The 72,089-nt window shown below is 37.9% G+C and overlaps 3 protein-coding genes across 4 annotated transcripts; 2 read left to right on the top strand and 1 right to left on the bottom strand.

Annotated features, from left to right (window-relative positions):
• The first annotated feature begins 13,135 nt into the window (after nt 1-13,135).
• On the top strand, nt 13,136-16,755 carry rtn4rl2a (reticulon 4 receptor-like 2 a). The gene is given in 5 exon segments (XM_037974824.1): nt 13,136-13,307; nt 13,310-13,417; nt 14,003-14,229; nt 14,327-14,560; nt 14,720-16,755. Coding segments are annotated over 5 exon segments (1,578 nt in total). The 5' UTR covers nt 13,136-13,159; the 3' UTR covers nt 15,581-16,755.
• Nucleotides 16,756-36,560: 19,805 nt separating this feature from the next.
• On the top strand, nt 36,561-41,002 carry LOC108245490 (CD209 antigen-like). Its single transcript, XM_017432438.3, has 7 exons — nt 36,561-36,842; nt 37,100-37,231; nt 38,460-38,558; nt 38,653-39,447; nt 39,592-39,734; nt 40,570-40,679; nt 40,786-41,002. Exons 2-7 carry the CDS (start codon nt 37,129-37,131, stop codon nt 40,922-40,924), a joined length of 1,389 nt encoding a protein of 462 aa, XP_017287927.1. The 5' UTR covers nt 36,561-36,842; nt 37,100-37,128; the 3' UTR covers nt 40,925-41,002.
• Nucleotides 41,003-45,910: 4,908 nt separating this feature from the next.
• On the bottom strand, nt 45,911-69,635 carry cabp2a (calcium binding protein 2a). Of its 2 annotated transcripts, none has more exons than XM_017432421.3 (7): nt 69,127-69,635; nt 68,261-68,443; nt 48,741-48,771; nt 47,531-47,665; nt 47,276-47,385; nt 47,051-47,198; nt 45,911-46,516 (listed from the first exon to the last, which is right to left on the bottom strand). In XM_017432421.3, the coding sequence occupies exons 1-7, from the start codon at nt 69,385-69,387 to the stop codon at nt 46,491-46,493; spliced, it is 894 nt and encodes a 297-aa protein (XP_017287910.1). In that variant the 5' UTR covers nt 69,388-69,635; the 3' UTR covers nt 45,911-46,490. The 2 variants fall into 2 exon arrangements, with proteins under 2 accessions (XP_017287910.1, XP_017287912.1); XM_017432423.3 differs by lacking the exons at nt 68,261-68,443; nt 69,127-69,635 and adding exons at nt 52,179-52,406; nt 53,786-54,216.
• Nucleotides 69,636-72,089: the final 2,454 nt, after the last annotated feature.

Raw genomic sequence — 72,089 nt, 5'->3', positions numbered from 1 at the left:
CGGGAAGGTGAACCTTCGCCCCAGACTAAAGTCTTTTGCAGCTTTATAGCAGGTTTTCATCCAAGATTTTTCTTTTGTATTTAGCTTTCTGTTAACTCTGACCAGCTTCCCTGTCCCTGCTGAAGAAAAACATCCCCACAGCATGATGCTGCCACCACCATGTGTCACAGAGGGAATGACGTGTTTGGGGTGATGTGCAGTGTTTTTAGCATTTAGGCCAAAAAGTTGACTTTTGGTCTGATCTGTCAGAGCAGCTTCTTCCACATGTTTTTGTCTCCTACGTGGCTTGTAGCAAACTGCAATCTGGACCACTTCTTTTCTTTCAACAGCAGCTTTCTTTTTCCCGTTATTCCAAAAAGCCCAGATCTGTGGAGCACATGACTCACAGTTGTCCTGTGGACAGATTGTCCCACCTGAGCTGTGGGTCTCTGCAGCTCCTCCAGAGTTACAGCGGGTTTGTTCTCAGGTTAATACTCTCCTTCCTTTCCTTCCATTTTCAGATGACAGATTGAACAGAACTCTGACGTTCAAACCCTGCTTTAAACTCTTGACCTGTCTGGTGTGTTTCTTGGTCTCCATGATGCTGTTTGATCACTAATGTTCTGCAACAAACCTTTAAGACCTTCACAGAACAGCTGAAATTATACTGAAATCAAGTTACACACACTTTTTTTTTAAAATTAGGTGACTTCTCAAGGCAATCATTGTTCTAACCTTTAGTTTGGGGATCAGAGTAAAGGAGGCTGAATATAAATTAATCTAATATGATTTGTTTATTTGAACATCAAGATCATTTAGAATTTGTATTATTATGTAAAATAAGTGTTTTATACAGACTTTGCCTATCTGTTTGTAGGTTATTTGCTTTAAAATGTTCGTTTTTCTCCTCAAAGCAAGAAGCCTTTTTAAAATTGCAGAAAGGCAGCATATCTGAAACATGAAAAGAGCAACTGTATTCCCACGAGGCAACCCTTCCAAACCATTTGTCTTCAGGATTTGTTTGTTTTTTAGCCTGGTAATGTTTTTTAAACCCACTGACCGGCTCTCTGACTTCACACTGAGTGTGAAAGCATGAAGAAACTGCACAAAGTGTCAGTTTTATCACAAGTTCTCAAACTCTGTTTTGATCAGTTATAGGGCAATAACTGAGACCAACAATTATTACTGCATCCACTAAACAAAATAAGATTTACTCTGCACAAAACTCCTGCTAATACACACAAAAGTACCACAGTGTTGACGTCAAAGTACTTTCTTTAACGTATTTACTTTTAATAAAGGGCAACATCTTAATATCAACAAATAATGAACAAATTAAAAGGTTTGAATATTCTGTTGGTTCAGATATGATCATGTTTCATCTTTTCAGGTAGCAGCGTTTCCTTCAGCAGGTGTGAAAGTGTCGAGGTGCAGCTTCTTTTTTTATTCTGACAGAACTGTCACTATAAGTCACCACCAACGCAGCGTTTTACCAGAACTGCCAAATATAAACAAAGATACTCATACCCAGGCTGTGAGAAAGAATAAACCAGGTTTCTGGTGAAGAAAATAAACTCGACACACATAATGTGGTAAAAGCGGCAGAAAAGCTGCAAAAGGTCGACTGCTGTGTTGAATTTACCTGCATTAGGAAAGCATCATGTCACAAAATAATAAGATGGTTTGTGCATTACGGAAAAGAAGTGGGAGGATTTATCAGGGTTATTAGTAAAACCAACATGTCTGACTGAAAGGGAAAACAGTCGTTTATTTTTTTTGGAGGAAATTGACACCCAGTGACTAACAACGACAGAGTTTTATATCTGTCATAATCAGTCACGGTTTACTTGTTTTCCCTAATTATTCGGTTTTGAATTAACTGTTAATTGTGACTTTAATTATTGAAACTGAAAACTCCAACAGCAGTTATAATAAACTAAACAACTTTATTATTTGACCTGAATCTGAATCATCCAGACGACAAAGTCAGGTGTTACTTAAATTATAAAGTCCTTTTTTTTTATAAGTGAGTGCCGCCAGAAAATTTAACCTGCAAAAATATTTTCTTTCCCCAAGCTTTTTGAAAAGTGAAGTCAATCCAGAAACTCTTGGACCTTTGGGATTTAATTATTGCATTCCAAAGTTTTGTTTTGTTGTGTGTTGTAGTAAAGATTGACAAATTAGAACGTTTTGATAATTTGGCCTAAAATCTGTTTTCTTATGTAATTTTCTCACACTTTTAGATGTTTTATTCCAACAAACACCCCTGCTGTTAGAAACAATTATTTCAGTCTTGTTTGTTCTTTTTTTTTTAAAAAAAAATTTGTATATATTTTTGCCAAATAAAAGCTGCTGGGAGCCAGAACTGCAGCGGTTCCTGTTGACTATAATACGACCTGATTGCTTTGGTTTTTGATGAGCAATTAGACTGTAATTAATCTGGAAACAAGACTGAGAAATTGCAAAAATAAAAGTCTGATTTAACTGAAGGCAACTGAAAGAGACAATGGAGGAAACGATCCAAAGTGATCAGAGGGACGAAAACAAAAGAACGCTGAAGAAAATCAAACATGGCTGAACATCAGAAAAACAAACAAACAATCAAACTGATTTATGGTCCAAACAGAAAAGATGCTCAGCCTGGATTGGATATGTCCACTGAGGATCGTCCTGATCAAACACAGGATTGGTTTTAACCCTTTCTCACTGCAGCCAAAAATAAGTTTTTAAAGTGAGAACAGACGAGTGTGTGTGTGTTTTCTCCCTGCAGGAATTACTCCAAGATAAAAATCAAAAGGTACCGCCTGAATTTCTGCAGAGAAACCAGAATAATTTTTGTGCCTCGAGGGTAAAACACAAACTGAATTCTGGCAGAAACTCTCTGAATGAATATATATATATATATATATATATATATATATATATAATTTTTTTTTCCAGGTTTAACCGTTTCAGCTTCTATGGGTCTTGGTGCGCCCTCCACCTGTCTGTCTTGTTGCTGTTGGGGGAAGTTTTGCCTCAACTTCTTCTTGATCACGCTCCAAAGGTTTTCAGTGAGATTCTGGTCTGGAGACTGGACGGGTCATGACAGGGTCTGGATCTGATGGTCCTCTGCCAGTAAAACCAAAATGCAACCATTCTTTTCCACACTTTCTTTTCACCTTTTTTGTTTGCCACAGTCAGGAGTTTATTTTTATTCCAATTACTTCTGAGTTACTAGTAGCCCTGTTTTTGCCATCCAGCTGGTTCTGACGCAGGAAGTTAATGATGACCACAGCAGCGGTTTATAGACTTTTTTTTTTCTTGTTAAATAAGGTTTGGTTCAGGCGATCACCTAATCAGCACCTCGTTAAGTAATGAGGTTTGCTCGTGTTGAGATTCAACAGAGGGCTGTCAGACACGTAGAGATGCTGATTTCAGGAAAATTAGCGGCGGTCTCCTAATTTGTTTCAGAGCTTTAGCAGCTTTACAGTTTATTGGACTAAATCAGTGCTGTTTGCACCCACCCTGCTCGATTATCAGCCAATCAAGAGAGTCTTTATTCTAAACTTCTTTAATGCAACTAGCTTTATACACAATATTGAACATTTTAGTATCAACAGTTGTGACAGTAATGTGTAGAAACCTTTGCAGCCGTGTTCATAATAACCTGTGGACACATTATTGGGCCTTCAGAAACACAGGCTGTTGTTTGGACTCTAAATGTAATATTAAAGCTCAGATCTGCAGTAAAAACTGAACAAATTACATAACTTGAAGCATCAAAAACTGCATCTCCTCTGTGTTGCACAGTAGCTGTTCTGTTTGTCTTTTTATAAACTATTAAAAGATTTTGTACATCTGAAATTCCTGTCATTCTTTCTCAAACTTGTTGTTTCTCCTTGACTTTTCTCTGAGAACTAGTTGTGCTTTAAAATTTGATACTTTATTATTACCTGTGGGTCATTTTTCTCACAGGTACTTTTCATGCATCTGGCTGCTTTTGTCACCTTAAATGATTAAAACTAACTCTACATCATTTTTTTTTTTCCATCGAGAAACTAGTTGAAAAGCTCCCTTTGGCAGAACCCAAAAGCAAAGATGAAAGAGGAGAAACGGCCTTAACGTTGGCTGAATGTTAATGTTACTCTGAGTGAAACTTTAGTTTCAAAGTTCAACATCAACTTTAAACTGGAGGCAAAAAAAGAGAAATAATCTCTAATAAAACAAAGTTTAGGATTGCTTTTTCATGATGTGGTAGGGTTTTATATAGTTTTACTTTAGCGCTGCATTACCTTTATTTTGAAATTAAAATGAAAGCTAATCTTTACCTGTTTAATGCATTTTTCTTTTTTGTTTACAGGTTGAGAAATGAAGGAACACTTGAAGGCCGTTTGAAACGTTTTACATCTTAACGCCACACTGCTTCACTCGTCTGAAGATGACAACTTGTGCATCCTGTTTCCTGAGCTTTTCTGTGATTTTTCCAAACCAAAATACTGTAACTGCAGCTCCGAAACAATTTTTACTGACAAGAAAATTTACGCATTCGTCTAAGCTGGTTTTAAACAGCAATGCCACAAATCAAATCTCTTTAACTTTTAGCTTTTCCCTCTTTTTTGTTTGTTCACATGTAAACAAACGTGAGTGACATCTTGACGTATAATAATGACACTGTCAGAGAACAGACGTCAAGTGAAACCCTGAGCATCAATCTGAGACTCCAGCAAGCTTTAAAAAGTGACAGTAACATCCACCTGGGAGGGAAATGGGTCAGGTTTTTAACCAGAACTGTCACTTGTTTGCACTGTTTCTCCAACAACAAGTTTGTTTTCTGATCCCCGAGAAGACAAAACAAAATGTGTTCCCTAAAACTGTGTGACTCCATCCTTCCCTTTTCTGGTCACACTTCTCAGTTTTCAGTCAGATCAGATTTTTATTGCCCTGAACTTGTAATATTGCACCCAGGCTTTCAGCAGCTGATGAAACTGTCACAACAGTCTCCGGTTTTAAGAAAAAAGGAAAAACGGAGCAGAAGCGAAATCCTCCAGAGGACAGAAGGCAGCTTTAATAACAAAGATTAAACTAAATAAATCAAACAATCTGAGTAAAAGGATGGATCACAAAGCAGATTGCGTATTTGGTTGCAAAAGACAGCCAGACAGAACGGAGTACTCTGAGATTTATGTTTATATATGTAGATTTTTATTTGTATTCATCCTATGTCTGTATTCTATGGTGCAGGCCTAGAGTTGAGGGGAAATGGGAACAAAATGAGTGAAATGTCTTTCTTCTAACTGACCTCAAACACAGAAAATATGATATTTTATTATATTTTGCAAGCATCAAGCTAAAGTTTGGTGTGGTAATGGCTAAGACTCATCCCAAACATACTTCAAATGCTAATAGATTGGAAGATAGAAAGGCATATAAGTGACAGCAAGAACATCAGAAAGAGTTTTTAGGAGCAAGAGTTCCTGTGGCCGAGAAAGTAAAATCTGCAAAATCTGTGGAAAACCCAACATGAGGTCCAGACTTCTCTTAAAGGGAATTCAGAATTCACCATTTCAAACCTATGATAACAGCCAAGCAAAGTCGGGAAAAAAAAATGAAATTCTTATTATTGATTGAACATTTTAATGAACTGTTTGGTTTTCTGTAGAGATTGTTGTAATGCCACCAAACTAACCTTTTTAAATAATGGCTTTTGAGTTTGCACATAATTTAGTTGAAGCTCATGCTGAAAACACAAGAAAAGGACAAACAGCCTGAGCACAAATCGGGCTCTAAAGTCATCTCTAAAGCTGACGTATTTGATGATTAATAATGGATGAATTTTCTCTGTAAAAGAAACACCATTTCTTTTTGAAGAAGCTCACGAGGTCACCGGAGCTGAGAGCTAAGACAAAAAGTGGCTCAACAGAGCTGTGGCTCTGTCAGCGGGGCTACAAGGCTGAAATAAAACCTTTTATTCAAGCAGTTTTTGCTTTGTGGAGGCCTTTTTATACATTATTAGACAGAGTTTTATAATTCCACTAGAATTGGCCTTAATCTGAAAGGACTGCAGTGCAGTAACAAGGACTGTTTTCAGATTGCATTTTCTTAAGTTGATTAAAATTTTACTTTCATAAAACCCTGTTTAAGATCACAAGCCGAGTTTCTTCACCTTACAGAACCTCACTGATGCTGCTTTCATGTGAATAACAGCCTTCTTAAAAGTTATTTTTCAATTCTCAGATCTCAGAAAAATCTTTACAGAATGCCATAAAGATTAAATACAAATGTTTGTCAAAGACATTTGTAGCAATGTTAAAAATGTAATTTTTTTGGCAGCGGTTTGCACTGCAGGTTAATATCACTAAAAGAAAATCAATGATTACGTCCTCTCTGAACATCAGCAGTAAACAAACATGTTTGCAAGCTGCTTTTTCTTCTATGATGATGGAAAAACCACAATCTTGCATCTGTAAGGTTTTCAAATGAATGTAGTATTAATGAACTAAACATAAAGTGTACTTTTTTTGTTTAAAGGATGAAAGATGTTCAACATAAATGTCCTCCTGGCTGTTTGGGAACTTCCAAACAGTTGCCTTATAAGAAGAGGAAACAGATGACGGGGCACCATTGTGTTGCAGACAGCGTGCTCGTGTGTGGAAAGGCAGCAGCAGTGGCAGTATATGGTTAAACGGAAGCGCTGACGCCAAGGAACCAAACAAATGAACAACAATGGCACGAAAAGGGAGGGAGCGCTGCAAGACAAAGACAACCACGATGTAGGAGACGGGCGGTGAGCAAGAAGAGTCTTTGTCTGTAACAATTAGACACTGAAAGATGCTTGTGTTTCTGTAAAGGCACAGATCATCCTAGTGAGCAATTTGTTAGTTTGCTTTAAAACAAAGTGACATGTTGACTCGCCTACAGTTAGTTCATGTCCTGTTTCTTTTGTTGTTTCATCTGATGCATGTTTCCTGAGCAAGTCATATTCTTTGTCACGTTTTTCAATGTAAATTTAATTGAAGACATTCTTTGACGGCCTTGATTTACCCACACCATCTTAGCAATGTGACTAAAGGAGCAAAAACCAAAAAACACCAACAAAAACCCCATCAAGGGCACCTGTTGCACAAGCAAATGCAGAAATTTAATTAGGTTTCCCAGTAAAATAAACTAAGTAAAGGTTGTCCTTTCTCACTGAGTGTCCGTATTAAATCAACAATCCTCACTAAGGAGGCTTTTAAAGAAGTCAGAATCTGAATAAATTCAATAAACAGAAGACATGACACAATGTTTCCCAATCCTGGCTTCAGAGCCCACTGCCCTGCATGTTTTAGCTGCTCCTCTGCGTCAGCTCACTTGGTTTAAATTAAAGCCTCATTAACAGGCGTGTGCAGACAAGCTGTTTAGATAATTTATTCCTTTAAATCAGGAGTGTTGAAACAAAAATACATCTAAATTAAAAGCCTAGCATTCCTTAAAGGAACGCAAGCCAACTTTCATGCCAGAGCTCTAAACCGTAGATCATTTTATGGTGAGAAACGACAGCTATTTTGGTCGAACCTTGAAAATATTGTTACGCACAATCACATGCGGCATTGCAAAATCTCCCGTGATTCGTTAGTGCTTGTAGTAGGGGATGTGTCTCAGCACCACACCAGATTTTATCTAAATATCTGTAAAATTCACTAAGGTATAGACATTTTTGTACAAGCTAGAGTCAGTTAGCTGTAGGGGTCATTTTGACTAGGAACCAAGTTTCTCTGCTTTTATCACTGACCTGAAAACAGAGATGTGTGTATCCTTGACAGCAGAAAGCCTTTAGTCTGATGCCATGCCACCATCACTTATACACCTTTCTGTTCTGTTGTCAGTGTGCCGCTAATGATGCAACACCCAGCAGAGAGTCCAAGGGCTTCGTTTAGTTTGATCCAGTGATTGGCAGCTTTTTAAAGGATGTTTAACAACTCCGAGTGCAAGAAGACGACACGTGTTAGTAGGTGCAGTGACGCACTCAGCAGTTGGGAGGGAATAAAAAGATCTAGGACCAAAGAAGACAGACAGACAGACGTACAGATGGACAGATAGACGGCTTGGCAGATGTGCCGGAGTGGCTGGGGAAGCCGCGTTTTTGTTTTTGTGTGGGCATTACACAAACACTACGTAGTGATCATCACACAAACCGAGGAGTCTTCGCCTACACAGAGCTGCGAAGCTGCTGTGTGGGTGACTGAGTGACGGGCCGCGGTGGCATTTAGACAAAGTTTTCCTCAGCAGGCTGCCATGCAAACACACATGCACAGTAGGCACTGTGGGTGTTTGTGAAGGGAAAGCCAGTGAGGTGATGGTCCCGGATGGCCAGTGGGCACTAGAATTTGTGTGCCCACAGGTCCAGAGAGTGAAGGAGGTGTGAGGGAACAATAACACGTAGCATGTGATGGATCCCCTTCATTACTCATTTGTTTATCATTCCTGCAGCTCTGCTGGCACAGTGCAGAATGGGGACTGATTACCAACTGTGTGGATGTGTGTTTTGCATGCAGCCGTGCACACACCCATATGGTGTGACACCATCCTCCATCATCCGTTCATTCATCTGTTGAACCGCCTGTGTGCTGCTATGAAAGGCAGTAGAAATTGTTTAAATGTTGTGCCATTTAGTCCTGCGACAACAGGCGTTAAACTAAGGATGTAAATGGTAAACAGACAGTTTCTACACAGCTTCATCTGCCCAAAAGCTGCCAGTGAGGAGGAAAATCTAATCCCATCCGAATTAACCCGTGAGGCATATAGGGGACTACTGAACGAGTAAATTCTGCTCTTTTTACTTAATTTTTTAAATTCTCAATATACTGGTGAGTTTAAAGGCTAACTGGATGAAGGATTTGTTCTTATTTATTTGAAAAATTCCTTGATTATATATAGCATATGTGATTTATCTTTGAAACCAATTTGGTACCATTGACTCCCATTACAACCGCATACAGTACTTTAGATATATTGTAATCCTGACATATTATAATGCTTTTACTGTGAATACTTCATAAATCTAAGCCTCTACCTTAAAAACACAGGGAAAACGGGTTGCAGGTGGGATGACCCCAAACAATGGAGGCCTTGTTCTCTTCTCTCATGAAATGCATGGCAATAAAAAAAGTAGAACATCACAAAGACGGTCTTGGTGGGTTGGTATTGATGTAAAAGAGTGGTGTGACTGTGGTTGAGAATATATTTTGTATGTGTGAAAGTGTGAAATTTGAGTCATCAAAGGCCAAATTAGCTCTTTTTGTGTCTTTGTCGCTGTTTTTACAACAGAACAGCGTTTCTGTTACCAAGCAATGTATGCGTGTGAAGCACAGATAGACCTCGTAAATACGATGGTGCAGAGGCTGCTGATGACGACTGAAAACTATTTGACTGAACATCACTTCAAAGTTAACAGGACTATCCCTTTAAGGTAGTCAAATACTTTTATATATTTCTTAAAACATAAATATATCCAACTTGTTACATCACTTAAGTAGTGATTGATGTTGCACTCTTCTTCTGGTGATCTGGGGTTATTTTTTCTTGCTGTTGCTTCCGGTCTGCACATTTTAAAGCCACAAAACTCCATTTTCTGCACAAACCAACACCTGGAGGAAGTTGATCAAAGTAATCATAAGACATGGCTGTAGGTAATTGTTTATGAACTAATAATAAAAAAAAAATCAACAAATTGCTGATAAGGAGCTTACAGTGCTTCCAACCATGTTTACATGAGTTAGTCCCTCAAAATGGCGACCATCTAGCTGTGGGAACGATTTGTAGGCAGATCTCTGCTGTCGTCTACGTGCCAGACAAGCCAGAAATATTTTCCAAGGTTGGCTCTGACCTACTCTTACGACTATCTTACGACTGTAAAGCCCATCAATGATGTGAAGGTTTTATTATTTTTTTTTAACTATTTCAAACCATTAAAAAAAAGCTTTCATTATTTTACACAAACAAGTCTCTTCAAAAAACCATTCAAAGTTCAAGTTCATACTCCTTCCGCACAGCTATTCATGCAAACACATCAACTAGAATTGAGAGAAAAAACACGATCCTTTCATTCAAAGAATCCCATCATGCTGTGCAGAAGTTTAAATCAATATACTGAATATTTAAGGAGAAAAGCTCCTGAATTTATAAAGTTAATGAAAAAAAAATCTTTTAAACATCCAGGCCAATGCTACAAGTTTTAATATATTCTTTTTTAACAATTTTAGAATAAGAAAAATTATTAACCCCCCCCCCCCACCCCGAAACCTTTGCACTTTCAAGAGATGAGCACTCATTTTAAAATAGAGGGTTTCTGAAGCTCATTAGATCTGTGCCTGCTTCAAAAGGGTAGTTAGTAAAAGCATGACGATGCACTTTTTAAGCCCGGTGCCGCAGTTAGAGACGGTTCTCTCAGCAGCTCCTAATGTGTTGTGAGAGGATAGCAATTAGAATTCATCAGTTTTTCCCTTTGTTTTATTATGTAATTACAAAATAACAATAAGAGGTGCTGTAGGGTTGGTGGACCGAATGCCATAAATATTCTGGATGTTTCATCAGCCTCTGAAGGGGTGATTTAAAATGTTTAAATGCTGTAATACTTTGTAATTAAGACAATCCTGCAGATGCTTTTTCTTTTTGATTACAAAGCTGAGCAGAAATAAAAGTGCAACATATTAAAAAAAATGTCTCATCTTCATCTTTATGATTGTAAAGAAACCAGGAGATTAGTTTGACCTAAAAACCCCCAGCTAGTTTCTCCTAGGTTTCCCAAGAGAGATTAACCGTTATCTCTTCTCAATCTATTGAAACTTTAAATCCTTGCTTAAAACTTGTCCTTTTACTTTAGCTTTTGGTTTAAAGGTACTTCCTGCAAAACTATGAAATCACACATGAAAAAAGTCAGCCTGAACTAAATCAAATGATGTAGTTTTATCCACTGGTTTTTCTAGAAATATTAATATGCAGTTTTGAAATGCGGGTGTGCACTCAATATAAACAAAGTACTTCATATTTGCATACTTTACTTAACTAGTTCGAGAGTAAATACAGTACATTAATATTACTTCTCCAACACAAAGGGCTCTTCCACAGAAGTCACTAATCCTGACCTATTTTCTGTTCACAAATTTTACTTTATTTTTTAATTTAGTGACACATTCACCAATAATAAGAAAAAAACTGTGGATTTTGTTTTGTATTGTTGTTGTCTTTTTTTTACCGGACTTCATAACTTTGCATAGAGTACCTTTTTAAATAGAGTATAAGAATTTAATAGTTTTTATGTACTTGTATATTTTATTTTTAATTTTTAATTTTAATTTTTAAGTTTATGTTTAAGTTTTTTCTTTAAATAAAACTGACACTGACGAAAGTTTGGACAAAGTTTTGCATAAAAAAAAAGTTTTCTACTCTCTGTCACTATAATATCTCAGTATGGTTTTATTTGTTTATACATAAGATTTAATTTCACGCAGGTTCAACATAAACTTTGCAACTTAATTATAGATAGCATTCATTATCGTCACAATCACAACTCCTCGTTTCCTTGTGGTTCGAACATTTTAAAGAAGTGATTTAATTAGTTTTTCCGACTATAGCTGCATGTGATGCCATCTTACTGGTGTTCAGACACAAACAGTGACAGCTTGAGGCGCAGACACGCAGCCGAACAGACTTGAAGTGGCATCCATAAGGAGGCATCTGTTGTGTTTTGACGTCTTTTTGCTCTCTGTACTCATTACTTGTCAATTTCTTTCCATTTAACAATATCTGAAACAGTGTGAAAATCAGTCATAGCTTTTTAATTTTGGTTTAACTGAATCATTTAGAAAAACAAACTAATAAAACTGTCCTTGACTAAAATAGGATTGAGCGCATCACTTAATATTTTGTTGCACAACCTTTTGAGTCAGTCACTGCAATCAAACAGTTTCTGCAACTCGCTCTGAGACTTCGGCACCTGTCCACAGGTATTTTGTCCCTCTCCTCACAAACTGCTCCTTCTCCAGATGTTTCAGCTCCTGTTCAGGGTCCAAGGAAATCCCAAGACTATCAAGGCCTTTAGGAACCAGATGTGCTGCTCAGAGTCAGAAAGCTTGGTCTCATGCGTCCTCCAACAGGATAATGACCCAAAATACTCAGCTAAAACACCAAGAATGTCTCAGAACTAAAACATTGGACTGTTCTGGAGTGGCCTTCTGAGCCCTGATCTAAATCCTGTTGAACATCTGTGGAAGGAGCTGAAACATTTGGAGAACGAACCCTTCAAACCAGAGAGCTGGAGCAGTTTGTTCAGTAGGAGTGCACCTACTTGTGGACACAGGTGTCCACAAGTAGGTGCAGAAGTCTCAGAGGCAGAGGAATTACCTGACTGCCTCAAAAGGTTGAGCAACAAAGTATTAGGTTCAGGGAACCATCCTTTTTGTCAAGGCCAGTTTCATTATTTTCTTTTTTAAATAATTATTTTAAACCAAAATTAAAAAGCAACAATTGATTATAGTATTTTTTTTATTATTATATATTTTATTTCAGTGACCTTTCGTGAAGTTTTCTTTCTTTATCGAAAAGGTACAAACAAATTTATCTGCGTCCATAAACGGTTAAATTTTTTGAATAATAAAAAAAAAAAAAACACTTAAGTGTCCACTCTTTCCTTGTTCAGTTATTTGGCATTTCATATCTTCATCATCAGTAATTATGTCAGTGGCTATAATTAAAATACAAACATCATGACAAATTAACCTCCACAACAACTCAACCACAGTTGCTTTGAGTGACTCGCTCCTGGCGCAGATTGTTTTTCCTTTGTGGCTGAATCATATTTCGGGGGCATCCTTCTTTCCTAACAGAACCATCTAAGACTCTTTTCTGTATCTGTCTGTCTGCCGGCAGAGCGCCGGAAACGAACCATAACAGTCTCTAAGAAGTCCAGCCAGAAAACCTGCCTCTCCTACCCGTCCTCCGCTCCTCCACAAAGCCCAGTCATCACTACCGGGCACCGTGCCTCGGCTCGCTCCCGCCTCCCTCCCTCCCTCCAGATCCAATGTGCGTCGAGAAACAGTCTCCTCCTCTCAGAGTCTGAGCGCACGTCTCCAACCAGCTTTTACGCGCGTAGAAGCTCTCCAAGAGAATCCCCTGCGGTCGGCCCCTCCCCTTTCCGTTTCTTTGCCGCCCTCATTCATTCATGACCCCGGACGGTGACGTAGGAGATTCCGCGGTGCCCACTGCCGTAGGCAACGACGACATGCTGGAGTATATATGGGGCACAGGTAGCCATCAGCCGGCACACTCTCAGTCGCTCCGACTCGGGAACCAGGGCATCAGCGGAGATAGCAGGCTTTACTTCGCCCTCTTAGGCTAACTCGCTTTGGGCTTTGGTTCAGGATGGACAACCCTTCTCTTTCTCGGAGCCGACGAAGCTCCATCATGCGCAACTGCAAAAGTAAGTTTTTTTTCCGTCTTCTTTGGCTTTGGATACTACATGGCGGATTTTACAAAGAGTCTAACTGCTTCTGCTTTGTGATAGAAATGGTGCAACATTTGTTAGTTTTTTTTTTCTTTCTTTGAGATGACTGATAAAAAATACAAGCAGCATTTAAAATGGATGCATGATTGGATGGAAGATCTGGAAGGGAGCTTATTAGAAACATAAATATTTTATGGTTGAAAACTGTTAAATGGTCCGTGCATGTTAACTTGAATGAAACAAGAGATTCTGGTGAAGTTTGAGAAATTATTGCTGTGTTTTGATTCAGCTGTTTGTGATTATATTGTGCGTAAAGGCGCACGGCTGGGGTATAATGTTTAATCAGAAAAGATACAAAAAGCTTTTAATGTTTCACTACTTTTAAGATTTAAAATTACAGTTTTAGTTTGTGTATCAAAGATTCATTATATACAGAGTTCCATTAAATAAATTGTACAAACTGAGCGCACAGATGTCAGGGAGTTTGGCTCCATGTTGGACGCGTTCAGCACCACGGACAGCTCTCTCACCTCCTCCTCTTGTTTCTTTGCTCTCCTCCAGGCGGTCTCTCCCTCTGGTTGGTGGTCTGGCTGGTCCTCGGCAAGCCAAGTCCGGTATCGGCGTGTCCGCACCACTGCGTGTGCTACCCGACGCCCATGACTGTGAGCTGCCAGGCGCAGAACTTCACCGCCGTCCCGGTCGGAGTGCCGTATGAGTCGCAGCGTGTTTTCCTTCAGAACAACCGGATCACGGAGCTCAGAGTTGGCTCTTTTGGCTTCGGAACTCAGGTAAGAATTACTTAAAACAAACTAAAAAACATGTATTCATTATTTTCCCAAATTGAATAGTTCTGACTTAAAATTTTCTGGATTCGTTTTCCTTCAGGTTCTGTGGCTTTTCTCCAACAACATCACTTGGATTGAGGCAGGAGCTTTCAGTGAGCTGAGGGATTTGGAGGAGTTGGACCTGGGGGACAACCCCAACCTTCACAGGCTGGAAGGGGGAGCTTTCCGTGGGCTTGAGAAGCTCCAGAGCCTCCACATGCACCGCTGCCGGCTCACTGCCCTGCCTCATGACATCTTCCACAAGCTGTACAGCCTACAGTTTCTCTACCTGCAGGTAGGGGGCGCTGGATACTGATAACTCTGACACATGCAAACTGCGAGCCACCCACATTTGTTCCTTCACACACAGCATCACATGTCCAGTTACAGATATTACAAATCAAAAGCAGTACAGTTGATTTTCTGGTAATACACTTTTTTTCTTCTTCTTCAGGAAAACAACCTCCACTTTCTGCAAGATGACATCTTTTCTGACCTCATCAACCTGAGTCAGCTGTTCCTGCATGGCAACCGCATCAGAACCCTCTCAGAGAATGTGTTCCGTGGTTTGGTCAACCTCGACCGCCTTCTTCTCCATGACAACCGCATCAGGCAGGTGAACCGTCGCGCCTTTCGTGACCTTGGCCGTCTGACCATGCTCTTCCTCTTCAACAATTCCCTGGCTGAGCTGCCCAGCCAGACCCTGAGGGACACGCAAGGCATCGAGTTCCTCCGCCTCAACGCTAACCCCTGGTCCTGTGGCTGTGAGGCCCGCGCCCTGTGGGAGTGGTTCCGTGAGGCCCGTGTCTCCTCATCTGAGGTAATCTGCGCCTCCCCTTCAACCCGTCGTGGTCAGGACCTTCGCTTTCTTCGCGAGATGGACTTCGCCCTCTGCCCCCTGCCCGACCCAGGCTCCATTGCTGGCTCCACCACCACCACCTTCAGCACCAAAACTCGCTGGTGGTTCCACAAGAACAAGCCCCAGTCCTCTACAAAAGGCATCTTCGAGAAGGCCTCAGAGACTGTCAAGGCTGGTCTGCACGGGAAAGGCCCGTCAACAAGCACTTCAGTAGTCAAATACGAGCTGGGAGAAGAGGAGCTGGCGCTGCCCAAACTTGATCCAGAAGAATATTGGGCAAACTATGGTAATGAAGACTCAGGTGTCACCCTGCGGTGCTTTGAGCTCGAATGTCCCCCTGAGTTCGACCTGACTCCATCTTCCTCCTCTCCCAGATCCTCCTCGCCCTCCTTACTTTTGCTACTATTTCTTTCTGTTTTCACCTTCTGCCTCAACCTTTATTTAGTCTTTGGCTGAATCTGACTCTTAGGGCCACACCCCTTCCCTTCCAGCCTGTTTTAAAGGCTGAAGGATCCCTGTTAGACTCTCTACACCCCCTTTGCCCACTTTGCTGTAAGCCTCGAATCCTCATCGAACAGCAAGGGAGATAGGGGGATGCTTAGATTCTGAATCTACCACCTACATAGGGCTTAACATTTTTCAGGGCTGCTAAGAGTTCTTCAGCCACAATCATTATTCTCTACAATGCTCTACAGGTATGACTTTCTGTGTCTTACCTGTATTCTACGATTCCCTGCAATCAGGGCTACGAGGGCTGAGTCCACCGCCAATAAGAACGCAATTTGATAAGAGTTGTGAACGGTGTTGTCAATTCTGTCACCTCAACTTAGTCAGTACTGCCAATGCTATTAGTGCATCTAGTAAACTGGCTGCGACAAATGCTACAATTACTGTTAGAGTCAGTGTACAGTAATTACAATACTGTAACCACTTAAAGTGTCATGTAAATAGGTGTTTATTCTGTGAGTGTTCGAACTGATATCTGTGGTCCAGCACAATCACTTTCATTAGACTCCAGGAATACTGTGAAGGCTTGTGCCTCTACGTGACAGAGCACTATGCACAGTGATGGGAAGAAAAAAAAAAACGTACTGTGAAGGAAATGTCTCAGGAGAGGAGGAGCAACAAGTGAATTGACAAGAAAGATCTAGTTTGGGAAAACGGAAATGGGAGGGGTTAGAGAGTTCGTGCAGCAATAAGGAAAAGAAACAAGAGCAGCAAGTAAGGGAACAGTGCTGGCAGTAGAAGCAGCAACCTGCAGGAAATGAGTAATAAATCCACTCATAAGTAGTTGTTCCACTCCTTTACTCATAACATCCAACCTTTTCTGTAAATACGATGTTGTTTTGCAACAACCACATCGAAAGAATGCTTCCTGTCAGGAAGCCCGAGATTTTGCTTTTGAATGTCTTTCTGTGACATATTGATATAATGTGTAATGATTGTTGACTTGAATGCCAATGAAGATCTTGATAAAAAAAAGATACACTGAATATTTCCTGTAACATGCTTCTTTTTGGAACAATGTCTGATGAATTTGTTTTAACTGGAAAGATTTTCAGGGGTGCTGAAAGCAAATTATGACACCAAGAAGTGAAAACTGATTACAAAATTTCACCAAAAAAAAAAAATGTAGCAGATTGCTGCTTGATGACAAAACTGTGACTAAAAAAAGTCGGTGGACTTAAAGGACTGACCACACAGTGACACTGAGTGGCTCTGGCTCTAACGGGCATCTGTGTGTGTATACAAGACGATGAATGGATTCACAAGCTGGCAACGCTGCAAAAGGCAAATACGTCACCAGGTTTATCACTTCTCTGACTCACCAACGAGCAACGCCAAATGGACAGGCGAGGTGCAAATTGGATGCCTTGTGAATAAACTAAGAGAGCAGTGAGAGAAACTGGAGCCAAAGGGAGCAGGACTTAAATTAAGACTGACACACAGACTGATGGAGGCGAACAAAGTGGTGGTCTGAAAAGTCATTTTGGCAGGGAATTGGTATTGCTTTGAATGCAAAAGGTCTTATTCATGAGGAGAAGCAGTTTGAAAAAAAAAGCATAACTCCAAATATAGGCATCCACTGAAGCTCCTTCAGCAGTTTGTGTCAGTGTAAAACTACTCCATCTTCCCCTCTGTCCACCTAAAGGTATACCGTTTTTCTAAAACTCTCTTCATGTCTCATGGGGATAAAAAGGATTCTTTAATAGAGGTGATTAGTTGAAGGTCGAGATGTCGTGGGAGTAAAGGAGTGGGAGGGAATCTTGGTGATCTCCAGAAATACGCTTGCAGATACAGTCAGAGTCAGTTAGCCTGTGTTAGTCTCTATCTGCGATTCAGAGGAGAACAGACACCCCTTTGAGATTTCATGCTTAAGGATGATTGTAGGAAATATTTGGTGTCATCTTGTTGTCTAGTTTCTTAACGAGTCTCCTGGAAGAGGTCAAACTGAGCCTGGGTGCTCTTCAGTGACGGTGAGGTCACTTTCAGACGACCAAAGTGCCAGTTATACCACCCCCCCTCAGTTTACACGTCCAGTTTGTCAATCTGCATGTAACATATTTTGTATCAGAGAGAGAAATAGTAAATATTATATATCATAGATTGGCTTATTTGTTATTTATTTTTACTGTATATGAAAAAGAATATGTTCTTGAAAGAATAAATTCATACTTGTTTTAACAAAGTGGTTTTTGTGTGGGAGTTTTATTCTATATTTTGGAAGCTGTCCAGTCAAACACCCAAAGCAACACATATACACACACACACACATAAACAGGAACACATGAACACACAGACTCAGTTGGCCTTGTACACAGGCATGTTTTGTAGCTATAAAACCATTAGCTAAAGCAGACCACTGAAACACTGAGCACTGTTGTTTTTCACTGTATAGATATTTTATATTCTGCTCAAATAGGACACTAACTAATGCTTTTACAAGAAATATGCAAACATCATAATTGAAAAAAATCAAAATAACAGTTGGTAGTGATAGCTTGCAAAGCATCTGATTATGGCATGCACATTTATTTTATCTGGAGAAATTAGTGAATAGATGGAAAATTTTGTGCATTTTGCTCAACAATAAAGGCAAAAACAAAATTGAATCTAACTGCAGCTCAAACAAAAGTGTCAGCATTTATAAACTAATACATTTATTGGATAGCCTATACCTTTTATACATCTACATACCTTCTGTTTTTCTTGTTTTGGGAGTATCAGACATAAGAAATAAAGATAAATATCACATTAAACAACCAGTTAAAAAGTAGTTTTTCAAAGTAACTATCGTGTTAGCCACAGGACATTATTCCTCTGTCATGCCAAAGGTTTTTGAACACCTAAAAGAAAAGACATTTTATTGCTGCATGACAAAGTTTAGAACAATCTGAGGTTTTTAAAGGCATCAAATGATTCGAATACATAAAATGACATTCACACGGGTTAAAACTCTTCAACCTTCTGCATTAAAACTCCCTTCGTATTTCACAGAGGAATCCTGTTTTTATTAACCTGACAAGATTTTATACAAGATGATCTTTTCATTTGTCTGTTAAATTTGGTTTCAGTCCAAAACATAAGATTGTTTAATGTTTTCTTCCTGCCTTATAAGTGAAGTCTCTCTGGACTCCCGTACAAAGGAGGAATACTTCAGTGTCTGCAGTGAAGACCAGAACATCAGAAAACCCTTTTTTCTGCAGGTAATATTTTCCTGGACTTCCCACAGAGAGACAGAGGTAAGTGCCACAGTGACCGACTGCTTCATAAATATTACAGACAGTTTCAGGTTTTTGAGGATCCTTCTGTAAGTTTCCAACTCAAACCTTTAAAATAATTTGTTATTATCAGAAAAACAAACAACATTTGCAGAATAGAAGAAAGTGAGAGCAAAATGATTTATTGATTCAGCTTTTTAAGCAGTTAAATTGTTTTCTGAGTGAAAATAAACTAGAAATATTAGACTTTAGAAGACACTTGAGAGCCTCTCAGATGGCAGTTCTTCGCAGTATGAAATGTTTTTGTATCTTTGTAAGAAACTGTAATTGCAGCCTATTATAAGTGGTGCACATAAAGCCACAGTTAAAACAGATTTTTCTGTTCTAATAAAGCAGACTCCTGTCCACATTTCAGTGAAGCTCTAAGATCTTTGCTGGCAGGCTGTATATAAATGTCCATTTGCAGTAAAAACATCAAACTTTTCGTCCTAATTGGTCTGGAAACCTTGTTGCTGCTGCGCAGTCCTGCTTCATCTTGTTTGTATGTGTTTGTGTCAGTTTCCTTTTTTTCCCACTTGGACGTCATCAGCTGTGAAACGGCTTTTTTCTTTTTTTTCCCCACTGAGTGAGAAAATGAATGTGTGCATGCATGAGAAAAGCAAGAGTTGTGAGTCTCACACTGAGATGCAAAAGTTGTGAGCCCTGATGAGTAACTAAACAAAATCCATCTTGACCAGAACAAGTTGCAAACATTTGCAAAGTTTCTGTTAACACAACACAATGTTTCGATTCTGTTGACATAAAAGGTAGTTCATTTTTTGAGATAATACTAGATCTGCATACAAATAGACACTCAGAATCTGAGGAAGAACAGTGATTGCAGTAAGTTTTTAACTTAAAAAGTTAAAACTTTGACCGTGTAGCATGAAGGGACCCACTCCCTTTATGAACTCTGAAATAAATTGCATGCTGCAAAGAAACAAAACAAACAAACAAAAATACCAAAAGGGATGAATAGTTTTGCGACCCACACACATCCAAACTGTAATTTTTACTTTTACATTTCGTGTTTAAACTTCTTCAACTAATTACTCGGTTAATTTTCATTCCTAGCAACATTATGGTGGTGTCAGTCTGCACTCCATGCAAACAGAAAGGTTTTGCATTTTGCAAACGCTCCGTAGAACCAGAGCTTGTCATGTCTATATAAGGATGAAAGCAGAGCATCACTCATGTTCCTATTGGTCTCCAAGCTTTGGTTTGGCAGGAAAAATTCCATGACGCACCTTCTTCGTAGACGTTGCATGAACCGTGTGGGTTTGATTGGACATCGCTCGTGTCACTCATCTGTCAGAGTCTCGAGCAGCGTGAGTGAGGTGGGGAGGCAGGGATGTGAGTGTGTGTCTGTCGGAGCTTCGGTTTGTTGAATAGATGAATAATAATGGCTCCCAATTTATCCTGGAGAAGAGAGGGAGCGGCACAGAAACGGGGAGGAAGCTCTACGCTCGTTCAAGTGCGTCACTATTTTATCACACTTCTCTCCACCTGCTGGGGCCCTATTTCCTCCTGCCTACCACACACACATTCACACACTCTCACCTTCCTCATGTGCAAGTTCAATTTGCATGTGATTTAGCTTATTTTGTGTTCAGGATTTGAATTTATGGAACTCTTCAGACTTTTTTACACTTTCCCTTCGTACCACATGCTCTTTGTGCTTTTGTTTTCACACACTTTTATTAAAGCATCGTTGACGTCATTCTCTGTTTTCTCGTTTCATTTTTTTCACTTATAGTTGATTCTTTTTCTCACTTACTTCATGAGCTGAAAGGCTGCTCTGATTCATGCATTTTCTTTCACTCCATCACAAAGGTAATTAGAAATGTTGTTCTTTAAGCCGTCATTTTCTACAAGTCTGTTTGGAAGCTCGGACTTATTTTTTTAGTAAGCATTCAAATCACTCTGGTGCGGATTCCTCAATAATTGCCCTTTATTTGCTCTTGTCTTTCATTTGTTCCTTTGTCACGCATCACGGGCTGCAGAAATCAAAGTACAATTCATATCAAAGAGATGAGAACAGAAGTCGACTGCTGAGAGAAACCAACGTGACAGAAAAACCCTTTTGATCAGTTCTGCAGCCATGAAGCTTCTGTTCTTGTTGTTGTTTTGATGTACAACTCCAGCCCTGCAAAGTTGTGACGTCGTGTAAAATATAAATGAAAACAGAATTCCAGTATTTGCAGATCTTATAAACTCATATTTTACTCAATGAAATTTACTAAAGTAAACAAATCAAATGTTGAAGCAAATAAATCATGGGAATATAAAAATGATAGTTTTATACACACCACATACCTTACGGCTGTTTTATATTTAAAAAAAATGGCTGCAATCTTTGCTTTCAACATTTCATATTAATTTTACAGTGTGTTTACATTTTACTGGGGTTATATTTAAAGTGGTGCATGCAAAGATGCAAATGCACAGACACAGATGTACAGTAGTGCCTTAATGAGGTTTTCTTTTCATCTTTATTGTGGTTGTCTCATGTTATAATACCACATCGTGCACACATCCAGTCATTTTAAACACCATAGAGCACTTCTCGCGTGCAAACAGAGCATGAATGTGTGCAATAAAAGTACTGGAAAAAGGTGAAAAGTCACTGACGCCAGTACTGGGTGGATAACGGAGCTTGCTGCTGAGCGAATGAGATGAAAATAAGAATTTGTGCGAAAGAGACTGAGACAGAAAGATAGCAACAGAGGAGGTGTGACGTTTGAGTCATGTTCTTGGATCCCTCTTCAGCTGAGAACATTTGGAAGGCTTAAGTGTGCAAGCACACACACGTGCGAATATACACCCTCGTTGGCAGCGCTCTGCATTGCTGGTGCGCCTTAAGAGGGGCCGACTGGGAGACAGACGTTTCTCAATGCATCACATGGACGGGATTCACGCACATACACTACATTCCCACGCACACATACATACTCACTTTTTTTTTGACCAGGTGGTCCCAAATATCAAATAGATGCAACGTTTTAAGAACATAAGCATTTGCATTTCATTTGTGTACGTCATTATCTTTGATTCTGTTCCTTCTGCTGATAAATACATATTTTTATATAATCTTGATGTGCACAAGTTGAATCGTCTGCACTTTGGGTCGGCTCCATCATCACCTCAAACATAAAGCAAGCAGATGGACTAAGACAGACATCTTAGATAAATTCTGACATCATCTGTCAGGGTTTAGATTAAAGAGGAGGTAAATACAGACTAATGGGAGCATGGGGGAGAAAACGACGAGGAGAGGCAAAACAGAATGCAACAGAATGAAGAAATGTTATCCAATCGAAGCTGCAAAGTGACAAAACATGCAAAGCCCAGTTGGCTCTGTGTGATATATGACTCATTTACACTGTGCATACACAAATGACAAATAATCAGTAATTACAAAATGAAAAAAATCCAAAAGAGTGGTTAGAGAAAACTGCTGTTTTCATTGGCTAAATTTAGCAGGTGATAGTAGCTCCTGTAGTTATCAAAGAATCTGACATTAAATCATTTTTTTAAATTTGTCACTACATATTTCTGACTCAAGCTCTCTGCTTGTTTTTATCGCCTGAAGCCAAAGGCGAAGGCAGGCTGTACTGTTTTCACCTGTTTGTGCGTTCGTTCATTTGTCTGTAATCCACTAAACAAGCTTTTATGAAACTTTTAGAAAACCAATAATTGGATGTTTATCTACAACTGATTAACCTTTGAACTCAACCCAATCAACACTCTTTGCTCGAAACTGTGACATTAACTGTTGGAGTCAATCTTGTTTCTCAGCAAATTATCTCATGAACCACTGGATGGATTTTAATGAAAAATAATTCCTGGCTTCACATCTACTCTTGGAGTCAAGCAAACCCAAAATGGCCGCCACAGCCAATCAACCTTAGCTTACGCAAAAATGCCTACACCTCTGTCAGTTTTAAAGACGTTGTGCTAAAATTTGATGTGGTAGTAGCTGAGAGTCATTCACAATAAATACTTTGAACACTAACAGATCACATGAGATTGTGCATCATGCTAAGATTTGACCAAAATGGCTTCAACTTTATTTTTTTTCTCAACATAAGATGATTTTAGTCGAAAAGTCTGGCATGAAAGGCGGCGGGTGAAATGCATTCCTTCAAGGAATGCTAGGCCTTTAATATTATTATGGTCAAACGCTTGTTTGATTGATTGTTTTTCTTGAAATAATGACCAAATGACAAGATGTCAAAAGTCAACTCTGGGTTTTCCAAGTCTGACATTTTTCAGAAATTTTTAACAAACTCAGAATGTATGTCAGCATTTATGTGAAGTATTTGAACTGTTTCTTGAATGGTTGCAGCTGGAAACTCAGATTAGTAAAAACAAGTTCAGAGGTCAAAACCAGCAGCCTGTGAGTATTGATTCTCCATCATCCAGGTCAGGGAACAGTTCTTTAACAGATGGCAACTCTACTTCTTTACTTAATTCTTTTTTGTTGCACATTTTCCTTGAAAGCACAACAACTACAGTGGGTTTTAAAAGAAAAAAGGCAGAATGTCAAACCTTTAACAGTGAACTCTTTTACTTCAGCTCAAACTGCAAAGGAACAGAGCACTGTTAATGCTTTAAAAATTTAATTTTATCTTTTCTCATGCTATTTGATCATTTTTTCCCGAGTGCTGTACTGAATAGAAAGGTGCACTGCATTTAAATAAAATAAAAAAGATTTCAGATTGTGTCTTGACATAATGATTTTAAATAAAAACCTGCAGATAGTTTTCCTCACAGCTGCATATAAGAACAGATTGTAAATATATATATATATTATATTTTAAAACCCATATTTGTGTAATTTTGTTTGATCCAATGAGAATTTAGACAGGACTGCACCATTTCTGATAAACTAAGTTGTCTGGGCGTCATTTCCTCCAAATGATGACATCGTTTTTCACTCCTAAAGTCACTTAAAACTGACAATTTTCATTTCTCAGAAAATGCAGTGATTACTGTAAAACTGATGCGCAGGCTGCTGCTTTTAGATGAAACACAACCCCAGAGCGATAAAATCCTTTTTGCTGTGGTGAGCATTTCAGGGTTTCCTGTGGGTTTTCACCGATCTGGGAGGAAAACTGTCCTCTTGTAACTATTTTTGGTGCTAAGAAAGCAGCGGTTTGTCCCACAGAAAATTCTTTCAGCTCTTAATAACTGCCAGAAGCCAAAAAGCTGAGCGTATTTGTGGAAACCGGGGGAGTGGGCAAGTCGGATTTCTCCATCTTATAAGCTGAATTGGACCACCACAGTTTGGGCTCCTGCATCTTATTTTTTCTCAGCTTGACTAACTCTGGATGTTTCTTTTTCTAAACCGAGCCACGTTTTCTGGACTTACATTGAGCACACATCTCGTTGTTTTTTGTTTTTCTGTAATCCCTCCTCTTCTGTATCCTGCAGCACTGAACGAAGCTTTGTGTGCATCTCCACATCTTCCCACTTCTTTGTCTCTTTTTCTCACCAACTCCTCCTTCGCACCTTGCTCTCCCTCCTCCTCCCCTGTCCATGTCATCCTCCTGTACGTTCTGTTCTCCTCTGCTGCTGATGACTGACTGTGTCACCAAAGTGTTGTCTCAGACAGAAGCCATTAGTGGTCAGCAGCCGACGAGCAATTTGGTGTTTTCAAGTTATTTCATCATATTTATATTTTACTGAATCAACAGAGAAGTCAGAGATATGCTATAAAAAGATGAATGATTTAACCAATTTGGCTGCAAAAAACAGAGGTTGTGTGAAGTTCCTACAAGTAGTCACTATCTAACCTGCAGTAAACAGCAATCAGTCATTTCAGTTTCAAGAATTAGGAAGAAAATCCAGTAGGAACAGGGCCTCTCTGTCATCTAAAACAAGTCAAACTAAAACTTTTTACAATATTTCAACCAAAGTTTATTATTCCCTGAAGCCAAAAGGTGAAGGCAGATAATCTTATTGTCTGTCTGTGAGCAAAATGTCTCATTATTTACAGCATGAATTTTAATGAAACACACAGAAAATAATCACTGAATGTGTTTCAACAAATTGTAAACTTTTGGTGTCAAGATGGCTGCCACAGCCACCTGACTAGAAATAACACAGAAATGGCTATAACTCAGTTAATTGAGCTTCAGTTTGGTGTGGTAGTAGCTGACAGTTACTCACAATACATATTCTAAGCGTGACACCTCAGAATATTGCATGAGATTGCACCCGTGGGTTTGCTTTGTCACTATTTATGAAATCACACAACTGTTGCTTTGTTTATATGTTTATAGTTTCACCACTATGGGGCATTAAAAACGAATGTTTACAAAAGGAAGGATGACAAGTTTTTACCAGAAATGCAATTCCTGATGGACTCAGCTGATCACTGACAGAATATGATTTTACTACACAAGAGTAGCAGCTAAGAAGTTGTTTGATTCAGAAAGATGTGACAACATAAACAACCAACTCCTGTAAAAAACTGAGATTTAAAAACATTTGAAGCATGTGGTCACTGGAGGGAAAGTCTGAGTAGTTTTAGAAAAGCACACATTCTGTTTTATGTAGGACTTCATGAGAACTTCCTCCTGATTCTCCAAAGTGAAGCTGCAGGTAAGATACTGCCTGCTCATAAAGACGCTACACAACAGCACTTTAAAAGTAAAACTACTTTTTAAAAGAACGGCTATGTAAAACAGTGACAACTACCTGAATGTCTCCTCATCTCACTGCCTCAGTGTGAGAAAAGCTTCCTAAAAACTCTCCTTAGAGCCCAATATAATCTGTCACATCCCTTGGAGCCCACTTTTTTATAAAATTATTTGGTATTTTAAGCTTTGACTGTTATTTTTTGCTGTGGTTTACCCTTATCACTGTCAGTGATAAGGGTAAAAATTGCAGAGCACAGAGTCATCCTGTCACACTGCGGAGTGAAACTGCAAAAAATGCAAGAAAGTCAAATTCCACTCCCCTAGTTTTGAGTTGAAAAGATGTCTAAAGGCATCTGAAATACTCCAGGATGTCAAGCTGGACTAAATTTGGCCCCAAAGTAAAAGTTAGAAAGACTAAAACCAGATTTATACACTGAAGAGACATCTGCATTTAGCTGATATTGGCAAAAACAAAACAAACAAACAGTTGATATGAGATATGTTTTTATGTTTTTCCTGCCAAACATTCATTTTGGTGCTACCCCATTATAAGATCTTTTACAATTTAATGTAGATACAGCTCAAAATGCAATTTCTAAATTATCCAGATAATAATATTTTTTTAAAAACAAATCCATGATCAGCTTCATCTTTACAACACATCAGATATTATGTTGACTCACAGCCTTTAAAGTTAGATGTTTCTGAGATGTCAGACAATATTGTTTCATCTTTCTGTCTACCAATAAAACAAAAATGCTCTATCTTCATATTAACCACTAAGCTGTTCTCTTAATTTACAACTTAATGAATGTATTGATTGTTTTGTTGACTGAGACTTTGATGGTACAGCTACATTGTCTGTGAATAAAAGTTTGATGGGAAAAGTTTGTAGATTTTCTGACAGTGCTTCAATCTTTTTGAGTTGTAATCTCAGTTTGCACTTTTTTCTGCATGAGTTATAGTCTTGAGTAGTCTTGTGTGTTTCCAGTCATTGTGTGATATAAGAATTAAATTATATATTAAAAGAAAACCCTCCCTGTTTAGGGCTCAATGAGGTCTACAGCTAGAATAAATGTTTGCTCAATGGGTCATTCCACACGGCTGAAGTGTTGGATCTCCAAACACATGGTGTGCAATGACACACAACAAAAGCCTAACGCATAATAATAACATGTGACACAAACTGACGTGTTACCCAAATTATATGGATTTATTTGACTAACCTCTCGAACCTCACTGTTTTGTTTAATTACTAACTCAAAATGTTAGAGTTAAAAGAGTAAAAAACATGTTTTATGTTTCACTCTTGGTTCATGGTGACTAATAAAGAAGCAGGAGAATTTGTGGTAAACATGAGCTGACCAGAGGCATTAAAGGAGGGGGGGCGGGAGGGTAGCAGACAAGGACAGAGGCCCTTACAGTGAAGTTCACAAATTAAACAGCCTGGGATTCGACTCAAGGCAGCACTTCATTACTCAAAGCCATAAAGGAACTTTTTTTTTTCCTTTACAGTATAAGAAAAATAGAAACCGCTGCTAATGAAGACACAATGTTCTTGGCTCTGGTCCAGTTCTCTCTTTTGTTCCATCCAGAGATCAACTGAAGGCTAAAACGGCAGCAGAGTTCAGGACCCTGTGAAACGCCTGGGGAAAACACTTCTGTGTGTTTAAAAATATAAATAACACAAGTGTTTTTGTGCATTACTTGAGTTGAATAATTTATAAGCAGAATTTTCCCTTTTTAACAACCCTAATTGAGACGTTGTGTAAAAATAAAATCAGAATGCAAATATTTGTAAATCCCATAAACCCAAATTTTATTCCCAGTGGGACATAGTGAACATATTAAATGTTGAAACTAAATGTTCCAATTTTAGGAAACAAAAAGGTAATGTTAAGTTTTTTTGGCAGCAACAGATCTCAAAAAAGTTTTAGATTCATGTTTCCCTCCATGAAGCATCTCCTCTTCTTCTACCATCAGTCTGTAAACATCTGGACCTGAGGAGAGCAGCTGCTGGAGGTTTTAGAGGGAATGTTGTCCCATTCTGTCTGTTCAACAGTCCTGGATGGGAGCAGATGTTCAAAAACCTGGAGATCCTTTCCAGAGGCACTAATGCACCCCCATACCATCAGAGAGGCAGACTGGATAGTTTGGACCCGTCTGACCTCAGCACATTTCTCCTCTTTGGTCCAGAGGAGACACATCTGTTCACATCCGGCTTCTTCTTTGCCTGATAGAGCTTTAAGCAGCATTTGTGGACGGCACGGTGAACTGTGTTTACAGACGATGATCTGTGGAAGTGTTCCTGAGCAGAACCAGAACCAGAACCTGATCACCAACATTCAGCCTTGATCTTTGACCTCAGAGATTTCTCCAGATTTTTGAAATCTTTGATGATATTATGAACTGTACATTGAAAGTCTTCCTAATTCTCAGTTGAGGAACATTTTTCTGAAATTGTTTTCACATCAGAACAGCTCGGGCCGTCATGAACGAAGTACTTTTGAAAAACTATCCTTTAACTAATGTTCTCGCTCTCAGGTGTGGGCTGCTGAGTCCTATTTAGTCTCTCGAAATTATACACCATTTACATTCTCTGTGGGAGTCCGCATAAAGAAAATGTGCCTCCTATAATGTCTTCAGCTGTGGGTGCCTTTTGAGTTTTCTGAGTCACCGACTAAATTAGGTTAAAAACTATCAGTTATGCCTTTACTGAAAAGCCATGAACAAAAAAGAGGATCTAAATGTGTCTGAGAAATAAGCAGGAATGGATGATCAAAGTGTGACAAATCAGAGCCTTAAATGATATCACAGGCTGACAGGAAACTATCTTGGCTATGACAGTCAATCAGTCTGACCTTGAAATCAACAAAAACACATGATGAAAAGCAGCAAAAACCAGAGGATGTTGCAATAACTGACTGACAGGAAACTCTGTCTGAATTTCAGATGCATTAGCACTCATATCAATTATAGTTTAGCCTGAAATATACTGAGCACACCCATTCAGTAAACAACATCAATGGTCTCATTTCCCAGCTGTGTTTCATTGAAATACTGGCTTTAAAAGCTTTAGATTAATTGGTAACATGTGAGGAATTATTAAATTTGCACATTTTAAAGTTAAATTTCTTATAAACTGAAATAATTAATAGCCTGGCATTCGTCAGATGAATGCATGTCACCCGCTGCCTTTCATACCAGATGTTTAAACTAAGATCATGATGAGAAAGGATGAAGTTATGGCTGTCTTGTTCTAGTCTGCACAATCTCATTTGATATTGTGGGATCACACAAGATGTATTGGTGCTCAGAGAATGTGTTGAGGAAGACTATCAGCTACTACCACACCAAATTGATCTCAATATTTATAAAACTGACTGAATTACAGCCACTTTTGTACAGGCTAATGTTAATTAGCTGCAGATGTACATATGATGATTACTTTCTGAGAGTTTCATTAAAATCTCTCCAGTGGTTCATGAGATTTTATCCTAACAGTCAAAAACAACACTCACAGACATGGTCAAAAACATTATAATAAATAAATAACAACTGATTTAACAAGCACTCAAAGTTATCTAATCAAATGTTAAAGCTAAAATATTTTAGTTTTATAATCCGCCGGCTCATTTTGAATTCAGTGCCATCACCTTTGAGACGTAAGCGCGTTGCCGCTGAGTTACATCACCTCTTCTTTTATCAGCTCTCTTTAAGTGTTTAGGAACTTTAAAAAAAACTGAACAGTTCAATGTGAAATATTTTCCTTGTGCCTCCTTGACAGAAGTTCTGCAGCTCACCGGGATAACGGGTCCAAACAGCAGGAGAGCCGTGCCCACTCAGAACACAGGAAACTGGCCTTTGAACTGCATGGTGATGACCAAAAATACAGCTAAACAGTAATTTACGAAAACAATGTTATATTTGACTGGAAGGTTTTGACTTGAATTCAGTTGGACTCCCAGGACGTCCCTGTAACATTTTAACATGGTCCTGGTCAACAGTTCTTCAGTGTTTTTGGTTTTGTTTGCTTTTTCCCTCATTTTTAGTCCAGGACCTGATATTTTAATTTCAGAGGAACTTTTATTATAATCACCTACCACTTAAAGGTGAAGGGCAGGTTTGCCTCAGTGAGTGTGATTAGTTTTTGTAACCTTTTCAGAACGTTTTCTGGAATAATCACCTACTATGTCAGGACTGGTTGTCCTTATGGGGATGAAAACTCAGTTCTAATATGGTGGCACACGAGTTAGGGGTAAGGTGTGAAATCGGTAAAGGTTAGGGCAGGGGTAGGCAACCCTGGTCCTCGAGGGCCACTATCCTGCATGTTTTACTTGTTTCTCTGCTCCAACACACCAGATTCAGTGGTTAAATTACCTCTTCATGTTCTGCAGAAGCCTGTTAATCACCCATTGATTCAAATCAGGTGTGTTGGAGCAGAGAAACAAGTAAAACATGCAGGATAGTTTGGGTTAAGGTCTGGGTAAGGCTACAGAAATGACTGGAAGTTAATGTTAGTTAAAGTTTTATATGTTTGCATCTGTGTTCGTCTGCCTTTTACTGAAATATCTCATTAATCACTGAACAGATTTTAATGAGAGTTTTAGAAAATAATCATTTGGTGCACATCAACAACTGAGCCAATTCAAGGTGGCTGCTAATGTAGTAGCAAACATGGCTATAAGTTATTCAAAGGTACAGATCTTTTACTAAAATGTGATGTGCTAGTAGCTGAGACTCATCCCCAACATACTCTGAGTGCTAACAGATTGCATGAGATATATTCATTTTGCATTCAAGGTTTGGCAAAAATAGCTACAAGTCCATCATTTCTCCACATAAAATTATCTTAGTTAAAAACCTTTGGCACAAATGGTGGTGGACACTTATTGTTAAAGGAATGCTGGGCCTTTTAACATGTTTTTGTTTTAGTAAATTGTGATTTTATTGTAACTGTGTAATGTCTGTAACACAGTGTTGACTGAGGCCCGAAGACTGCAGTGTTTCAGAAAAATAAAACTCTCATTCCTGTCCCTTCTGTGCAAAAAATATTCCCAGAATGTTCTCGTCCTCCTGAAGGATCCATGCATCATGTATGACCAAGCCCGGCCTTTCTGGGATGGGGTGAGGGGTACGGGGGAGGTGTGGGTGGTCGTGGCTCACATGGTGGTCATCTTCTAATAACAGATCTTGGTTTGTTCCAACCCTTACACATGTCACTGCCTCCTGAATGAGCCAAATAACCCCCCACAGTACCCCAATATGTTCCTCAGCTGTAGGAAAAAAAAGCCTTCAATGCATTACTGAACACATCGTCATAATAAGTCATAATAATACATGAGATTTCTTTAAAAACTTTCTGCTCTTTGAGAGCTTTTACCTACTGTTTTTGCCGATGTTAGCATTTGTTTTGCCAATTGTAAGTACAGTTTTGTTCCTTTTAACTTTTGGTTATCGTTCAGATCATTTTAGATTCTGTTTTAGCTTCTTCAGCAACTTTTAACAAAGACATTCAGCACTCGGAGAGAAAACTGAATTCCTCTATTCTCAGGTATATTTTGTTCTTGCAACATCTGCAGATGACAAAAAAATCCCAAAAGCTTTGCACCTGATTTACGCCAACATGAGGAGTCCTGCTGTGATGATTCTTTTTATGTTTTGTATGTTCGTCTCAGTTGTAGCCGACCTGTTGTCTGTCTTCTTGTGGATGTGGGAGTTTTTGCTGCACTTCTTACATCAATTAAATGTCATTTTGGGTTCTGTTTATTTTACAGATGTGTGTTTTTTTTCTCAGGTTGCCATGATGATACTGATTCAAACATCTAAATTTGTGCAACAGTTTTTGTCACCTCTGCACCTTAATCGTTCTACACGGCGCTGAAAGTACACCATCTGCAGAAGCTTTGTGCACATAATAACAAACAACGTAGACACAGATTTTTTTTTTTTACCCATGTACCAATTTCTCAAAGTTAATTTGAATAATGAGAACAACTATAATCTATGATGTTCACAGCTGTTTGTGTGCATTTTCTCAGGCAAGTGTAAACCCACAGATTGTGAAATGCAAATATTATAAAAACAAAAAGGCTTTACTTCAGACAGTTTTACAGAAGTTGTCCTAAACCTTGGTGTGATTGTAGCTGAGACTGATCCACAACACATTCTGAACTGTAATAAACTGCACCAAATCTTTTCTTAAAATATACAGAGTAAATGCTGTCTGTTAGCAAAATATCTCATGAACCACAGATTTTATTGACGCTTTCAGAAAATAATCAGCAGATATATATCTGAAATGGATTCATTTTTGGAACCAATCCATTTAAAAATGTCTGCTACAGTTAACTGACTGTAGAAAACACAAAAAATGAATATATTTTTGCCAAGTTTACAGGTACTGAGTTAAAATTCATTGTGGTAGTATCTGAGAGTCATCCACAACACACTCTTGATAATGCATTACTTTGCTCATAACATTGTTGACCAAAATTGTTTCATAATTTAACAACAAAAGATGATTTTAGTCTAAAACTCTGGCTGAAATGTGCAATCCTTCAGGAAATGCTAGGTCTTCCATTTAAGCCTGCATCTACTTTATTTTTATGCATTTTTGTAAATTCTGCAGTGTTGTTTTTAACACAAATACTAAACCAAAAGGTAAAGTGTGTGTCTGTGTGTGGTAGGCAGCATGTTTAAAGTACACATATTCTCCCCTAACAACACAAAATAAGAAATGGAGATAAAGTAAGTGGGTGTATTTTTGATTTCTATTATTTATTGCTTTTTTGCCTCGTTGCCTCACTGAGCTGTGGTTTACCATTTCTGTTAACTTAGCCGTTAATTTATCAGCTATGCATTTAAAATTCAGTTTTTAGTAAAGTCGGAAAGAGATGAGCTAATGAGGGTTTCATTCATCAATTTCTACTTTTATTGATTCAAATCCAAACAGGACAGAACTTCTCCTGCTCCGTTCCTTTCATCTCTCCGAAAACGTTGCCGTCAATAGTTTTACTTTTTAATTCGTCTCATACTTTCAGCCGCCCAGTCCTGCTCTCCTCCCATGCAGACAGTCGCATCATCTGATGCCTCACATCAGAAACACGTCATCACGGTTAAATATAGAACCAAACTGATCCCACAATCATGTCACTTTTGGCACGCTTGATCTTGTCTTATGCGCCGTGGTTCTGTTTAATCTCAACAGACCTGTTGAGAAATCTCCGAGCTGAAGTGAGTCATTCACTGCCAGTTGTCCTGCCTCCTCCCAGCATCTCGCCTTCTGCTCACCGAGAGTCTATTTTAATTCATTAGAAAATAGAATAAAGTCACTGAATTACAATAGCTGCATTCTTCCACAGTGTCTTTATTGGCTTGGGGTAAACGTTACGCATCAGGTGGCGTTTTTGCTTTTATTGCTGTTATTCAACAAAAAGCAACAATTTGTATTTCAGGTTTTTTTTCTATTAGATTTTAGAATAGGCAGGAGCAGTGCAGTGACAGTTGAAAAAGGTAATCTGAGGCTTTTATATAGCCTTTCTTTCCTTTTTTTAAAATTTATTTGGTGCATTAGACATAACTTTACTGTGCACATATTTGTAACAATGACTGAAAGTGGATGAGCCACCAAATTTAACACACAAATTAAAACTGAAACTTTTTTTGCAAACAAATCTTGCTGGACCAACTGGATCAGCTTTAGACACAGCGGTTATTAAAAAAAACATCAAAAAACAAACCATACATTTTACATCTATAATATCCAGTCACTTCACAGACAATGTAAGGGTCCAAAATCAAATGCAGTCTTTAAAATTTTCAGCTATTTGACTAACAATTAATAGCTAAGCACCTTTAAAGGAGGCCTCCTAAAAGCTCCCAGTTTCTGAACAACTTAACACATTTCCCCATGTTCAGCTTTAACCTGACAGATTTTTACGGCACGCAGAAAAGAGTGAGAAATATATTTTTATTCTACATGTTAAACTTTAGCTCATCTTTGACCAATAACCTTCACTTGAGACCCATCTTTAATTATTTTAGTTGGAAATGTTGAAGCAGTTTAAAATTTTAATGACAAGAAAGTTGATAAAGGTGGAAAACATGGTCCACCAATGGTCAAAACAGTTGATAAGTGTGTTCCTTTTCATATTTGCTGGTTAAATAAGTAGGACTGGGTGATATTTTCTGTTTCTGAAGGGTCACCATCCTCTCCTGCTCTGAAGGTGGTGCTGTTGAAGTTGTTGCTTTTCCTTCTTGGAGGCGCTATAAGCGGGGTCCGTCGGAGGGTTTTTAAATGACAGCTTGTTTCACGACACTGATGTGATTTTCTTTAGTCTTCTTTATATTTTTCCCTTAACTGAGAAGAGGCTCTACGGTGGCCTCAGACAAGCGTGTTTTTGGTAACAAGTCATAGTCAAGTCAAATTCAAAAGAAAGAAACAGAAATATTCCTGCTGTACCATATGAACTAAAGCAGGCCTGTAATGTATGAAAAGATTCTTGCTAAAAGCAGAAACCCCAGCAAGCTTTTCAGCTTTTCTTAAAGTAGATATGAGGAAGAACTGATTGTAGTGTGAAGCGCTTTGGGGTCCTTGGACTAGAAAAAGCCCTATACAAGTGCAAGCCATTTACCATTTAAAAAACATTTTTACACTGTAACGTCATAACAATACAGTTATTTGAAAGTTAAATATTTATATTCTATCTCAGATTGAGAAATTTATTTTATCTGGTTCCAGAGAAGTCTAAACTTTGGGGCTTATGTGTAAGATTGTAGACATTTGACAAGTAGAAGGTGCTCTGTAATAGAAAGAGGGAAACATTTAAGTCTTTTGAAATTTGTTTAAATTATTCAAAAGAACTACATGTGGCTGATTAGCACTTAATGTCCAGAAGTATAGGTACATAGATGCTGAAAATAAGAATAAAATCAGTATTTACATTGTTCATATAAATAAGAAATAAACAGTTTTTCTTTGTAATACAGCAGTTCTGCTCCTCTTATTGCATTAAAAAAAACTATGAAAAAAAAACATGACTCCTATAATGGGATAAAAAAAAATACCTGTAAAAATAAAAAAGCAACCACAAATATGTAACAAGGATAAAAAGATTATTTGTTTTCCCACATGTAATTTACAACAGAAGTAAAAAAGTCCTATTAAATAATAAAATAAAAACAAAATAAAAAAAACTGAAGCAAGTTTCGACACAGGAGGTTGTGCAACAAGTTTTTGACACACGAAACCATTTAGTTTTTCTGATCAGCAGAAATTTTTCTGAATCAGCAGCTTTGGTTGGAGTGAGTAATATTTATGAGAACAAAGAGAAGTTCCTTTAAAAGCTGAACAAACTCATGCAATATTATGAGATCCTGCAAGATGTTTCAATCCTCAGAGAACGTGTTCAAGATGACTTTCAGTTACTGTCTGTCATGATGGGTGGAGAAGGAGGTGAACCCAGACTCATCTTTCAAAAACAAACTAATTTATTAAAATAAAAGAGAATCAAAAACAAAGGCTGACGTGGCAGCAAAACCAAACATAACAAAATCCAAAACATAAGATGAGGAGGACAACCAGACAGCGCATGAAGTGACAAAGAACCAGCAGTGAGGAGATGACCGGGTTTTAAAGCAGAGGGTAATTAGGGGAAGTGGGCACAGGTGAGTGATAACAACTAGGATCAGGTGAAGGTGTGCGTGGCAAGAAAACAAGAGACTGACTGAGGAGATGTGAATGATGACCGGAAATAAAGACACAAGGACCAAGAACTGAACTAAGACAAGGCTAAACAAAGATAACTGAATAAAATAAACTGAAACTGAACCATGAAGACAATAAAAGCAATAAACTGAATACAAAAACACAAATAAAACCCAAATCCTGACACTGCCACACCAAAATAAGTTTAAAATCATCTGAGTTATAGCCATTTTTGGGTTTGCTAAGGTCAATTGGTTGTGGCAGCCATCTTGAATTGGGTTGGCTCCAAATGTGAATGAGCTGTAGATGTTCAGACACTGATTACTTTCTGAGAGTTTCACTCAGTTTTGTCCAATGGTTAAGGAGATATTTTGCTAGACAGACACTAAGAACCTTAAAGAAAGATGCTGCACGGTGAGTAGTGCTCAGAATATATGTTGTGGATGACTATCAGCTACCACGACACCAAAGTTTAGCTCAATAACTGTGAAACTGGCTGAGTTATAGCAATTTCTGTGACAGCTATCTTAAACTGGTTTGACTCCAAAAGTTTTCCACTTGTAGATTCATTCCTTGTTTTTGGCAGCAGGCAAGGAAGATTAAAAGACCCAGATTTAACATCAAAGAAATGCTGAGTAAATAATGTCAGCGGTAAAACAATGCCAAGCAGCGGAATACGTATGTCTGCTTTAAGACTGTAGAAGAATGTTTTTTTTTATGACAGAGAGAGTTTATCAAATGTATTCGTCACACAAGGACGTCAGCTCTGTTCAGAGCTGAAGGTCTCAGTGGAGAGGGCAGTTTGATCTGACCTAAAATGTAAAAATGAAATTATAACTCAGTTTGAGCTTGCAGATTTTTGCAGAAAATTAATTTCTCATGAAAACAAATAAAAAAGAAGACCTTTCACCAAACCTAAAATGCTAACAGTGCAGATTTCATATGAGGAAATGGCAACAAGGTCTGAGTCTGGTTAATTCCTCAATTTCTATTTTAATATGCTTAATAATGTACAAGATTAAAGCCACAGTACTGGTAAAAATATTATTTTCCAATACAGGAAGTCTGTTTTTAACAAGCAACTCACTTCTTTCAGTTTTTTTTCTCAGTATTTTCACTGAAATATTCACTGTATATCAGAAGTAAATCTGTAGGTTGCACGAAAAAAGAAAAGGAGTGTGTGTTTCAGTTTGAGGAGGTGTCAGTTTGTTTAATATTTGAATTATGTATTCTGGGGACAGCACTCTTTGCACTCCTAGTCTAGACAGCCTTGATTGGTTTCCTGGACAGATTCTGGAGAAAACCTTTGTTGCCAATCAGCTAAATTTCTGTGGACCTCAACTTCTCCAAAGCGCAAAACATCGAAAACCTTTCTGATGAAAACTGAAATGAAAAGAAGTGAAAAAACCAGAAGAAGACTTTTGTCCCTCCCACCAACCGTCCTGCATATTTTACTCCTCTGCTCACAAGTGAAAGATAACATATCCTCTTTGATATGATTGAGGACACATGAACTCTGCAGAATGTCAGTTTGACTTTATGCATCTCGACTCAACAGAAGCTTCTTTATAACATCAGTTTTCTGCTCTTTACCAGAAGAGGTAAGGTTTATTCCATTTATCGTCTACATTTATAGTGTTTTTTAATCAACTGTTCAAGTGCTTCAACTGTGTGAATCAGTCAGCAACAAAGGACATTTCAACAGTCTAATGAGAATTATGAAATTATTCTTCATGCCAGTATAAGAACTTTACTGAAATGATATAAAGCTGTTGCTTCATTTGTTAAGTCACCTTATTGTGATTGCACTGCTCAATCTCCATGTCAGAAACTATTTGTGTTTTTGTTTTGCTGGTAGGAAATTCAGCTCGTGAGGCAGATGTAAAAATGGCCGTCCAGTACCACGCCTCCACCAAGACAAACACGGACAACGATGACTGTAAAATTGCATATAATATGTTTTTTTCAGACGAAAAACTTCTCTCTGCAGGTAATAAAACAATTCTTTCATAAGAATGATTTAACATTATTGCTTTTCAAATCCCACAGTAAAAAGGTAATTGTCCCCATTATCATTTTCCAAACAGTTATTGGTAAACAAAACAAACTAATCTTTAAAAATACATTCTTGGGCTGCGGTGGCTCTGTGGTTAGTGCTGCGGTCTTGTAATCCTGAGGCTGCATGTTTGAGCTCAGGCTGTGGCGGAAAGGGCTTCCGGTGTAAAACAATTGCCGAATCTTTCGTGCAAATTTGCTCGCTGTGGCAACCCCTGAAGAAGGGAGCAGACGAAAAGACATTCTTAGGAGCTGCTGTGTGAGGAATAAACACAGCAATGGCATTTTAACAAAAACGGCTCCAGTTGAGGGTGTTTTACACATTCATATATAAACAAATCTGCCAAATCTCCATCTGTAAAGACATTTTGATTAACACAGATGATTCTTTTAGTGGTATTGATGTAAACAACATGCAACAAACAAGAATGGAAATTAATTAAATAAGTCATGCGCACAATCGTCATGTTGCAACTTCTTCTATTGCAAAAGTTTGCAAAGCGTCTGCTCCCAGGTGATGCATTTAATGCAACCAACCAGTCCCTTTAAACTCTTCCAGTTTTGGATGGAAATTTATTGAATCCTATAAGCAACAAACTGACGTTTCTTTTTGTACAAAACCAACCAGCTATAAATTAGATCTGACAGATAATATAAGCTTATTATCCTCATATGCTGGTTGGGAATTTTTCACATCACCAAAATACAGTTTTAAACCTTTAATTTCAACAATGTTCCACTTTTAAATGTTAAGATTTTAAAATGTAGGGGGGAATAAATAATTAGACAATCTCCAGTTGTTTCCGTAAAAGGACCAAACAATAAACATTTGTCCTCAGTTGTTAGAGTATAGTTTTGTTTTTTATCCCTGTATTGATTTTGGTTGGATCAATGTTCTGCTAGTTTTAGTTTTTAGCTACTGTTTTGATTTTTTCCTTTTTATTATTGTTTTAATTTAATTCAGTTTCAGCTTTTTCAACAAATTTAATCAAAATCCTTCAGCGCTCCTGTAGTTTATGTTTTTATTGTTGTTATAAGTTAATAGTCCTGAAGCATCCGTGCCTGAAATTTGCTGTGTTTTGCAACATTACTAAAACCACAACTTCCTCAGATCACTTCAACATTTCTAAGTTTCTTCTTCTGCTTTGTTTGCTGTCATTCAGTCTATGCATTGAGAAACAGGCCTTTCAAGATAACTACGATTTGCCTCGGAGTGCTGTGTGTTCTCCTGGTGGCTGGGATCATCGGTCAGAGTGTCTACTGTGAGTCTACCGTTTTTGTTTTCTCTGCCAAAAAGCCACACTGTCTGATATCAGGATCAAATCACTGAGTCATGCTTTCTTGTCCTCTTGGCAGATCAAAATGTAGGACAAGAACATAAGAAAAATATAAAGGCCCTGAATACAGAAAGAGAGAACCTGCAACAAAGTCTGACAACCGTCCGAGCAGAGAAAAAAAATCTTGAAGCTGTCCGTAATCAGTTGCAGCAAACTAACAGTGACATATCAACAAGAATTGATCGAATGATGAACACTTTTTACTCCATAAGAAGCGAAAGAGATGAGCTTAAAGACCGTGAAGGTCAGCTACAGGCCAGCCAGACTGCTGCAAAAAAACAGTTAGAACAACTAAATACCACTAACGCTCAACTACAGAAAGACAAAGATTCCTTATCAACAGCCCAGCAAAAATTACAAACACTATACGACTCAGTTGTGAAGTCCAAAACAGAGCTACAGTCCAGATACGATTCTGTGACCAACGACAGGAACAATCTGCAGAACAAATTCAACAACGCAACCAGATCCAGAGAGCAGCTGCAGCTGAGTTACAACAACCTGATTCTGGAGGTTGAACATTTACAGGTCAGGTTCAACTTCTCAGCCCAAGAGAAGGACAAGATAGCGAGCAGCCACCAAAACCTGACGGCGGCACTGAAAACCTTGCAGAAGACATATGACATAATTAAAAACGCAGAAAATGAGCTGCAGGTGTCATACAAGACAGCTCTTAATCAAAAACAGGCGGCTGAACTCGCCCTTCAGAATGTGACAGCAGAGAGAGATCAGCTAAAAATGAAAGCTGAGAACCTGACCGCTGAGAAAGAACAGCTGCTGGATACGATCAACAAACTCAACGCAACCATTCAAGGTGAGCAGACGGAAATTAAAGGCCAAGCATTTTTTTACCCGCCGTCTTTCCCGCCAGTTTTACTCTAAATTCATCTTATGTTGAGAAATGACAGAGTTGTAGCTGTTTTGTCGTTTATGTCAGCATGTGTCCTTTTACTTACAGAGAAAAGATGCCCTGCAGGCTGGGTGAAGTTTCACCTCGGCTGCTACTTCAAATCTACAGCTAAGAAAAACTGGAATCAAAGCAGAAAGTATTGTCAGGACAAAGGAGCAGACCTGACTATCATAAACAGTGAAGAAGAAATGGTTTGTATTTCTTATTTATATCATCAGCTATCATGATTTAAAGGGAAATACCATCAATTTTAATAAAGAAACATCCCAACTTCCTCTCTTTGTTCAACCTTGAAGCCAAAATGTCATTTTTTGAGGATCTTCCATGTTGTATTTTTTGAGCCAGGGTCCGTGCGCTCGACATGTGGGGCTGTTTCTTTAATATAAAAGTCCCGCTTACACACCCTCCCACCTAGCTAATAGGCTGTTACCCTGTCAATCACACAGTTATTAAAGCCTCAAAAAACTAATTGACACTAAATGTGCTTTTAAAAATTCACATTTAAGCATACAGCAGCAGGTAAGAAGTAATAAAAAAATACTTAAAGTGTTTTTTATATTTTAGTCAGGAAAATGTCCCACTTGACTTATTTTAATTTTGTGATGGAACTTAAAAACCGTCCTGCAGCCAGCCACTAGGGGGCGCACGTCCTTTGTGCCTTCAACTTCAGGGTCCCGGTTCTGTCTCTAGGTCTAATACATCTTGATGGGGAAAAACTGTAAGCTTATATGTCTAGAAATATTTAAATTACTTCATAGCTGGATTGTCCAACTTACTTTTAAAAGTCTGACATTCCTTTAAATGTTCTGTTCAGTTTAATTTATTTAAATATAAAATCTACTCTTTGAAATCTGCCTCTGCACACTTGCTCTACTTTTGCCTTCCCATGCTACTATTACTTTTTAGCTATAGTTCTAGTTTTAGCTACTTAGCAACTCAGTTTCAGCATTTGTCATTCACTCTACATGCTCCCAGAAAAATCTAAATCGTCTCGTTTCACTTGCTTTTCCGCTTTTTTCTTCCTAGGCTTTCATCAACGGTTTGTACAGCAGCGACAAAGAGGTTTGGATCGGTCTGACTGATGGAGGAGTTGAAGGGCAGTGGAAATGGGTCGACGGAACACCTATGACCCTGGCGTAAGAAACTAAACTCATTATCTTGTCAATTTAGTTCATTTGCCAAATATATAATGGAGATTTTTTATTTTTATACTACTTCATGATGAGCTTTTATGTTTTTCAGGTTCTGGGCTAAAAACCAACCCAACAGCCATCAGGGGAAGGAGCAGGACTGTGTTGAGTTCTGGCACCGAGCAACAGGAAATGGTGACTGGAATGATGAGAACTGTAGTATAGAAACATACTGGATTTGTGAGATGTAGGGTTCATGAAAAGAGGCATGATATATATTTTTTTTACATCTCTGTCTGATTATAATAAATATTCAAAAACTCAAAAAATAAAACCCCTCACAACCCTGGCAAAAATAAATGAAATAAAACCCCCAAACATGCAGGATGTTCAGTTAGTTTTTTTTGTTTTGTAGAACAGCAAAAAAAACAAACAATAATAAATAAAAAAAATAAAAAAGCAGAATAGAAATGCTTTCTAATACACAGCTAAAACAGCTGGTACAAACTTTAATCAAAAACAGAATCTCTGAATTCAGTTTGTGTCAGTTCAGTTTATATTGATGCAAATTTTCCATTTTGAGAGTAATTATTTTTATTGTTTGTGTAGATTGTTTATCTTTCTTTGGTCTACCTTTAGAAGATTTTACAACAGTGTACTTTTAGTGTTTGCAGCTTAAATAGAATAACTAACATCTTCTGTTTCAGTCACTCTGCAATCACTTTGCTTTACTTTTTGTAGTAATATTTTATGAACAACCAACTGATGACAGGAAAAAAACATAATGCTTTGCAAAATCATATTTAGTGCATTTTGACAAATGTCTTGATTTACTTAATACATAATTATCTCAGATTCATTTACTTTATAATTATTTTGTTTGCAATTTATGGCAGATTATGTGAAATCAAATCAGTATCATCATTATTTGATTTAATGAATAAATTTTTGTATTTCTTTACGCTCACTGTCTTTTTTTTCTTGCAACATCATGAAGTTTAGTTTGTGCACAAAAGCAAACTATCAATAGGAATGATTGCTTGTGTGATTTCGATCAGTTTATCAGCAGCAGGTGAGGATTTTCCTTCATGTGACAGCTAATGAGGTTTAAGGACAAACAAAATGGCTGCATCAAGAACATATTGGCAATTATGAGCATTAACATGAGGAGTTCTGCAGCTTATGAGTAACATCAGGGCCACATTAGAGACTCACAACCATTCATGCTCACACCTATAAGGCTAATTTAGGATCATCAGTTAACCCAACATGGAAGGTTTTAGACTGTGGGAGAAGACAGAAGCACGCATGCAGGGGAAAAACGTGCAAATTCCACACAAAAAGGCCCTGGCTCGGAGTCAAACCCAGAACCTTCCTGCTGCAAGACAACAGGAATTAAAACACATGAAAAACATACAATCACATGTTAATTGAAATTATTTAAAACAAATGCTAATAGCTAATAAACACCCCAGATGGTGTCCAAAAGTCAAGATGGTGGTTGATGAGAATGATGGGTTCAACGGCTCTTTAAAGAGCCATTTAGGAACAAGAGCTGGCTTTTTTTGGCTCCCAAACAGGTCTTCACTAGTAGGTAATGAAGAGTCATTTGGTAGCCAAAACAGATGTCTCTTTTCTGTGAGCTGAGCCAAATGAGCTGGATCCCAGAGAAGAGACACTTAGTCCCACCGCTAGCTGACGAGGACTCAAGAATGCAGGCAGCAAACAGGCAGGTACTTTTCCAAGAATTATTATTTTTTCTCATGAAGTCGACGTGTTTGAAACACTGTGTAGAAGAGGGGAAGCTTCATAGTGGGAAACATGGCCCTGTCCCAACTTTTCTGAGATGCATTGTTGACATCAACCTTTTTTTCCCTAAATATGGTACAACATTAGTTTAAACATTTGATACGTTTACTATGCCCCACTGGGAACAGGCTGCCGTAGCTCCGTGATCATTGCTGCGATCTTGTAGTCCTGAGGCTGAGGGTATGACCCAGATTGTGTCAGAAAGGGCATCTGGTGTAAAAAATGATCAAATCTGTCGTCTGAGTTCACTTTCTGTGGCGACCTCTGCAGACGGGAGCAGCCGAAAAGAAAAACAAACACTGTTTCATTGGGAATAAATTATGGGTTATGAGATTTGTAATTCATCACATCAACGTCCCATCTTTTTCAGAATTGAGGTTGTACTTAAATATCTTAATATATGCTTTCAAATAGAAATATTGTCAATATCTTAAAAAGGTGTACTGTTAATAAACTATAAATTTACTGCCACAGTTGTGTTGAAATTTACTTTTTTGATTTGTTACATTTGAGTTGAGATTTCTTTCCTTTAGGTTAAAAACTGCATGAGACATAATCATGGAAACAAAAGGACAGAGTTGAACCTCTTTTTTCAACCTAAAAGTGACATAAATGCTGTCCTACATTTAATCCTTATATAATTTACCCTTTTAACTTAAAGTTTGTCTCAGTATTATTTATCTTACACACACTGTTTGATGCATTTTAACTTCAGCCACTCATCGATCTACACAAAATCATTTTCTTTGCATATATCTTTTCATGGATTTGTCTGTTTGTTTAGAGCCTCTATGCTCTGCCCACTCATGCAGGTAGGTGGGAAATACTTGGTTTCAACATATTGTTGTGTGGGAGCAGCTCCATGTGCGCTCACACCGACCCTCAAGAAGGTAGACTCAAAACTCGTTCACTCACATTCTCTCAAGATACTTAAATACTAATGAAACAGAATATATATGACATAACATGAAGAAACTCATTTTACACCAGATGTAATTATTATAAGTCCCATTAGAGAACCTTTTTAACATTGGAGAGTATTTTTTTTAGTAATTTTACATTAAAATGATAAATATATGTCATTTCTGTTGTTTCTGCTGTGGATGCTGTATTTTTTGATACCTTGGCGATTTGCAGTTTAATCCATAGAGCCTTAGTGAGTAATTGTTTTATTATATATGTTTTCAGATCAAACAAACCAAACTGACTATCTTCTCTACGAGACAAAATCAGATTTGTCTTCAAAGGACGTCCTTCGTCATTTTTCTAACAAGTCAATCATTCTTATATAAATGTGAATGTTTTTTTTTACAGTGCTCTGAGATGATTTTGTTGTGAACTGGGGCTACATAAATAAACCAAAGCGAATTGAATTTAATTGAATCTGAGTATTACTTATTTTCCCATTTATCTGTAAAACTTGAACATTTTATGCCAATATTCTGGCCTGAGAAGTGAATTTGTAGCAAAGTATCACAAGACAGACAGTCATAATGTTGACTTTTGTTGTTATTTATTTAGAATTTTTATAGGTAAGCTTATCTTTTAACCTCTAAAGCTACCTGCAGATGCATGAATGGTGTTTTAGTTTTGTCTGTACTGGTAAAACAAGCTTAGATACACTCCAAACACTGAGAAGCTGTGTTCCTGCAAACGTCAGTGCTTAAAGTGAACATGTCTTATGTGCATGTTGTGGCTCTGAAGCTGTCACTGCTCAAGAAATGATGTAATAGATTAAAACATGGTATTAATTTCAGATCACACAATGCAAACTGTGACAGTCCTGTAAGAGACAGAATCAGATTTGTCTTCTGTTCAGTCTCAGACAGGACTATCCAGAGACAGCAGGGTCCATTTCCTCGTCTGACACCTCGGATTATTCATCACGTAAGTCGAAGGATTCCCAAAGCAGCGAAGACGCAGTTTTGCACAACAACATGCGAGGCTTCGTTTATAAATTCAGTGCAATAAAAAACTGTTGGCGTTGCATCATTAGGTGTTGTAGTTCAATAATGCCAGCTCATTCTGATACAACCAAGGCCAAGAAATCATTCTGTTTATTTCTACTGTTTACTGTCACAGCTTTAAGTTTAGTGCAGCTTTATAAACACTTCATTAACAGGATTACTTCATAGAAGTGGTTTTGATTTTTAAATTATTCCTATTTGTTTTATTTTGGCATCTTTTGTACATATGCATACACCAAGGCGTGTCACTTTTGGTTTAATCAGTTGTTACCTTCACATTGTAGAGACACTGCTACTACCATGCCAAACTGCAGCAAAATATCTGTAAACGTGACTAAATTATAGCCAGTTTTATGTATTTTATGGCATGTTGGTTGTGGTGGCCATTTTGGATTGACTTCAAAGGTTAATCAGCTGTAGGTGAACACTCAGTGATCACTTTATGAAAGTTTCAATAAAACTTGTCCAGCTGTTCATGAGATATTATGCTAACACTGCAAACACACAGCCTTCAGTGGTGTGTGCTAATATAGTGGATGCCTGTTCTCTAAAATTAATTGAGCAATATTAAGTTGCTGTTAATGAAACGAGGCATGAATAAGAGTTGATTTATTGATAATTTTGGTTCTTTGAAGAAGCATCTGTAATAAAAAAAAAACCAAAAAGACAAATTTTGTTTTATATCCAGATTTATTGTTCAGGAAATGAGTGTAAAAGTTGAAACGCATGACTTGTAGCTGTGTCTGTGTTGACCAGCGTTGCCCCCTTCTGGTAAAATCAAGCGACTGTGAGGCCGAACTCGGTGGTCCAAAGCTGGGGGTCCATGATAAAACTTTATAAACTTTAAAGATTCAGAGTTTTTTAGTTTTAGTGAATGAGTCAAAGAGTGTATTTCTATAAGTCAAATATTTTACAACTGAGACTTTTTACACTCTTTTAAAGACTTTATATTTTGCACAAACAAGAGGAAGGTGGTACAGAGGAATAGTGGTTAAGCTGTTGCCTCACAGTAGGAAGGTCGCAGGTTCACTTCCTGGCTGGGCGGAGTGTGCATGTTCTCCTTGTGCAGACGTGAGTTCACTCCAGGTACTCCAGTTTCCTCCCACAGACCAAAAATATGCATGTTAGGTTCGTTGGTAACTCTAAATTGTCCCTATGTGTGAGTGAGAGGGCGAATGGTTGTTTGTCTTGTTTGTCTCTATGTGTCCCTGTGATGGACTTGTGACCTGTCCAGGTGTCCCCCGCCTCTCGCACAGTGACTGCTGGAGACAGGCGCCAGCAGCCCTGCAGGAACAGGGGGGTAAAGAAAACAAACACAAACAAAGCATGTATCAAGAACCAAGAATAAATTATTAATATTTCCATTAGCAGCTGCAGCAGTGAACAATTCATTGTTATAAAACAATAATAAAAATGGATGTGCTCACATTAATGATATTATAAAAAGTAAAAATCCACAAATGAAGAAAAAAAAGTTATTTATTGCATGAGTGCATGTGAGTTTGTACAGTTGAGTATACACATAATATCAATAATAATAATAGCTTATTAACAAAGTATTTGCTGTCTGTTCATATTTAATTATCACACATTAACAACCAACAACTGCATTCAAGTTTAACATGTAAAAATTAATAAAATAACAATAATACAATTTAAAACCAGACTAAAGTTGGAAAATATAATTAGCTGGAAATTTACACAATTTGTTGCAAATTTAAAAACTAACAGGAAAATAAATGTAAATACAGATTTACAGTATAATTCAGTGCAGATTTTAACTTTTAAATGTTTCATTTTGCGTATTTTCATTTGTTCACATTTGAGTTCATCTCACGATACCACGCCACTGAAGTCTTTAATAAATAATCTCTTATCACGCACATTTTTTTTTTACAATTCTGAGAAAATAAAGGGACTCTAATACCTGAGAGGTGATGGAGGTACAGTAAATGAAAAAATACAGACACCGGGGAGCTTTTTTACATTAGAAAAGATCTTTAACAGTTCTCAGTCTGCTGCAGTGAGGTTTGCTGACGAGTCAGCGAGACATCATTCGCACAAACTCTGTGGAAAAAGGAAAATCATTTCACGTTATCAAGATGTCCCAGAAAATACCCCGACAAGCTTCCAGCTGATAAAGAATGAACAAAGTTCTCCGTTTATCTCGTGCATGTGAATGCTTAAGACGAAGGATTGAATCAAAGACTAGATTTTTTCAGCAAACTAGAGCAAAAACAAAGACAAACAAAACTAAAACACTGTTATGTTTAAATATTAAGCATGCGGTTGCCAGTTTACATGAGGAATAAGTGCCTGTTGATAATGTTAGGAGTTAATATTATAATGTCACAGTTTTATCTTGTTTTTGGAACCAGAATGTCTGCCGTCATAAAAACATGCGTATCTGTGAAACGGCGTCTATTAATACGTGCAGCGTGTGAACATTGTTGTGGTAATTATATCAGGCTGACGTCAGAAAGAAAATCACGAGTTTCAGGTCTGATCCATACTGTGAGACTGTCCAGTCACGGACAACAGTTCATTAAATCTGCCTGAAGGAAAATCATTCCAGAGAAAGTATTTTTGATGATTGCTAACCTTCAAAGTCCACCTGTCCGTCTCCGTTGAGGTCGATGTCTCGCAGGATCTCATCGATCTCACGGTGGTTCAGCTGCTCCCCCATTAGCTTCTTCATGGCTTCTTTTAGCTCCCCAAGGCTGATCTGACCATCGCCATCGGAGTCAAACTTAGAGGAAAAATAGTTCTGGTATAAAATAAAATAAATAAAAAGGTGTGAATTTAAGTACTATAAGTAATGCAAACCTCTCTGAAGGCGTCCCTTAACTCTTTGACTCCGATCATATCTGCAGTCTCGGCGAGCATTTTGGGACCCATCAGCTCCACAAAGTCCTCAAAGTCCACTCTGCCACCACCTAAAATAAGCCAGCAAAGAGACGGTGATATTTGGAGTATATTCTTTAAAGAATCTTATATTGAGGGTGATAAATGGAACCACTTTGGGCCATCTGACAATCATCAGGCAGGTGTTTTCTCTGTGTTTGTGTTTAATGGACTCACAGATCTGCTGGCTGAGCTCGATGAGTTCCATCTCAGTCGGCATGTATCCCATAGTCCTCATGCACTCGCCCAGGTCCTTGTAGCTGATGAAGCCATCTTTGTCTTTGTCAAACTCCCTGAAGGCCTCACGCAGTTCTGCAGAGAGGAAAAACACGATGAAAAATGGAAATTGGCCGGAGAAACCTGCTGTTGGCAGGAAGCGTAAGAACATAAAATCTGTTTATTACAAGTTTTCTGTTGGAAATGAGGATATTTACTGTGATAACTGCTACAGTCAGAGTGTTTTTAAGCTGCTCATGCTAGTGGCCCTGAATTGGATCCCATGTGGATGAGCACACAAGATAGTTTTAAATTCAGATTTACTGGCTTCACCTAAATGACTTAATATTTACTTGTTGCAACAATCTGTAAAACAAAAATCATGTCAACCAGCTTGAAGGATATATGAGTCTCTAAACTACATAGTCTGCAAATTGTCATAAAAAAACCTATTTCAACTTTTTTATAATTGTACAATTTTGGATAAATTTATGAAACACACAGTTTGCTTTTGCACAAACCTTCAGATGTTGCAGCAGTGATGTTTCAAAACAACAAAAATAAAACTTAAAAACTTAAAATATAAAAAATTGGTTTGTTTCACAGTTTCTCCAGTCAGCATCCATGAAATTAATAAAAGATAAACAAATGAAATAAATAAATTAATTAAAGTTTACTATAAGACTATAAGTCTTAGAATGTAAAAACATTAAACTAAATGCTTGTTGCCCTCCTTTAAATACATTATTACCATAAATACAAGTGATTGTTTTACTTAAATCTTCCCCGTATTTGTGTTGGATACAGTCAAACTATAGTTTAAATATAATCAACTCAAGACTTACTAAGTAAATGATTCCCCTAAAAGTTAAATAATGTGTCAGTTGGTTCAAAATCCTTTTTTTAATGTGCAGAAAACTTTGAAGCAGACTTAAGGATTATGAGGATTTGAAGAGTGCTTAAAGTGTGAAAATTTATATTTTGCTTTGAAAAATAATCCCCTCTTTTGAGCTTACACAGAAGAATTAAAAATAAAAGAAATTTTCATATATTTAAAGAAGTGACGTGTTGAATAAACTGAAATTTTTAGCAGGACGTTTGAAACAGAAGCTATTCAGGGAGGAGACGGAACAAAAAAAAGGTTTGGATCAGAATTATGATATTTCCATACCTTCCATTTCCTCTGGTCGCAGATCTCTGTCCTGTGTGGAGAGGAGAAAAAACGTGAACAAAGAAGAAAAAAACAACATTTATGCTTCATATTATATCTCATTGACAAAACCAAAAATCTGGAAACACTTTAGCCTCCTGTGTTTCTGCTTTTTCCACCTTTTTTCATTCCTATGAAGCTTTAGTTCATCCATGTGTGCACCTATAACAGGATTATGGGGTTTTTGATCTGACTGACCCTTTCAGCCTTTTTGAGCTCAACTGCAGAAAAAAATCACGCTGTGAATATGCTCCACATTAAGCAAAAACTGCCAGATGCACAAAAACTTGATTATCTTTGCTGGATATCATGTTCACACATGTGCAATAAAGCTGATGGTTAAAGCTGACACTGTTCTGAGGAACCAAAGAACCAAATCTTTACAATCAGAGGTGGTTCCAGGGGGTGGCACGGGGTGGCAGCTGCCACTGTAAAAAAATATCTTGCCACCCGAGCAGACATCCTATTAGTAGGATAGTTTATATCATTTTGTACATTTTGTGCAACACAGAAAGTCAATAACATTTGCACAAATGGCCCGGGATTTTTCACCAGTGGAGGAAACAGTTTCAGGACCTCCTGATTGTCAACTAAATCCTGGTGCAGTCCTGAGAGGTACCACGACTCAGAAAAACTGTCTAAAAAACATAAATTTTACTGTATTTATTCCTTCTTTTGTTCTTTTAAATATTGACTGAGGTTGGCCCTCAAACGGAACCAGATTTTTGTGAAAATGTCCTGTACACCTACTTGTACACCGAGTACCTCTGTTTGCTGAGATGGTTTCAAGGGAAAAATGATTTGAATTTCTTAAAAATTACATTAAAAACAAAATCCAGAAGTCTGTGGGTGTGTTTGTGTAAATACAAAATGAAAATGAATCTGTGAAAAAATGAAGTTGATGACAAACAATGCTTGGAAAAGTGCTTTATGTCATTTTGTGTAATTCATCTGCATGGAATTTAGTCTTAAAGTAAACTCTTCCTGCAACAATAAACTCTGCCCCTCCGCTGGAACGTCATGACCCACTTTTGTCACACCAAGAAAAAAATAAATAAAAATTATAATGGCTAGATCTGTCACTGTTTACAATGATCTTTGCAAAATCCTAAAAAGAGCAATCAGTGAGTCAAAAATCAGTTCATCTCATAAAAATGTCTAATAAGTGACTCTAAGGAGCAACGCCGAGTTAAAAGATAAAGAGAATCTGCATTTGCAGCTGACTTGGCTTCAGGCGTTGTGGATAAAAGGTTGGGGTAGGATGAGTCTGTTCACTCTTTGTTCTGCCGGGGTCACGACATCAGCATCAGGAATAATACGGGCCTGGATTAGAGAATGCTGGGGACACACTGCAGTGGCAGGGAGATTACAGCCCTAAATTGTATTACAAATCATGGAGGCTTATCGGTTTATGATTTCCCTATCTGCAGCTTATTTTCATCAGGATCTGAACTGCCGTTTGGCCGGCTTTTGTTTGAAGGGACACCTGCACAGGCCGAGCAAACACGTGAGACACCGTTTGAAATAACGTAATTACTAATTAACACTGTCAGTCTGTTTCCACCACAGATGAAACCATTCTTCTATTTTTATTGTCTGTGGACTCTGAGGGTTCCCGGCTGCATTTGAGGACTCACTAAATGGGAAAGATTTTGCTTATTAAAAGTAAAAAAAAAAAAACAACACAAAAAGAGCAAGAAACCCAAACGTGATGTGCTCTGAAAGCAGCATTTATAATTTTATCCAGGAAAAGGGTTTTAGGAAAGATTAAAAACCAGGAAAAACCTACAGAAACTAATCTCTGTCAGGGGATCTTATTACTTTCCTCCGTTTGTGAGTTCAAATAAGATCAAACGCACATTTTAAAATATATTTTCTGCAAAACACAAACAACTCAATGTGTTAAAGATGATGGAGTACTTTTTCTTTTAAGGTATTTGAATTTTCTGACCTTTTTAAGTCGACTCCTGAAAGGTTTGAATGTTTATTTGAATGCAGATATGCTGTATTTAGTTTTTTTCTCATATTTGTTTAGAAATGTGTAAAATAATAGCTTACTTATAGGTAAATACAGTATTTATTTGTACCGTAATGCCCTAATTAACATCAAGCAGTTTATTGGTTATTTAGGATCTAAGAACTAAAAAAGGCCACAAACATTTTTTAAATAATCTGTTTTAAGGCTTTTATTAGAAGCAAATTTTAATTTCTTTTCTCTTTGTTATAGCATGCCGATATTAATACACCATAATTTGATGTCTTTGAATCTCCTTTATGCTTTTGCAGCAATCTGCTTCACACAAGCAGCCCAAAATACTTGTTTTGGGGTCATTCTGCTTTAGATAATCTCTGCACATATTGCCAGAAATTGAACATTTATACTGCTACAGCTACCATTTCGTGTTGTCAGTTGAAATCTAGAAATGACTGAGGTTCACATCCTGTTTGGTTAAAGTTATAATGACCCACTGAAGGCCCACATGTAGCTCCGGAGCTGCAGGTTGCAGGTTTAAATGCTCCTGAAGTTCACCTGGTGGCTGCCTGCTGCTCGAAACAACAACAATCAAAGCAGAGCAACTTAGTAAATATACTTCTGAAATCAGCTGCGAATAGCTGCACAGTCTTGGGTAGTTACTGACTGTGTGTGGGAGTTTTGTGCAGTGAAAGTACATTTACAATAGTTTAAAAAACAAACAAACATATTTTCTCAATTAAAGTAACAACAGCCTTTATAAAACATGGTTGTACTAAATACACTAAATGCTGCTGTGTTAAAGTTCTAAAGTAAAGTTGCTCACGTTGCTTCATTGTTTCAATGTACCAAATATATTTAAAATATACTGCACTTTGTTTTGCTTAAAACTTTGGGACCAACTGTTGGAATCAACCCTGACCGCCTTTTAGCAAAATATCTCATGAACCACCAGACAAATTTTCATGAAATTCTCAGAAAGTAATAACTGAACGGATATCTCCAACTGATTAACTTCTGAAATCATCCTGATTCAAGATGGCCTCCACAGCTAAATAACATTGGCCAACACAAAAAGGACTATAACTCAATGAATTTTGGATACTGAGTTAATAATTCAACACAAACTGGCAGCTCATAAGAGCTCAGAAATCGCATAAAATTGTGCAAAATGTTGTTTGAAATGTTGTTTGAAATGTATATAATCATAAGATGATCTCAGTCTAAATGTCTGGCATGAAACAAGGAGGGCAATATACATACAGTATCTTCAAGAAATGCTAGGTTTTTAATTTAGTGAATGACTGATTTCAGTGTTTGTTTGCTCAAAGTAAAAAGAGCTGAACTATCATGACAGCTGTGGCTGTAAACTGTGTTCTTTGTCCCGTGTTAGAGGTCATACGTGTGCAGGTGAAGGCCATACATACAAGCTGGCTTTGAGCGAAGCCCTGTCTGAGGAAGATACAAGCGGGCCCCACAATGTTGTGCAGCATGTTGCAGTTCTTAACCAGAGTGCACAGGGGGTCATCAAATGGACGCTTGCTCCCTCCTTCCTCCTCCTCCTCATCCTCTGAGTCCAACTCCCCTGCACCACCCAGAGACCCCAGCATGGCAGTGGCCAACGGGGCCCCACCTTGGTTTACAGGTGATGTCTCCTTGGATGAAAGGAACCAGTCGGATTATGAAACATAAATACTCTGAAGGCGTTAACTGCAACAAAACTGGATTGGTAAATAACAAGTTAGTGCATAAATTTGGCACTCATAAAACCCAATTCTGAGGAAGCTGAGGAGTTGTGTAAAATGTAAATAAAATCAGAAAACAATGGATTTGCAAAGTTCATAAATCCATATTTTATTCATAATGGAACATAGTAAAAATATCAGCTTGTACCAACTTTTGGAAATAAAGTCATTTTGAGTTTGTGGCAGCAACACATTCCACAAAAGTTGTTTCAGGTCCATGTTTCCCTCCATGAAGCATCTCCTCTTCTTCTACCATCAGTCTGTAAACATCTGGACCTGAGGAGAGCAGCTGCTGGAGGTTTTAGAGGGAATGTTGTCCCATTCTGTCTGTAGAGGATTCTAACTGTTCAACAGTCCTGGATGGGAGCAGATGATGTTCTAAAACCTGGAGACACTTTTCTACATTGATAGAGCCTTTCCAGATGTGTAAGCTCCACTAATGCACCCCCATCCCATCAGAGAGGCAGGCTGGATGGTTTGGACCCGTCTGACCTCAGAACAGTTCTCCTCTTTGGTCCAGAGGAGACACATCTGTTCACATCTGGCTCCTTCTTTGCCTGATAGAGCTTTAAGCAGCATTTGTGGATGGCATGGTGAACTGTGTTTACAGACGATGATCTGTGGAAGTGTTCCTGAGCGGAACAGAACCAGAACCTGATCACCAACATCCAGCCTTGACCTTTGACCTGAGAGGTTTCTACAAATTCTTCACACCTTTTCAACTTATCATGAACTGTAGATGATGGGACGTCCTAAATCTTCCCAATATTCCACTGAGGAAGATTATTCTGAAAAAGTTCCACTAGCTTTAGATGGAGTCCTTGGCAGATTAGTGAACCCATCTTTATGTCTGAGAAATATTTTTATACCCCTTCTTCTTACTGACCTGTTGTTAATTAATTTAATTCATTACAAAACGATTTTTCAGCTGTTTCTTTTTTGTGTCACACAGTTTTACAGCCTTCTTGCTGCCCCAGTTCCAACTTTTTGGAGATGCGTTGCTGCCATAAAATGTAAGATAGGCTTTTCTTTTCTGTAAAAAAGTAGAATTTCTAGGTTTCATCCTCTGATATGTTAACTAGGCCCTTTTTGTGTACCAGGTTTGAAAATCATAGCATTCAGTATTTATTTACATTTTACACAACATTCCAACTTTTTCAGAATTCAGTTGTAAATTAAAATTTAAGCTATTGTTGTTTTGAGATTATATAGTAAAAGAAACTTGTAAATTGCCTGCTAACTGTAAAATTATCCTAATTCCTCAACAGTTTGTTTAATTTCTTCCTTACCTTTTTCCTTTTACTGTCCTTTTTAGAAGCCTTGTTGACGTTTCCCATCCCCTGCAGCCCACCCTGTCTCCTCCCCACCTCCCCTTCTTCCTCGGTGGTCCCAACACTTTTCCCCAGGTTTCTCCTCTTCCTTTCCTGTTCCTCTGCTCAAACGTCACATAAAACTCCCAAATCCATCCTGGATCCAGTGCATCCCACGCAAGAGGCAGCACCTTCAAATACCCAGAGGGAAACGCTAAATGTGTCCTTTTGCTCCGTCCCCACCAAACACCCCTCCTCTCAGGACATGTGGTCCTGCTCGTCCACTGAGAAGGAAAGCAGGTATATGATGATACATTAATTCCTAAACTGCGGGGCTGTCCTGGCGAGCCGGGAGAGGTTTGGTGTGATATTGTGGAGTGAACAGGCTGAAGGAGATTGACGGGGCGGGTGGGGTCATATCTGGGCTGAAACAACTTGCTGCTGCCAGACTCTGGCTCTGATTGCAGGACTCAACCATTTCCCCCTCCCTTTCTATCTCCCTCTCCCTCTTTCTTTCTCACACACTCCTGATTATCTGTCACCCACCAAGTCATTTCTTGAATTTAGACCAACTAAACCTAATCCTGCCCCACCCACTGTTCCCTCTCTGCCTCTCAAACATCGACTTTATGGCCTCAAAATGACCATTCTGGCAGAACTCGGAGGGTTTCTGTGTTTGTGTGTATGAGATGAAAAGGGGGAGGGGATGGGAGAATTATGGATGGAGAGTCGGCTGCCAGTTTAATCCGTGGAATTTCAGATTAGAGCGTAAGAGCCGTGCTGACAGGCGATGAGAGTAATGAGGCAGCAAATAGAAGAAATGCAGACAGACCCTTTTTAAGGCTCATAAAAAGAAGAATAACTGAATTTATATGAATGATATAATAAAAACTAACTATAAACAGATAAGCTTTTAGTAATAATTTCCAACATAATCTATTTTTAATATAAAAAGTGGTTGATGTTTAAACTTAAAGAGATAGTTATATTTGTAAGGTGAATGAGGTCGATATAAAGGGATTTATTTTCTGTAAATTCACAGATAGGTGACTAAAAAGTAAAACAAACAAATAAAAAAATCACCTACAAGTTATATTTACTGTTAACCTTTGTTGATTTTAAGAACTGAAGGGTTAGTAATGATATTTTTCCTCATGCTGAAGATAAATCGATTGCAAAGCCTCTTGATCAGCACAGGCTGCATGGTAGTGTGGTGGTTTGGATTTTTGCTCCACAATCAGAAAATTTCTAGTTCCAAGTTTTCATTTTATCTCTGGACCTGAACAGGTTCACTCCAGCATCTTTCCAGAATCCCAACACCCACATGTGATCTTAACTGGGAATTTAAAATTGACTTTAAGGGTTTATGATCGTTTCCAACACGCAAACATTCATACTAGAGCAAAAAAGGACATTTGTTGTGGAGAATGGAAAATTTTTTCCTAAATGAAAAGAAAAAGGTGCAGAGCCGGGTCTCTGTGGGGATAATCTGGAATGACAAAGCTTCTTTTGAGACATTTCATGTGCACTGATTGTGTTTTTGTTTGTAGGAAGAAAATATTTACTTAAAATATTTGAGAAATGATTTTGCTCTTTATACTGTTTAATTCCAGTCTCACCTTTTCGATAAACAATCCTACCACCAACACAAACAGCTTTTGGTGTGCTTGAATAATCTTAAATGTGGAATAAAATCTTTTTAATCTGCAATATGATGATTTAAAAGCACTCTCAGTGCTGTGACTCCAGCTGTGTTGTTCCAATAAGACTGAGTGGGAGTTTCTGATAAGTTTAAATCAAAAAATGTGTAAAATGTTTGCACCAGTGAGTGTCCTCTTTTTTCACAAAACAATAACTCAATTAACAATTCAATTAAGTTTTATCTCATAGAAATGTTTTATGTGGTAAAGACTTTGTTTTCTGTGGTTTATAAAATCATACTTTTAATGATTGCTGAAGTTTCTTGCCTGTTGGAAACACAGGATTTTGTTTTAGTTAAATGAATACGGTTAAAAATATACATGAAACTTTGACATGTAAACATCTGTTTTGTATTGTTTACACTGCCTGGATTTATACAAATGTAACTTGTAAATTATTTTACCTCATGATTATTTAACATGGAGGAAAATGAAAATAAAACTATCTTTCAAATAAGAGAAATACTTATGTCAAGGTTTTACAGATAAGAGTTTCGTTAACTGTTGATGTTCGGATGGAGGTCAAAAACTGCAAAGAACTGAAGTGACCTTGCTTGGAGTCAAAATGTCCACCAGAGTTATGAAAACATGTCCATCTGTGAAGATAATGTCTGTTCAAGAGGCTAATCTTGTCCTAGTTTTGTCATTGAGATAACTAGGTTAATATAAGTAATATATTTGTGACTCAGAGAGAGAAAACCTGATTGTGAGGCTCTCTGAAGTATGTAAAACTCTCAGCTGTCACTCTTTGAGTCCTTTGTTTAATTATAAAATAAAATACCCACAACGGAGGCAGTTTTTCACGAGCAGCAACAAAAAAGCACTTTCAGTTATATTTGTAAAAGTCACCTGATGAAGCTTTATATCTAACAGTCGATCCTGGACCAAATTCTTACTCTTGATTTCTAGTTTCTTCCTTGATTCACTTTGATTTTTATCCTTTTTATGTCTGTTTCTTTGGTCTTAATTAAAGAAAGTTTATGTAAAACCACCAAAAGGTAGCAAAGAAAGATGGTGTCTTCTTACCTTCTGTCTTCTAACGTGACATAAATAAATACAACTAAAAATCAGTTTAATTTTTTCCTAAACGTTTACTTTAAAATGTCAAAAAGTTTAGATTTTCTTAAAATAAACAGGTTATCTTTAAAACACTATGCAATTAAAATATATGAGAATACTCATATCTGATGCATACTTCAATAATTTCACTCCAAAACGTATGAGACGTATGTATAATAATATTTGTACTAATCTATCAAATATAAGAGCTGTTATAATCTACTGTGTGTGTAAGTGTGTGTATGTTGTACACTGATGTGTGTTTTGTTAAGACTCATGCCGTGTGTGTGCCAGAGATTAACACGAGTAAGACTGCAGCACTAATCCTCTGGACAGTTTAGAGGAAATAGCACATTTTCTGTTCACCAACAGTCACTTCTGTTTCAGCTCTTTTTATTTCACTTTACATATTAGATCCCTTTTGGCCATTTTTGGTGCTACACCTCTGGAGTTGTAACTAACAACAGATCTCCACACAGTTTCCGTTTTATGTATTTTGCAGAAATATTATTTAAGAGTAGGTTTTGTAAAGTTTTACCTCAGTCTGACCAGCAGAGGGCAGCAAAGGTCAGCCTTTTCACAGCTGAAGGATGAACATGTACTAAGTTGTAGTTCTCATGCATGGCCACCAGGTGTCAGTGTCCTGTCTTTCTTGAATGCACCAGTCCAATATATGAACGGGACAAGGCAGACAATGTGAATGTGTTAATCTGACGTCAAACATGGTGCTTTAAATCACCAAGTCAGTCTGTCTGTGCAGGGGGACAGAGATTTCTAAGAACACAAGAGAATTACAGAGAACAAAAAATCTTTTCAGCAGAGAGAACAAAAAAAATAATGAGAAGACATGAAAGGATTTGAATCAATGAAACCTTAGTTATGTAATAGTATGTTCCTAGACCACTGATCTGCCTGGAAATTGATAAAAAAAACTGAAACCACAGTAACCTCAGGGCTTTCCCAGCTTTGTTCTCACTTACTTTCAGTTATACTGGAGCAATGACTTTAAGTTACACAGGGCCAATTCTGAAAAAGGGCGGCATGTTGTTTAAAATAAAAGATGGGCAAAGGTTTCAAAAAACTGCATCTAAAACTACTGAACATTTGCAGAATAAAGTTCCTCAGCTAAACATTGGGAGGATTTAAACTTCCCATTATCTACTGTCCATAATATCATCAAAAGATGTGAAGAATCTACAGAAAACTCTGAGGTCAAAGGTCAAGGCTGGATGTTGGGGATCTTCTGGCCTTTATTAAAACCAGGTTCTGGTTCTGTTCTGCTCAGGAACATTTCCACAGAGCGTCGTCTGTAAACACAGCTCACCGTGGCGTCCACAAATGCTGCTTAAAGCTCTATCAGGCAAAGAAGAAGCCAGATGTGAACACCATCCAGAAACACTGCCGTCTTCTCTGGACCAAAGAGGAGAACTGTTCTGAGGTCAGACAGGTCCAAACCATCCAGTCTGCCTCTCTGATGGTATGGGGGTGCATTAATGCCTCTGGCATGGGGCAGCTTACACATCTGGAAAGGTACCATCAAAGTAGAAAAGTAACTACAGGTTTTAGAACAACATCTGCTCCCATCCAGGACTGTTGAACAGCTAGAATCCTCTACAGACAGGATGGAACAACATTCAACAGCTGCTCTCCTCAGGTTCAGATGTTTACAGACTGATGATAGGAGAAGAGGAGATGCTTCACTGAGGGAAACATGGTCCTGACTCAACATTCTTAAATTGTGTTATTGGTACAAAACTCAAAATGTTTGTCTTCTGTGGACCAAAGCTCATTTAAAATGGAATGAGGCAAAAATCATAAACAAGTGAGAAACTTGCTTTGTCCCTCTGAAAAACAAAACAAAAAAGGACCTACAAGCATGGGCAACAGCTTGGCTTGAACACAAAGCTTTTCAGTCAGAAAAGCCAAAACAAAGCAGCTGGGTGAGAATTTGGGCTCCATCCCTCAACAACAGTAACAGATGCCTAAAAAACATGGACAGAAGATTGACCAACAGAAAACCCAGAGCTGGGGCAGAAAATAAATAAATAAAAAAATACATGATGGACAATTTCCAAAAGTCAGGATTTTACATGTCATGTGATGCTAATAGCTTTTCTGTAGTTCGGGTCAATCATTTTGGCTGAGATTGTTTGTGTTCATATGAAAAGCACGCTGACACACAAACATACATTTACTGTTTATACCAACCAAACAAAGCCATCTCTAAATTAAACCATGAAGACTCCTCATTCTATTAGTAATAACAACAGAAAACTGAAGGTTAGGAATCATAATCAAATTTAGTCTCGGAGCTCATGTAGCAGCCTGCACAGAATCCCCGTCTCAATCAGCATCTCATTTAAGGCTGGAAATATAATCCTGGTGCATTAAAGACTGATGAGAACACTTTTAACTGATGTGCACTGATCCTGTTTGATGTCAGTACTCTAAAAGCAGCATAAAGAGCTCATCTCTTCATTCAGTCTTTGGGAACAGTTTAACATCCATTCACATAATCAGCAACCTTCTGCAGAGCCACGACCTCCGCTCATTAAGGCTGTCAGGCTATAAGCATTGAAGCAGTCGCCACCTTATCCTGTTCTATCCTGTATTTCATTGTGCAGCTTTGAAACAAGATATGCAAATTACACTGCAAAATGTGTGTTTTGATCGGGAATATTGGGCTGTGACTGTCGGTTGTGGTTCATTACACAACACAGACATAAACTGCAAAGGAATAGATAATGAGATTAATGGGAATTTGACGAAACCCGTGAGAAAACTCAGTCCTATTTTGAACTCAGGAGCTCAGACGTGCTTCACAGCAGAAAGATCATTCAAAGTTTAAGCAAGTCACAAAAACTTGGACTTTATATGCCCAAACTGGCATTTTTAATATCTCTTTATGGTTCTTACACAGTCACAGTTTAAGATTCATGATTTTTACAGAATTCTGACAGTTGATGATGTCACAAACTAACTTTCAAAAATCTCAAAACTTTTAAAATCCTTTTGAAACAAACTCATATTACTCCCATAACTTGTTTTAATACATCTACAAATTATAGGTCAAAGTGTAAGTATTTTTGTCCTCGTTCACCCAGTGTGTCTCTAACTGCTGTAAGACTTTTCTCTCAGATCCTCCTAGAAAGTAGAGTGCTTACCCAGGCCTTAATTGACCACCATGCTGTTATTCAGCTCTGGCTTTTCTTTTAACACTGTAAGGGAAGGATATTTTATCTTATCTTATCATAGCACGCACATAAAACAGTATAGACAAATAAAAATGGACGTGTGACAGTCAGATTCTTCTGCCATACGAGGTTAAAGAGTTTAAGCTCTTTCTTATAGTTTTTGCACAGCAACTGTTTGTTTAAAGCTTATTTTTTTGCTTTTGTCCACCTCTCATTAACGTGGCAGTCAGGGAGTGAGAGATACAAGTGTGTGGTCATGGTGACCATAATGAGGTACTGTCAGCAGCTTTCGTATTTTTTGCTTATGGTTCTATTTACACTTCTTATACAATTTACACATTTTTTACGGTCAGTATGCTGTAAATACAGGGATATTTCATAATATGGCCCAGTTCTGTAGGTACCAGGTACACATTAGGTATTAAGTAAGTTCCAGTTACGTACTGGGTCTCATTATGAGTTGATCTTAGCTTCTTATATTTGTAACTAATCATTGTTTAAAGTCAAATTTGCTTTGCAGCCTTTGGATCAAAATGACCCTTGAAGCTTAAAAACGGATTCCTCTGAGGTCATTTTGACCCGTTGACAGCAGGAGGGTTATTTAAGACAAAACTAGTAATATTTTTAATTTATTAATTTGTTTAGCTTCTTTTTAATAGAAATAAAACGAGATCCCCTTCAAAGAAACAGAGTTAAACAGCAAACGTGTTACAAACTACCATTAAACAGACATGAACATACAGGAGATTAAAATCACACTATCTGTGTCAACAGTTGCTGCTTTAGTCAATAAAGGATTTTCATTTAACCTGACATCATTTTATTTTTTTACTTGAACCACACAGAGCTGTCTGGATTGTCCCACATTCCCTGCTCTCATTCTCGCCCACCTACTCGCTATCAAACAGAGGATAATGCCTTTTGCACCTGTCCAGACTTTGTTGTTGCATTTTCACGTGACGTAAAGGTTAGATTTGAGTTCCTTTTAAGGTCTCAGAGGTCCTATGGATTAGAGACTCTCCTCAGAAAATAGCATGAAGGGATAAATGTAGACTGAATGTCACAGAAAAGTCTGGATCACGTGTTCTTTATCTCTAGATCCACCAGTATGGAGAACAACTGTTGCTGCTCACAGCGTCGCAGTCATAATGGCGCATCAACTAACCCACTTTTAAATCTGTTCATGAAATCTGTTCCTGTTTTTATCGACATGCCCTGATTGCGCTGTCTGCATTTTCTACAAACATCTTTGCTGTGAAGTTTATTTAGCAAAACGTATTCATGCATTTGGAGTTTAATGTCCTGCTGTTCATAAAGTCTCTAATTAATAAAGCTTTTATTTTCTTAACTGAGTTTTCAGAAAAAAGTAAAGATGTGTTGTCTTTTGTCAAGACAAGGCTTCCATGATATGACTCCCTACTGACACTCACCTAACCAATAATTTAAACATCAGTGCATTTATTTTAATCTTAAAAGTTGCTTTTTAAATCACTTTTAATTTGTTCAAAGATGGCAAAGGAAAGGAAATTTGCAACATTGACTGCAGGCATCAGAAGGAAGTTTTTGAACTTGAAATGAGTGTGAGCTCAATCCTCTGTGCTGTATTTTGTTTCCCGACAGCTCGTCTGAGTTGTGATTGTGCTAAACCTCATCATGTTCCTTAGCTCTTTCCTCTGTAGCATAAAAACACTCATCTGCGCTCTAATCTGTCTTTACGTCGCACCCAAATCTCTTCTGTTTCTTTATGATGTTCAGCCATCAATCCCTCATCCCGGCCCGCTCTTTCTCCAGTTTCTCATTATTCTCTCCATCTGTTGTTAATCTGTACAATGAGAGCCGGGTAAAAAGAAAAAAAAAAGCCTGTGTATTTCTTCTTAGCAGGATTTTGATGAATGTTTTGACATGTTTTTAGGCAAATAGCTCAAAGGGACATCCTGAATCCGATGTCAACTACAATGACGGCTTAAGCCTTTTCGTAATTACTCTTAATCTTGCTTGCTCCTCTTTAATGTCACATGTCTAATAAAAACATGTCAGACACAACATTCTCAGTGATTGCCGGAGCAATAGGTCTTGGATTTCAAACAGAACAAAAATCAAGATTCCTTTTTGACAGCTTTAAGTTATTTTGGTAAAATGTAGTCCAGTCTGTTAGTGCTCTGTTGTAAAAAAAAAAAGAAAGACAAAGAAAGCTGAACTTAAACAAGAAAAATTAAGGTTGTAAAAACTTGGAACAGATATATGGTTAAACAGTTTGTTATGATAACAGATTTTGTGTTTTTATGCAGGAAAACAATCAAAAACCAATACTTATTTTTATCTAACGATGACTCGTTTGGCCTCAGAAGCAGCTTTGCATCCTGCACGTCCTGAGAGCGAGGATATGATGCTGACAGTCAGCTTTGGGCCTAATTTTAAGAAGTGACTTGTTCAGGTGTGTTTAAAAAACAACTTATATATACTTACTTAGATATACCTTCTATTAAATTACACAAGTAAACCTGGTGCAAAAATTCAGATATTTGAAACCCTGAAAGGTTAGAAAGTTTGTTTTGTTTTACAAATAATTTGGCACCTCTTAAGTTCATGTGCCAAATTCTGAAGTCATCTCATTTTTTTCATATTTTGCTTCCAGGAAATAAACCTTCTTCCAGTCTTGATCTCGATCAGGAATTCTCTAAGCTTTCTGAAAGTTTTTAAAAAGTTGAACTTTTCCTGCATTTTATTTTACTCATTTTCAATCCAATACCAGACCTTTTTGTTTCAGAATGTTTTCTAGTTGTGTGTTTAAGCTACTCAATTCTGACCTTCGAACCTATTCAGGCATAAAAACCGTCTCCTAAGCTCAAGAGACAAACCAGTGTTGTGTCGACACATAACAGACATCCTTTTATTTTCTTTCTCTTTCTGTCTGCTGACACTCCCCAGATCCTACTGGGGGAAACCAAAGTGTTCCCCAAGCCAGAGAGAATAAAAGATCCCTCCAGTGAGTTCTGGGTCTGCCCCTGGGTCTTCTCCCATTGGGACATGCCCGGGGAGGTGAGGGAGGTGCCCAGGAGGATCCTAAATGGATGCCTGAACCACCTCAGCTGACTCTTTATGATAAGGAGGAATTGAGGCTCTACTCCGAGCTCCCCCAGGATGGCGGAGCTCCTCACATTATCTCCAAAGCTGAGCCCATCCACCCATCCACAAATGAAGCTCATTTCAGCTGCATGTATCTGGAATCTCATTCTTTCCGACTATAGGTGAGGGTCGGAACACAGACAGACTGGGCTGCAACAATTAGTCACCATAGACAATGACAAAAAGATTGTTAAATACTTTTTTTGTCGTATAAAGAGCTATTAATAGACAGCTGTGGTCATACTGATCCATGCACTGTAATCTGCTTTTGTAACTGCAATGCATGATCAGAACATCCGGGTGAAGGGTCGTCTTTATTGTTTGTCAAGACTGCACACAGTCTACTAACAAAAAAGAATGTGAGGAAAATACTGACAGCTTTAGGAGACTGATAAAAATCAAAACAGAGACATGCAAAGGTGTGAGAGTATTTCACTGAAAATTAACAAAAAGTTCAAGACAGATTGTGCAAAGCAGAGCTTGTTTTCCATGGTATAACCCCTGCAATGCACCGCACCCCCTTCCTGGAGAGGAGATGGCAACTTTAAGTACTTTAGAAGTAAAGTTAGTGTCATTTTTCCTCCTTTTAAAATAATGTTTGTACAATAAAATTTACATTGGTTTAAACAAGGTCCCATGGATGATAATTAAGCAAACATTCAGTTACGTTTGCCAACATGGCCTATTATGAGCACTAAATGAATGACAGGGAGTTTCAGATTCAGATGTTTCACAGGTTATTATTTTAATTTGCTATGGAGCGTTTTATTACATTAATGCAGAGATGGGAAATTCACAGGTGGGCAGATTAAAGCAGGTGAGGTAAAACAAGAACTGGAGCCCAGAACAGGAGGTGCACCCAAAGGAAGCAGAGAGTAACTAAAATGATTGTTGACTAGTCGGGTAATTAACAAACTTGGCCGATTAGTCAACTACCAAAATAATCAATAGGAGCAGCCCTAAAACAGACCAGTAAAACTGATAGCAGCCATAACAGTATGTATATAAATATATACATAAACATACACACTCAAAGATGTGTTAACTGAAACCTTGAGACACAGCAGATGATCAGCTGAAGGATAACACAACTCAGATCCTGTTTCAGGTCTTTGCTGTAAAACGTGACTTTCAGACAGCGATCGTCTGCTGTAGACAGTTTTTGGTTTTCTTTTTGTGGGAGACGTGAGGGAGGGAGGGTCGGGAGGTGCTTCCTGTCATTGTTCAGGTTCCTCTGTACATTGTTTCTAAAGGACATACTCCACAGTGAAGTCATGGTTGAGTACAAAGACTGCACAGAAAACTGAATGAAAAAAGCTGCTGAAGTTCAAAACAGAACCTTTGAAAGATCCTCAGAAAATTTGATGAACTGTTATTAAAAACAACATTTTAAAAGACTAAAAAAAGTCAGATTCTTTTTAAGAAAAATATAAAAGAATGATGGGTGGTTTAAAACATTTGTACAAAACTAGATGTAAAATTAGCCTAGAATGTCAAAATACTGTATATAAAAATGAATCCCATGTTACTGGTTATTCTGAACCATTAGCAGTAATATTTAATGATACTACTTTAATAATAATTTTTAAAATTAATTTTTAGAGATAATTTTACGTCTTATAGTAACAATACCCCCCAAAAGTTTGAATCTGTTGACCATTCAGTATAAATATTGTAATTTTACTTTCGTTTTTATAACCTGGACCTTTTCATAAGTCATTTAAACATTTTTCCCCCCACAGGCCGTTCATGTGATGTGTTTGCACTCAACACTGCAGCGTCATAAGTTTGGATTTGATGAGTCAGCCATCATTAAAAGTGAAGAAAATAAAAATTTCTACACAAATAAAGAGGGACAGATCCTTAGTTCTGGATCTACTAGCAAAATATAAAAACACTTAGTGGATCTTTGAATAATAGAGAAAAAATATAAAAGATTTTTCTCTATTTTATGTTATGAAGTCAGTGGATGATGACTGTGGGAGAATCTACATGCAGGACAAAAGAAGCAGGACGCTGACTGGTTTAAGATTTTAATCCAATTTATTTGAAAGAAAATAAATTGGATTAGGACCAAAAACAAAAACCAGAGCATCAAAAAACAAATATTAGAAACTGCTGCTGAAGCAACACACCTAAATGAAACCAAGAGAGGACAGGAAGCCATAAAGAAAAAACAATGAAAAGGGAACCAGAGTGTATTTATGCTGAGGGATTTAAAAGCAAACTAGGGTCAGGTGTGCTGATTTGTAAATGAGCACCAGGTGAGAGGGCAGTCTTACTGAAATCAGGACAAGGGAAAAATACAGAACATGGAACAAAATCCACAGTGATCTTAACCGAATCACAAGATTCAACACCAAAGGGTAAAATAAAGACCAAAGAATAACTCAAAAAATAATAATAAAAAACGATTTATAAACTCTAACAAGACACTGAGCAAAAATGATGCACTCGGAGGGTTCACCTTGGACAGCTTGCCAATTTATCATCAGACCAACAAAGACAAAATACAACACACACTCAACTCAAAGTCCGTTTACATTCACCAATTAGCCTAACAGGCATGTTTTTAGACTGTGTGTGGGAAACCAGAGTCTCTTGAGAAAACCCACGTCTCTGAGAGAGAACATCCCAAACCCCACATTAAAAAGGTTGCAGCTAAAATTCAAACTATGGCCTTGTCCTAACGAACACATCCCAATGCAACCCTAAATCCGCAGTTCTGAAGATTTTCAGCTTCTGACCCCCAAAACAAACAATGGCAAAGCTTTCCGACCCTAAATTCCTTGGTTAAACTACACAAACATTGAAAAAAAAGTAAATACATAAGGCCATAATGACACAAATATCTTAAACTCATATTATAGTACTTTTTTATTTATGACTATTGCTTTTATTTGTTGTAAAAAATTAAAGTAAAAATAGGCTGGTATGAATTATTTTTAAGTTGGGTTCGATTTCTGGAGATCACCTTGTGTTTTATGGTCCACAATGGGGTCCAGACCAAGAACAACTGCACCGGACTACCATCTGTAAGTGGAACTAATTTACCATGAAGCAAGTTTGAATTGAGTATTTTTGTACTTTGTCACTAAAATCTCTCATGAGCATGGTTGTTACTTGTTACAGAAGCATGGTGGAGTAGTGGTTAGAGCTGCCACCTCACAGAAAGGTCTGATATCACCTCTCATGCAGCCTGGAGCCTTTCTGTGTAGAGCTTACATGTTCTCCCCGTGCACGCATGGGTTTTCTCCAGCGAGTCCAGTTCTCTCCCACTGACCAGAAGCGTACATTTTAGGGTAATTGGTAGCTAAATTGTCACTAAGTGTGAGTGAGAGAGTAAATTGTCTCATTTGCCGTCTCATTTGTCTCTATGTGTCCCTGTGATGGGCTTGTGACCTGTCCAGGGTGTCCCCCGCCTCTCACACAGTGACTGCTGAGGATAGCTAAGGATAACTAAAAAGTGAGTTCCAAGCTTTTAAACTTTACTGAGCTGCTCCTTTTGTGCTAACCGAATTAACATGCAAATCTCACTCCCTCCCATTTATGCTGAGGGTTGAGAGATCCCCTCTGAGGAACCCAGCATATGTGGAATGACAAATATAATTACATTCAACATGCTGAACCTCAAAAATTTAATTATGATTTATTTTTTCTGGTTTACTGAAATATCAAACTCAGAAGTTTTAATTACCAACTTTATTTGGTTACGTATAACTTTAGAATGTGTTCAGTTTTTAGAAAAAGCATATAACAGGGTGCCGAGGGAGGAGCTGTGGTGTTGTATGAGGACGTCTGGAGTGGCAGAAAAGTATATTAGACTGGTACAGGACATATATGAGGACAGTGGGACAGAGGTGAGGTGAGCTGTAGGAGGGACAGATAGCTCCAGTGTGGAGGTGGGAGTGCATCAGGGATCGGCTGTGAGCCCCTTCTTGTTTGCTCTGATGATGGACAGACTAACGGATGAGGTCAGGCAGGAATCCCCGAGGACTACGATGTTTGTAGAGGACATTGTGATCTGTGGTGAGAACAGGAAACAGGTGGAAGAGAACCTGGAGAGGTGGAGATATGCACTTGAAAGACAAGGAATGAAAGTCAGCCGTAGAAACAGAGTACCTGTGTGAATGAGAGGGAGGCAGGTGGAACAGTGAGGCTACAAGGAGCAGAGGTCACAAAGGTGCAGGACTTCAAGGACTTAGAGTCCAGGAAAATGGGAAATGTGGCAAAGAGGTGAAGAAGAAAGTCCAGGCAGAACTGGAAGTGTCAGAGCTGAAGATTTTGAGGTTCTCTTTGGGAGGGACGAGGATGGACAGGATTAGGAATGAGGTCATCAGAGGTCCAGCACAGGTTGAAGGGCTAGGAGATAAAGTTAGAGAGGCCAGACTGAGAAGGTTTGGACGTGAGCAGAGGAGGGACAGTGAGTATATTGGTAGAAGGATGTTAGAGATGCAGCTGCCCGAAAAAGACAAAGAGGAGATACATGGATGCAGTTAGAGAGAAGATGGAGGGAGGACAGAGTTAGATGGATGAGGATGAGTCACTGTGGTAACGCCTGAAGAGAGAACAGCAGAAAGAAGAAGAGGAAGAAGAATGTGTGCACTCCCATGCCTCTGCTTCACTCCCTTTCCACATTCTGAAGTTTGCCAAACTTGTAAAGATGACGCACAAATCCCAGAATGACACCATGATGTGCTGAACTCCCAGTAGTTTAATAAAACATACCGGTGACAGATAAAATCAGCAGGAAAAATTAATTAAGATCATTGAACAGTTGTGTTTAATGCAAATGAAAAACTTGATGTTTTACACTATTTTGAGCTGAGGACAATCTCTGCAGTAGGACCTCTGGAAGAAATGTCAGATTGAAAGTTGCATCATCGCAAAAAAAAAAAAAAGTCCTGCCAGAGTTCAACTTTAACACTTTTAATTAAAGTTTCTCTTCTTATTAAGCTCAGATGATGTGACTCAACACAAGAGAAAACCATCAAGGCAGAAAGTCTTATATTTATTTGAAACCAAATCTGCTGAATTCCTCAGAAAAGCTGATCAGAAGCCAAATTAATCCACCATTACAGTGCTTATCTGTTCATTAACATGAGTGCAGCAGTTCAGATTTGTGCCATGTTGAACCTGATATTTATTTTATATGTTAACAGGACTGACCCGCTCAGATTACTGTCGCAGAACGCCATGTGAAAGCATCATGAGTGTATTTTTAGACGTGGCACGTATACGTTCAGCTGCCGTCTGATTAATTAAAAGCTGTGTGAGTCTTAATGGGGCTTATTTCAGTGTCAGCATGTAAACCACTCAACATAAACGTTAAAGTACCATCATGAGATGCACTGGGGTACCAGTCACTCTCCTACCTGCCCAAAGACAGAATCAACGATGGGACGCAGCTTCCTCTTGTCTCCCTCTGGCAGCCAGAGGTCTCCAGGGTCTCTATCAGGGGAGGACAAGCTCAGGGTCTTGGCTTTAGGCTTCGGTGGCCTCTTGATGCTAGCTGAACTCCATCGCCTGAATGATTCGATCTTCTTCTTGATGGAACCCTGAAGAGAGGTGTGCAAGAAGTCCAAAATCAGCTGTTAGCAAATACATCTTTCCAACATGGGCCTAAATCAGTGATCATCAAACCCATCCACAAACTACTGAAGAACAAAAACAATGGAAAAACCAAAGGATAAGTGCCGTTTGGACTGTTTAAGTGGTATTTTTTAAGGATATTTCACATGCATTTTTAAATTTTATTTTAAAACATTATTAACATCATTAAGCAACCATGCTATTATTATTACTATAATAATAATAATAATTTGTGTATTTCTTATTTCTTGATTCAAAAGTTGCTCCATAGAGTCTACTCAGAAAGTTTCTGTCCCCTGAAAAACTTTGCTGCTGATTTCTGATGTAAATAGATAAATAAACTGATTTTTATTTTACTTACTAAAGTCTATTTAAAAACTCAAATAAAACGAAACATAAAATGCTACAACAGTAGCTCACTTAATTAACTGAATCAATCAGTTTTATTTTAATTCTAAAAATTGCTATGTTTTATTGCTCTGTTTTAATAAAAAAAATGACTGCACTAGTTCAAGCCACGTGCCGCTGCTGTGCAGCATGAGGAGCCTGTCAGGGCATCATCATCAGCAATAAACATGTTACGATTATTATTATTATTATTATTATTATTATTATTATTATTATTATTATTGAAGCTGCATCCACTGACCTTCTTTACCAGCTTGCTCTCTGACACGTCCATGGACGGTGCACTTTTCATCTCAGTCATCTTTACGGTCCAGCTGGCATACACAAAGCTGTCTTCTTCCTCTCTGTGCCTTGGTCCCGTCCACTTCGCCTCTTTATCTGTTGCTGGAGCATCTGACCCTAGCTCATAATCTGAGGTATATCCCTCATTGCTGACGCTCCTCCTCTCATCCCTCGAACTCTCTCCATCTTTTCTCCCTTCTCTTGGATCTAAATCCATCATCTGTCTGACAGAATTTTGTCTCCTCTCTAATTGTTGCTGCTCTGCACACGCTCATTCACTCACATTACCACACATTAAGGTGGACCTGTTTTTAAATTTGGTCAATTTTGGACACATATATGTGTGTTTTCTTACAGAAACATGGACGTAAATATCCAGAATTTGGTATTTTACAAACGTGTGTCAGTGACAGTCAACATCTGATGTGAGCCTGACACAATTTTCTGTTCATGTATGTGACATCCCTGATAATCCCATATTTATTTCCTCGCTCGCTCTCTGATTTCATCTGCACTGTTGCTAATGTTGGCTAATCCTAAATCCACTGCTTTTTTATAGTATTTTCTATTGTTTATCATAGTTCCATGTAGGACTGTGCATTAGATGTGCACACAATCTTACAAATTTGCACAAGACAATGAGCAGTGTATCATTTTTTTTTTTTTTTTGCCATATGGATGATTTAGATAGGTGTGTCAGAAGAAATATTAAAGACTTTAGAAGTTAACTGAAAGGAGATTAGATGAAAAATAAAATGGGAGCCAAACTAAAAGGAGGATGAGTTCACAGCTGGAGCTGACATGCAGGCGTGTTGATTTATGTCTGCAGCCTAGAGAACAAATAAAAAAAAAGGTTCTAACAAAGATCCCATTGTTCCATTCATCACTAACTCCAGGTTCTTTTTTTATTCCATCTTCTTGATTTAAATTTAAATTTCTTCACTTTCAAATAAAAATGTAATAAGAAGGCATTCCTTGAAGGAATGCATATCATTTGTTGCCCTTCATACCAGAGTTTTAAACAGATCATTTTATTTTGTTGTGTAAAAACGTTTATGCTGTCAGGATAATGAAAAAGAGAACCCAAGATGGCAGGCAAATGCATAGCAGATAGGTTGAAATCTAAAAAATCTTTATTAACCACAAAACTAACGATGAAGAAGAACCTCAGGAACACAACATATATGTACAAAAAAGATCTGACCAAGATTAGGTGAACCCAAAGAGCTTCTTTAGACTGAGATGGGTGAATTATAGGCAGGTGGGCTGAATAACTGATGAAACAAAGCTGTGAAATTAAATACTGAGGGGAGCTGAGAGAAACAGGCTGAGACACGAGGAAACAAAGACAAAATAAACTAATTACAAAACAACTGAAAACCTCTGAAATAAAAAGAAATCCCTAATCAAACACTAATACAACCTTTAAAACCGACAATAGTGACACATGCATCATCTCTGTGATATCATGAGATGTCATGCTCAGAATATGTGTTGGGGATAAGTCTTAGCTATTACCACGCAAAATCTTTGGTTGATATCTGTACAACTGACTGAGTCATTTTTGGTGTTTTTAAGGGTTATTTGGCTGTTAATCAGTTGTAGATGTCCATCTTTTTATTACTTTCTGCAAATTTCATAAAAATTTGTTCAGTGGTTCATGAGATACTTTTGCAACAGACAGACAACCAAACACCCCCACACACAGACACAGATATAAAAACTATTGTCCACCTTCACCTTTCAATAAAAATTAAGTTACCAAAGTCTCTTTAGAAGTGGAGGCTTTTCAGATTTTTGATTTGTTATGCCACCTCATGTCAAAGAACTACAAACAATGTCCTTCTATGAAATGTATTCTAACATTTGCAAATAACCTACAACTCACATAAAGTCTCTACAGCTTTGGACAAAAACATGCTGTAAACGTTTCTGGCTTATGCACCTTTGGAATGGAACCAATGCCATTTCCAAGAAGTTTACAGCAGTGAACCAGTCATGCAGTGTAGGCAAAACATAGAGTAGTCATAAAATTAAAGTTTTTGATGATAGATGGGATTTATGCTGTTTTTAGTGACTCACATCATGGCTTTAGAGGTTTTGTTTCTATGGACCATATCACTTATTTATTGCCAAAAGATTTGGCAGCTTCACCAAATTTATTTCAACAGTGAAATCTGAGGATATGTGAAACTTATTGTAACAGTTAGAATGAAAGAAATATCACATGCTGCCTTTCATGCCAGATTTTTGGACTAAGATGAGCGTCGCTTTAGTCAAATCCTGAAAGTAACAGTATGTGCAGTCTCAGGTGATCCTAGTATGTTTTGGGGATGACTTTCAACTATTACCACACACAATTTTAGCTCAATATCTGTAAAATTAACTAAATTACAGAAATATTTGTGTTGGATGATGTTGATTAGCTGTCGATGCCTCCTTAAACCAGGTTGACTACCAAAGGTAATCAGTTGTAGATGTACATCCAATAATCATCTAATTACTGTTAATTTTTGTTTTGTTTTGTTTTGAAGTTATAGCCCATTTTGAGTTTTCTAAGGAGTAGAGGTTTCCCCTTTAAGAGCCTGTTTTATGCTGAGTCATGTTTTACTTTAGAAATCTGGGAGTTTTTCTTTCAAGACAGAAAAACAAAAAGCCTGAGTTCAGAGCTGTTCTGGTTCGAGTAAAAGCGAAGTAAACAATGAAAACCCACACAGCTCTGTGCCAAAAAAGAAAAAAAGCTGCTGTCTTCTTCATTCCTTACTGATTCAGCAATTTTGTGTATGTGCAAGAAGAAGAAAGACTTATTTTTAAACTTATATCTATTTAAATAAGTAAAACCTCAGACATTGCTTTGGAACTATATATCAACTGATGGTGACTGGTTCCATCTGTCCATGAAGAAATAAAGGGAAATTCTTC

The sequence above is a fragment of the Kryptolebias marmoratus genome, linkage group LG3 (assembly GCF_001649575.2).
Source record: "Kryptolebias marmoratus isolate JLee-2015 linkage group LG3, ASM164957v2, whole genome shotgun sequence".
In the NCBI taxonomy this organism is placed as follows: domain Eukaryota; kingdom Metazoa; phylum Chordata; class Actinopteri; order Cyprinodontiformes; family Rivulidae; genus Kryptolebias; species Kryptolebias marmoratus.
The sequence above is the reverse complement of the archived record's forward strand: the minus strand, read 5'-3'. Positions and strand labels throughout refer to the sequence as shown.

What these genes read in the sequence shown, in the direction of transcription:
- LOC108245490 (XM_017432438.3), top strand. Translation starts at nt 37,129, where the DNA reads ATGGCCGTCCAGTACCACGCCTCCACCAAGACAAACACGGACAACGAT. An exon ending in CGAAAAACTTCTCTCTGCAG is followed by an intron (nt 37,232 to 38,459) that starts GTAATAAAACAA and finishes GCTGTCATTCAG; the next exon opens with TCTATGCATTGAGAAACAGG. An exon ending in CATCGGTCAGAGTGTCTACT is followed by an intron (nt 38,559 to 38,652) that starts GTGAGTCTACCG and finishes TCCTCTTGGCAG; the next exon opens with ATCAAAATGTAGGACAAGAA.
- cabp2a (XM_017432421.3), bottom strand. Translation starts at nt 69,387, where the DNA reads ATGATGGATTTAGATCCAAGAGAAGGGAGAAAAGATGGAGAGAGTTCG. An exon ending in AGAGCAAGCTGGTAAAGAAG is followed by an intron (nt 68,444 to 69,126) that starts GTCAGTGGATGC and finishes ACCTCTCTTCAG; the next exon opens with GGTTCCATCAAGAAGAAGAT. An exon ending in TAAGGGACGCCTTCAGAGAG is followed by an intron (nt 47,199 to 47,275) that starts GTTTGCATTACT and finishes TTTTCCTCTAAG; the next exon opens with TTTGACTCCGATGGCGATGG.